Genomic DNA, 72,017 nt, shown 5'->3' with positions numbered 1-72,017 from the left:
TCCGCGCTCAAATGTATTACCGTTCAAGTATAATTATAAAATAATGAAATTTAAAAGAAACTGCTATAAACTGTGAAATAAAAACAAATTTCCGAATGTTCTTATTAAATCAAGCGTTTCATCTATTCATTGATGCGTATTTTACTACTAACTACTACTTTTAATTTTTAGCTCGACTATTCGAAGAATAGTCTAGCTATTCTACTCACCCTGGCGTCGGCGTCGGCGTCACACCTTGGTTAAGTTTTTGCATGCAAGTACATACAGCCATCAGTTAAAGGCATATAGCTTTGAAACTTATTTTTTCTATTTCTAGGTCAATTACCAACCTCTCTGGATCAAGTCCCATAACTCTGACATGTATTTTGAGCAAATTATGCCCCCTTTTGGACTTAGAAAATTTTGGTTAAAGTTTTACATGCAAGTTACTATCTCCAAAACTAATGCAGATATTGATTTGAAACTTCACATGTATCTTCGGGGTTATAAAACTAGTTGATAGCAGCAAGTCCCATAACTCTGACCTTCATTTTGGCCAAATTATGCCCCCTTTTGGACTTAGAAAATTCTGGTTAAAGTTTTGCTTGCAAGTACATACAGCTATTTCTAAAAGGCATATAGATTTGAAACTTATTTTTTCTTTTTCTAGATCAATTACCAACCTCACTGAGTCAAGTTCCATAACTCTGACATGTATTTTGAGCAAATTATGCCCCCTTTTAGACTTAGAAAATTTTGGTTAATGTTTTACATGCAAATTATTATCTCCAAAACTAATGCAGATATTGATTTGAAACTTCACATGTATCTTCGGGGTTATAAAACTAGTTGATAGCAGCAAGTCCCATAACTCTGACCTTCATTTTGGCCAAATTATGCCCCCTTTTGGACTTAGAAAATTCTGGTTAAAGTTTTGCTTGCAAGTACATACAGCTATTTCTAAAAGGCATACATATTTGAAACTTATTTTTTCTTTTTCTAGATCAATTACTAACCTCACTGGATCAAGTCCCATAACTCTTACATGTATTTTGACCAAATTATTCCTCTTTTTGGACTTAGAAAATCCTGGTTAAAGTTTTGCGTGCAAGTACATACGGCAATTACTAAAAGGCATATAGATTTGAAACTTATTTTTTTCTTTTTCTAGATCAATTACCAACCTCACTGGGTCAAGTCCCATAACTCTGGCATGTATTTTGGGCAAATTATGCCCCCTTTTGGACTTTGAAAATTCTGGTTAAAGTTTTACATGCGAGTTTCTATCTCCAAAACTAATGCAGATATTGAATTGAAACTTCACATGTGCCTTCGGGGTTATAAAACTAGTTGATAGCAGCAAGTCCCATAACTGATATGCATTTTGGTCAAATTATGCCCCCTTTTGAACTTAAAACTCATTTGATATTTAACCTTTTTGGGTAATATTTTCCTGCTTCTGGGACAATATTTCGAATAGTCGAGCTTGGCTGTCTTACAGACAGCTCTTGTTATAAATATGAATACTATGAGTCAGCGGGAAGTAAAAAAAATGTTAAGTAAAAGTAGGTAAAAGTAGGTCCACTTAAGTCACCGGAATATACCCTTCAAAACATCAAAGCAGTACAACTGAAATAAAGTGTCACTGAAGTCGCGATGTCTACATCACACATCGTTCCGGGTGTTATTACTTGTCATACATTGTGTATTTGTACAAAATAGTTTGCACTCCTGAACCTTATAAAATCGCAATAATGTCACCATCACTGATATACAAGACGGTTGTTTTTGTTGGGTTTAACGTCGCACCGACACAATTATAGGCCATATGGCGACTTTCCTGCTTTGATGGAGGAGGTGGAGGCAGACCCCAGGTGCCCCTCTCTGCATTTTTTTCAGCACGGGCGGGCACCTGGATTAGAACCACCCGCCTTCCGAAAGCCAGTTGGATGGCTTCCTAACATGAAGAATTCAACGCCACAAGAGGCTCGAACGGAAATTGTAGAGGGGTAAGTGATTTGAAGCCAGCGACTCGCTTAACCACTCGCCCACGGAGGCCCCCAAGTAGTATTAGAAATACCGCAGCGAGCTCAGTTCTGACCCCCCTGACCCCTTGACCCTATTCTATAAGTGGACTTTAATCTTACCCTAAACTTAAAATACTAACTTGCGAAGCTGGAACCTTCGGTTGCACTTGGTACCCTTGATACCCTAAAAATCTTTTAAATCTTTAGTTAAACCGAATGAAAACCTTTGGTTTAACCAAAAAAAGATTTAGTCTTTGGTCCGGACTGACCCCCCTGACCTATAACCCCTCGGTCCGAACTGACCAATGCCAGCCAATTTAAAAAATAAGAAAAAAACAGGTTTTCAGGTTGCTTTAACTTGACAAAACCTTACCAATTAACAAAAATGAGAACAAAATCTAAAATATATTAAAAATAATTAACTGTAAAATAATTAACTATAAAATGTACCTCCTGTAATATTACTTCCGAATTTCTTATTTATATACTAACTATTATACCGCAGTTAAACAGACGATTTATTGTCGCATTCCTTTTATCAGCTGTTATTTGCAATAATCAATAAAGCGGCACCGGTGCATTAAACCAATATTTGTTTAAAGTTGTTGATATTGATAAACTTGAAAATGACACCGGTGTTGATAAATAGTTTTTGTTGAAACAGTTTATTGAGAATTACGCTGTAATCCGTCTGCACTTAATGACCTTAGTATAGAACGTTTCGCAGACGACATATGTGTCAGTTTTTGTTGAAACAGTTTATTGAGAATTACGCTGTAATTCATAAAAAATTTTAAAACCATTAAACGTATAGATTATAGCTTTGTAATTTGGGGGACACAGGGGTTGTGTTTACAATCAATATTATAAGTTAAACAGATAATTTATTGCATTCCTTTTAAGATAAACATATACCGAGGGTTGTTTATACAACATATTTGATCTTATTTTCAATTAGTAAGTATTTATTTAGGGTACACATAGTAATTAAAATTTTTAAATTAAACCTTTAACCCAAAAAGGGCTGTTTCTATCATAGGATACGGGGTTCATCTGATATGTAGAATTTGATGTAACTGCCCAAAAGCATAAATTTTTAATTCTGTAAATGCTGAATCGTCATACGGGTGAATATCAACATTGTTCCTTGTTTTAGATAATTTTAATTTTTTTCTTATACATAGATATTAACTTATCAGTATCAAAGTCCTCAGCTGCCTCAGCTTTTATTTTTATATCAAATATCCCAAAAAAGTAAACATCATCCTGGCCTATTTTTTCGCCACCAAAATATAAAATGTGATATGGGCTTTGGGTGGGTTTATACGGTTTCACCCGGGGAGCTTGCACCCTTTAATAAAATCTTAATATCTATTATATAAGTTCCGGTTTTCTGACTAAAAAACACACACAAAAAAGCATATCTAGTACATCTATTTTATATTGTTGGTTTATGCTTATAAAATCTTTATAATCTAAGATAATTCCAGTCTTATTTCAAATATATTTAAATAGTTCAGATCGGCCATATTCTTATATGTTGAAGGTATCCAGGCACCACGACGGTCAAAATACTTTTTCATTTGTATGTAATCAAAGTATGATTATAATAGTATTCAAAGAGAAAACGTTTCCCATGTCTCACTTCCTCTACCCTTTTTTCTATTTTCCTGTCTTTCTTTTTAAGTTTAAGAATTATTTCAGCTAAATCATCAAGTCGTTTTGTTGTGGCAACTTCAGAAGCAGATAAATTGTCAACAGTACCCTTTTGTTCTAGCTAATTGTGTTTCTTGTTTTAAAAAACATTTTTTACTTTTGTAATTTATTCAGCATTAGTGGTAATTTCTTCGACATTAGCGGTTATTGCTTTAGTATTAGCAGAAAATTACTTGGGTATTAGCAGTGATTGATTCTCCTTGTTTAACTGATTTTTCAACTACAGAGCCAAATCATTTGTTATTTTTTAATTTTATCATTAATTTTATCATTAATTATTTTAATTGCTTCTTCTTGTTTAGCTGATATTTCAACTACAGAGTCCAAATCATTTGTTATTTTTTTAATTTGATCATTAAATTCTTTAATATCTTCTGTAATTTTTTTGTAATATTACTTAATTTTGCATATTTAAATTGTGACGGTTGTCAACAAAAACTAATCCAATTTCGAATTTGTTTTTTAAAGTCATCTATTTTAAAATTTAAATTTCTTTTTTAAGGGGTTATCTAATGCTGTATCATGATCATCACCTCTTTGTGAAGCTGCCTTTTCCAGTTCAGATTTATATTCTGCAAATTTATTTGAAAATGTGTCGAGTAAATCTGATTCCCTTTTGTCATTTCAGTATTTAGTTTATTTATTTCTGTTCTGATTTCTAACTGTTTAAAATTTTTTGTAACTTTTTCTCAGCTTCAATAATCTTGTTTTTTAGTTCTTCATGTTAATCATACTATCTTTTAATTCTTGAACTTGAGTGAATAAAATGTTTAAATTAACTCAAAATACTTCTTTTATGTTGTCATCTGTCAAATCAGATTTCTCTTCAAGTTCTTTAATAGAATCAGTCATAGCTTTCATTTCTTTTTCAATTTTACTTGTAATTGATTAATTAAAAATGATTCTTTTTAAAATCTTTTTTTAAATTTTCTTCAATATTCTTTACTTCTACTTCTAGTGTTTTTTTATACTTTGATGTCTTCAAGTTTATAGTCATCTATTACACTTTGAATTTTTTTTTAACACAACCGTCTTGGAACTGCATCGTTGGGTTATCTGGATATTCCTAGGTTGATTATTTCATTACCTCCCATATCTAATGCTCTATTCATTGTGTTTAAAAGTTCCTTATTTCTGTGAAGATACGTTTTCCGTTCCTTTTTAAGCTTTTTGAATTGCTTTTTAGTAGCATAATCACTTAAATCAATATCAAATTTAACTTTACTTATACTGTCAGGTTGATTAATTTGTTTACTCATTAAAAACTCCCATTATATAATTATTATATATTACCAGTAAAGTTTTTTCTTAAAAACTTCCTTGGTTTGTCAATATATAAGAAACCCATATTTTTGATTTTTTTGCTTTAAAGCAAAAGTATCACGATCTATATTTTGTTCATCGCAAATCCTATTATTTTCCATTTTACCTGGACTTTCAAATAAAATATAATGTGAACAGTTAATCCGAATATTTTTTGGGTGTTTTATAGTAAGACTGACCTTAAATAAATAACACAACATTTTTTGTGACGTCCTTGAATAAGTATTTTGTTATTTCATTTGAACTTTTTTATCTTCACATACAAAATCATCAAATATTACTACTTTTTGTTTTCTGATTCAAGATTCTCACAAGGTTCAATTTGGTTGGGATCAGCTGAATATTCAAGTATTCATTTGGATCTAATTTTAATCTTTTTTGCAATTTGATTTAAGTTGTTAATTAAATCTTGGTATTTAGATGTTCTAAAGTTTTTAGCAAAACAAGTATAATTTAAAAATAATTTTATAAGAGGTTTTCAGTATAATGCATTAATGTATTTGTTTTCCAGATCCTGACGATCCACATATTAACATTCTAAAACATGAATCTGGCATAAAAGGATAAAATTGTTTAAAGTTATTGGATTTATCATTTTTTGTATCATAATTTGGAATTTCCGTTTATATAATATTACTTTTATTTACATTTTTTTACAATATCTTACATTATCTTACATTATTTTACATTATTTATAAAATGCAATAAAAACTTAATGAAATGATAATAAGAAAAAAATTAGTCGGGCAAAAGATGAGAGATCTTAGAGAAGAAATAATGAAGAAAAAATAAGAAAGCTACAAATCGGGAAATGTATACTGAAATTTATAAGCCAATTACTGAAAAATAGAAAGTCAAAAAGAACAATTATCAAGTCAGTTAAAAGCATTACCTGGAATAAAACAACAATTAGCGTTACTTCCAAAAAGTTTTGTTGATAAAATACAAGAAGTAGAACAACAACAAAAATTGACAGGGATAATGGAAGAACCACCACCTCCGGAACTACAACAACCATTATTACCACTATTACCACAAAAACTAGACGAAAAAGAGGCTGATAAAATACTGGAAGATTATTATAACAGAGAAAAAAAATTCCTGAAGATCATATGGGTTTGGATGATGAAGATGATGTGTTTGAAGAATCAGAAGAATTGGGAGCAAGCCCAAAAAGAATTTACAGTTAATTTTAATAAGAATTTTGATTTAGATCTTTTAGATGAAGAACAATATTATACACCGCAAAAAGTGTTTGATTTTTTTACACTGAATCTGAAAATCCTGATGAAAAATGACTAGGAAAGAAGTAGAGGATAATATAGAACGTGTATCGGATGAAATAAAAAATTGGGAAATAAATTGGTGCAATATCCAGAATGAAAAATCCACAGATTTTGATTTAAAGCAACAAAAAGCAATTAAGCTAAGTCGGAAAATTATAACAAATATAGAGACGTACTCATTGAATTCTAAAAACGGAAAAAAGTATATGGGAAAAAATTTAAAACATCATTACCCATATAAAGTTTTACCAATGGCAATATGGTAATTTAATTATTAAATTAAATAACTTTATGGTCAAAACCAAATTAATTGCTAAGGATAGAATAACTGAAAGAAGTCATTAACACTAAAGTTGATGATGATTTAATTGATTTGATTAATAAAAGATATAACAATAAGAAAAGCATTCAAATCATTCAATAAAAATATTTAAGAATTAACAGAAAAGTCAGGATTACCTATCATAAAAGATCTATGAAATTTAAAAAAGTAATTAGGGGACAAGGTTATGACGTTTGTCCATGTAACCAAGAGAATTGGTTAATGAGTTGGAGTTAATTGTGGTTCAATTAATGCTGGAAATAATAATGAAAAACTAAAAAATGAAGGTATTAGAATAATTGATGAACTATTAAAAATGAATTCTTTTTTTACCAGAACAACATGATTGTTATATAAAAATTATTTTCTTGAATTTAGATTTTAATTAAAGTTTTTAATTATATAAATGGAACAAAAAATATATTAATTCTGAAACATTTTAAAGATAATAAAAAACTCCGAGTGATTTTACAATCAGATTTAGTCTTTCTTTAATTTTAGATAAAATAAAACTTACGTTTTTGGGTTTTGGATAGTATTAACACTATGACCTCTCTTGGCATAATATTTAGTGATAAATATGACAATAAAAGAATTCGTTATCATAATGGTAAAGAATGGAAAGATATCAATTTACAAATGGTTCTTACAGTTACACAGATATTAATAATTATATTAGGGAAACATTATAATAATGATGATTATGAATTTGATAAATCAAAATTGCTCCAATAAGTTTGGAATTGTTTTAAGTAGTTTTAAGTTTTTTGATTTCAATACAGATAATTTTAAGTTGTTTTGGGAAATATCAATTTTCAAACATTGCTTGGATTTGAGAAAAAAAATTAGACAATACTGAATGGGGAACTAAAACACCAAAAATATAACTAACTCTGTGGATAAAATTTTTACATTCATTGTGATCTTATTGATAATTCACTTGTTGATGGTAATTTCAGTGTATTATTTATGCTTTAATTTACTGCAGATTTAAAAAGAGCTTATCCATTTACAAAAGAACCACAAAGAGTTGGATATTCTGAAATTAATAAATATTATAAATTAAATTAGAATATATATTACAGATGTATTTGGTAGAATAATTAATTTTAATGGGGTTTTGAAAAAAGGGTTTTACATTAATATTAAAAGAAATTTGAAATTAAAATTTTTTAGTTTTATATAATGTACAAAAAGTTTATGACAAAAATAAAGGAATATTTATTTATGTTGATGCTCACACAGGAGAAAAAATCTTTACAGGGGCAGGAAATCTTTGCCCACTTTAACGAAATTAATTAAATCCTAAATTAGCACAGCTGGAAAAAAAGCTTTGGGAAAAACAGCAGGAAAAGCAGCACTTGAAAGTGGAAAAAAAAAGGGTTTGGGAACAGAAGTTGGAAATTGGCCCTGCAGCTAAAATTGTTAAAAAATTTTAAAAAAGAAACCTGCTCCGGCAGTTGGTAATTAATTGCTAAGGAATTACAAGAAAAGAATAATAAAAATAATAATAAAAATAATGATAATGAGGAGGATATTCATATGAGAATAAATAGAATATTGTCAGGACTGGGACTTTAGCTCGTGCTGGAACTTCAGCTCAACAAAAACGTATTAACAGATTAATTTATAAAAAATAAAACTAAAAAAAAAACTAAATAAATATAAATATACATGTTTAGAACAAAAAAATTGCAAAAGATACGAACAAACTCCTATTAAATTAGATACAGCCTTAATATCTGTCTTGGGAAATAATGTTAACAACAAAAAAACGGATATCACTTTACAATTAATGATAGAAGTTCATTTTGTTTGGGTTTTTAATGGCTTTTTTGAAGTAAGTTTTAAAGTAAAAAAGCTTGCTGATGGTAATAATTATGATGTTGGAGATCAAATTGCTTTAATTAATAATGCAGCTTCATTAATTGATCAGTTAGTGGTTAAAAAAAAGGGAAAAAAATTGTTTATGTTTGTAATAATTTATACAAAATAATAAATGTAAAAAAATTTGTTGAACTATCTGAGATTATGAAAAATCAACGGGGACAAATGAGTTTATCTATTTAGATAAAAAATGATACTGCTGAGAGCAGGAAGGATCAAGCTAAATATAATTCGGGGTTTGCATCAAGAAAAACTTTAATTGAAGGGGTGGTAATGAGGTAAATGCTAAATTTCCTTTAAATAATTTCATTTTTTCAGGGTTTAGAAACTAATATTTTACCTCCAATTTCAAATTCAAATAACACTGCAGCTGACAGATGATGATGAATTAATTTTTAGAGCTAATGCTGCTGATCCTGGTAGGTAATTGTAACAAATTAATTCTGTGGGTTCCACGTTTGATTTTTAATAAATTTTTGGGTTTGAACTAATTGCTACTGAAAGATTTAAAAAAGCAAGATGGTCATTACCTTAGGAAATGATGACGCAATCAACTGATACACGACAGACGGACATAACTTTTAGAATAACAGCTGGTATAACAAAACCACAACATGTATTTGTTTATTTACAACGCCCCTGACAAAAGTAATGCACAAAAAGAATCCACATTTATTAGATACATTAAAGTTTGATGCAGCAGTTGATAATACTTGTATTTTGAGCTCTTGTCGTCTTGAATTTTGGTAATGGTGTTTTTTTATCCAGAAACAGAATACACAAGTATATCAAGAATATATGATGATGTAATTAATTTATTATTATAAAAAAAATAACAAACACTGGAAGTCTGCTAAATAGATCAAATTTTCAAGTTTGTTTGGATTTTTTCATTTTAACTTGGAATATAAAAAGGAAGCAATAACAGAAGTCCTAAACACATTACATTAACAGCTAAATTAAATGTTGGGGCCGGCAGCACATGTCCGTGTTTATGCAATTGTTTTGTAGGAGGAAACAGTTAAAAATAAATACTATTGGAAATGAACTTGTTATTGTTTAAATTAAAATAAATTTAAATATATAATGTCATCAAATTATTGAATATAAAATTAACCTTACAGATGGAAAAAAGAAAATTTAGCCCGAGCCTACAACAACAAAATTCCACATACTTTTGATTAAAAACATGAACAATTACGTGGAAAATTTCCCCTTTACTATTAACAAAAACACAAAATTAATCAAATTAAAAAGCTCTTGCAAATAAGAAGGGATTAGAAATTACAATTTAAAAAAAAAAACAGATGTCCAGTCAAGGTCAAAATGGTGGATTTTTAGGAGCTTTAGCTGGTTTGTTAGGAAAAACAATTCTTCCAATGGCAGCAAAATAGCTCCCAAAAATATTAGCCCCTTTAGGCATTGGTGCTTTGTCGGGGTTTAGCCTTTTACTGGTGTTAGTAAAATACTTGGAAAGGGTATTATTTCGTACTTGATAAGAGAAATATGATATCACCATATTTTACACCTAATCAAAGAAAGCAACTAGTAGGATCGGGAGTGATTAAATTAACACAAAAACAAAAACAAGACGGTGGTTTTTTTAGGTATGTTGGTGCTAGTCTAGGAATACCTTTGATTACATCTTTGTTAAGTGGAAAGGATTACAGATTGTTTTCACAACGGAGACCTTACAGACGAATTCCTATAGTAAAAAAAAAAAAAAATTTTATAAACAAACCTATTTCTAACTTTGAATTGAAAAATGGGTTAAAACAATTAAAAATTAAAAACTTAGGGGTGTTTAGTAGAAATAATTTACTAAAAAAAAAAAATAAATGATAAAGTGTGGAATAATCAATTTAGATGACTTGTTGGACCTGGAACACATTGGGTTTGTATATTGGTAAAATATACTTTGACCCATTCGGACTTCCTCCACCAAAAGAAGTAATTCAGTATATACCAAATGAAAAAATACAACAATGTTAAATATCAAGCCCAAAACAAGTACACTCTGCGGATATTATTGTTTATTTTTCATTAAAATTTTTACAAGAAAAAAGTACCGTTGTATGATTTATTGTATAAAATACTAAAAATTCATAATCAAAAGTAAATGAACAAAACTATTATAAATTATTTTAATAAAAAAGGACATTTATTTAACTGGAAAATTAAATAATGGGAATATTCAATAATATAAATGGGAAAAAATAAATTTAAAAAGAAAGACAATTAATAAGAAAACCTCCATTGTTTTAACATGTTATACTCAAGATACTGATGGTGGATTATTTCAATGGAAACTGTAAATGCTAGTCCTGGTTTTGTTCAAAATGGTAATAATGTAAGAATTAATTTTAATTGCATCTTAATTATTCTTGTTGATTCAATAAATTAGATAAAGGAGAAGCTAAATTACAATTTAAAAAATAAAGAAAATGTAATTCTTCAAAGTTTTCGATGTAAAAAATAACAGAAAAAATGAATCTATTTCTATTTAATTATGCAAAAGAATTTAAGTAAATGATGTTATTTATATTAATTCTTTAAACGTTAAAAAAATTCAGTTTAAAAATTTATGGTTCTATAATTTAATAAAAACTTTAATAAAAACTTTAATTAAATTTTAAAAATAAGCTAATGTATCAAACCATTATCGAGAATATATCTTTTATCGTCATAACATGATAAAAATGTTTTATATAACATAACTGGAAAGATTGTGTTTATTAGAACGGAATAACTTTAAAGGTGTATTACTTTTGGGTTGAATTAAACAAAGTATCTTGTAATTTTTATGAAAATATTGTTTCTTAAAACAAGTTTTTTTAATTCCTTTACATTTTTAACATTAACTTCGTTTTCTAATAAATATGAATCCCTTTTACTTCTTTAATCCCACAAATTCAACAATTACTACACCGGCAGCTCATCTTTAAATTTTCCAATTACTTTTTTATATTTTTCAAATAAAATTTTGAATTTCTATCGTAATCACTATTATCAAATAAATCTTTGTCCTTATAAAAGTCTTTATATGCATCTTGGGTTTTTTTTTCATAACATAATGAAACAGTGTCAGTAAACATAATTTACAATTACCCTCGTACTTTCCTTAAAATAAAAATAATGAAAAAACATAAAATTAAATATTTTGATAAATCTAGAATGCACATTCCAACATAACAAGGTCTGTTTAATAACAAACTTCTTTATTCTATGAATACCAAAAGGTTAGAGTTTAAACATCGTTGAACTAACAAATGAAGGTTTGGCTATGTATTTTAATAAAATATTTTCATCTGAGTTAATTAATATTAACCCTCTTGCGTAAATTCTCCATCGTTTACCGAAACAAATTGTTCATTAACTTAAAAAGTCCTTTCAATGAATTTTTGCTTTAGATCTTTTTTGAGTTATTAAAATCAATATACTTTTTTTACCAAGACTTTCGTCAAAGTTAAATTTTATGTATTTTTGGTTACTTTTAACCCTAATTGTGTATTATAGTTCAAGATTTTTATAAGAAATACATAATTTTTGTTTTTTCATTAAAGTTTGGAACCAACTTCTTTACATTACTTTTTCCTATTCAATTCTGTTTTAATATTTTTACTATAATCAAAAGCCTTGATCTGGTATTTTAATTTTTTCGGCCTTAAAGGATTAAACTTGTGGTTTTAGTAATTCTTTTTAATTCAGATCACATTCAAATTAAAGTTATTTTTTTACCTTTTTCAATTAATTTCTTAAATTGTTTTTCGGATATAATTTAAAGTTTTCCCGAGGGCAAAAGTTGACACATAGCCCCAACTGTTAAAGTTATTGGCGTCAAGGTACATATGTATTTGCTTTCTTCTTTTAATTATAATCTTTTCTATATTTATTGTTTGCTTTACTGTATCTGTTTGAATATAACTTATTCCCCCTCTCCATCCCTTTCAATAAAAGATACATATCAATATCAGTTTTATTAAATCTAACTTAATTCAATTCATTTTTAACATTGCATCCCCACTAAACCAGGACTACAAAATAATGACAGATCTAATTTTTTTATACTCTAAACATAGTTTTCTAAATTTTCGAATACATCAGCTAAAATTTAATACGTCATTTTAATATAGATCATATATTCTCCATTTTTTTAAATTTTAAATTTTTTCCCAAACTTTTTGCATGTTGTATTTTTTATCAGAATATTGTTTCATTTAAATTGAATAAACTCCTCTTTTGAAGGTATTTTGTTCTTTAATTTTTTTAAATGAATCCATGTAATCCATGAATAAACACCTTTTGTCTTAATTTCTATATTTTTATCAATTCTTGAGTAAATATTTAATTCTGGAATTTTTTTTACTAAGTTATCCATGATTTTAGACATTTAAATTGGAAATGAATCAATAAAGACCCAGTCAGAATCATAAATGCCATATATCTTTCCCTATTGTTGGGAATAACAATTAATTTCTTTTTTAAATTTTCCTATTTGTTGCATATAAATGACCGCTAACTCATTAAATTATGAAAAATAACAGGAATTTTATGTTTAGTTTAAAACTAATATTTCATTCTGAGTGAGCCTTCTCCGAATTTTCCTGTTATATTTACAGTGATTCACTTTGATTGAATCTTCTATATATTCTTTTTCACAGATATGACAAAACTTTTGTTTTTTTTAAACGGTTGAATCATTTTTAGACATTCTTAGTTCTTTGTTAAAATGTTCTTTAATATTTCTTTACAAATTTCCTCTTTTCCCCAAGCATTTTTCAATAAACTATTTAAAATGCATTAGGCCTCTATAAATCTGGGTTGGTTTAGTATAACTGTTATCATACAACAAACCACTTTATAAACCCTACCACAATCTATATGATTTGATATGGTTCAGTAATGAAGATTCAGTTGAGGTAAAGCAGTTAAAACTTTTTAGTTATTGATTCAAAATCAGCCTAAATTACAAAAGGTACTGCAAACCTTATGATAATTTTAAATTGTCTTACTTCCCTCTTTTGGCATTTTTACACCTTGGATACCTTAATAGCTAAACAATTGGTATGTGGTTCATTAAAATTCTTTCTTGAGTAAAATTCTGTAAACCTTTTAAAAAAAAATGTTTTTTATGTTGATCTTTGGTTTATTAAACATTATCTATTAAAGTCTTTTATTCCAAACATAAGTTGGGACTACAGTTCTTGAGGGGTTACAGTCATATCAGTTTTATCATTTATTTTATCATTATAATTTGCAACCTGTCACGTGTTCTTCGTATGAATTTTTTATATGTACAATGGAATAAATACTATTTTCTCATAACCCAAATATATTAAATGATATTTCTTTAAAAACTTCTATTTTAGGTATTGATTTAAGTAACAGGAATTTTAAACCCGTATAATCAAGATCGTTTATATGTTTTTTTAAAAATTTGAAACCCCTTTCAGAATTTTTTGTTACAGGAATTTATAAGCTAAATGACACCATCTAAAACATTCATTATCATCGTTCTTTATATTTATTAATCCTTTCATTGAATTTTGTAATGGTTTTGGTAACTCTAAATAACTTGAAGCAGCCAATGGACTATACTAAGATAAAGATAAGATAAGATAATCTTTTATTATAGTGACATGTGTATAGTATTGATATATACATATAAAGCAATATAAATTGTAAACACCCGGCCCAACGGGCCTATATGTCACCTATAAGAACTATTTAACAATATTTCCACGGATGCACACACAAAAAGTATAAATAATGAACATGGATATTTCAAAGTTAAAGTGAAACAAGTAATTGTTAGTGAGCTATTGTACGTCATTTATATATATTTGATATAATAATGTAGAGATGTCAGTCAAAGAAAGCATAGTATAAATGTTATTGTCTGTATGTCTTACAAGTCAGATCATTTACACAAAAATTTATAAGTATTTAGATCTAGTAACATGATATCATGCTATTTCATCTTCTTAATATATGAAATAATAAACATGGGAACATAACAAGAATATGTAAATGCATTTCATAATTTTTTTTTCCGAAGTGTTTAAAACAGGTTCTTTCTACAATATTACAGAATAAATCTTTTGTATAAATCATGCTACTTATATAGCACGCTTTTCTTATCATGAAGCTTTAACCCAAAAAATTTTGCGCTTTTCCTTGGGTAGTTGTTTATCAAATATTTGAACTTATCATCATGGTTAATATATTCTACACTTGTTATAATGTCTTTTAACAAAACGCTTCGGTAGCATCATATAACGGACTACTAGAAAGAAGGTCTCTCACTTCGATTTCACCACTATTACATATAACACAAAAGTCTTTCATTTGGGGTTCTCCAACATATCGGCCAGTCTCTACTCTTAGTGGAAGAATTCCACACCTGAAATTTGGGGAAACATGGATCTCTCATGTCTTTTTAAGTCTAATGACAGATAAATTTTTACATCTAAATTCAGTTTTAAATGTTTATATGTTCTTAATTTCGGACACGTTTTTTACCCAAACTTGTGCCCAAATGGAGGAAAAATACTCGTTCATTTATCACGGCGCTATATTCATATTTACCGCTGTCTGATTATTAATGAGACATTAAATTGACATTGGATAATATCGTTTTTTTTTCCGAACACCAGGTATTTTTATTGACTGATCTATAAACCGCCAGAATACACGCTTGGTTAGCCGTGAATTGTCAAGTTTAACTAACGATTCCAGTACCGTATCATTATTAACCACCGTCTGTACCTGCTTGGTAGCCACCCAGTCTCACCAATAAGTGCTAAAGTTGGTGTAAATCTGTGAACACCAGAAAATACCGCATTGACGATTATGAAAAGTGTCGGCTGATTTGGGATTGTTTAAATCCCCAAATTGAAGCACAGTAGTTCTGAAACTGATGTTACACAATGAGAAGTAGAGTTTCTGATAAGTATTAAAACCACACTGTTTCAGATTATGGATTTTGGATATCATGCCCCCAAGAGCTCGACCTGCACTTTTTTACAGCAGCTCACAGTTATATCTAAAATCTTGCTTTTCGTGCCATCAGTACACCTAAGTATTTATATCGTCGACTATTTCTAAGGGGTTAATTCCTAAAGTAAATTCGAAATCACATCTAGCGGAGCGGGCCTTTTCTGAAAAGTACAACTTTTGATTTTCAGTGTTCACTAGGACACGCCATCTTTTGCACCAAGAATGCATTTTAGTTTAACTCCGTTGTAGATCTTTTTCTGATTTGCAATAAAAACGATATCGTCTGCATATAGAAGCATGGATACCGATGGTATTACCGACATTGATCCTAGGTCAAGGTCACTTATTTCTTTCACAAGGTCATTCACGAAAATTGAAAATATGTCGGGGACAAGTTATCTCCCTGTTTTACGCCCGTTTTACACTGGAACCACTCAGTAAAATTTCCATTTATTCTTATACAAGATATAGATTTGCTGTAGATGTTTTTAATAGACTGGTATACTTTTCCCCTCAATTCCATTTAGGAGGAGTTTGTAGAGCATCATATCTCTGTCGATGAAATCGAAACATTTACGTAGATCAATGAGGCTGTAATACAGAGTTATTGTTCCTGATTATACTGTCAAGCGTGAAACATGGTCCTCACAGGGTCTGTCTGACCGAAGCCATTTTGTTCATCAGCTAAAAGCTCATTGTCGTTCAAATACTTTGTAATTCTTTTTTTAAGAAATGAACTATACAGTTGCTAAGCACGATAATAAAATTATTCCCCTGTAATTTAGGGTAATCTGGAGTCACTGTTAGGGTCTTTCAAAATGGGGCAAATGACTGATTTTCTCCACACGAAGGGATAATTCCAGTATCGAAAATTAACTGAAATAACTGTTGAAGGACACTTATAACTATTGGGAATTTCAGAACAGCATAAGGTATCGCATCTATTCGCAGGCAGATTTTGATTTGCACTCAAAAATAGTTGATATCTCACTGAGCGTAATATTCTGGTTTTAACTGAGCATTCGCTGTATACAAAGGGTTTTTAACATGTTTAGTTCCAGTAACTGTTTATGTGTTTTGCTTCTATCCCAAAAATTCCTCATCGAAGTTACTGTTTTCCTCGTGATTATACAACTTTTCAAAGTCATTTTTCCACCGCTCAAAAACCCAAAGCTTCGTCTGATACAGTATGTCCGTGTTCATTTACGATTTGTATAGGTATTGATTTATTTTGCCGTGGGCCCGCCATCCGTATCTTGTCCCAGAAGTCTCGCGGGTAGTTTGAAGAAATATCCTCAATGGGCCATTGCCACTGGTTCTGTACTGGCGTTCCGTCGTGGTAATGTTTTTATCAAAACAGTTTCTAGCGGCAATATATTGCTACGCAATGTAGTTTTTATGTGTCTATTGCCTTTGCACCGTAAAAATGAATTCTCTTATATCTATTTATATAATGAGCATCAACTGACTCTATTCTCCAGCCACTTCCTTCAGAAATCCAATTACCAATTTCTATTTATTTTTCATCAAAAGCTTGATGTAAAGTTTTTTTTATTTCATTTGTGTTAATAATTTTCTAAAGCCTTTTTATTGAAAATAAGCTGATTTTATATTGTATCAGTTTTATCCATTTTTGCAAAGTTATTTTTAAAACAACATTTATTTTTTAACCTTTTAAAGTTTTAAGTTCAGAATTTAAGTATTTCATAAGAGTCGTTTATTTGTTAAATAATTGATTTTTTGGATCTTGTCTATATGTAAACTTAATTTCAAATTTCTTATAATATTTTTGTAGATCTCTCGATTTCCATCTATATATTTTATTTAGAAAAAAAAAAACACTAAGGAAAAAAGGATTAAAAAAATAATTTAAAAAAAAAATTAAAAAATAATAAAAAAAATAAAGTTTAAATTATCTTTAAGATGAATTAAAATATTTAAATTTATTATCTTTTTTCCGCTGGTTTTTGATATTCCACTTTTACTTGGTTTTTTTCCTTTGCAGCACATTGTTATTAACCCTGAATTAATATTAAGGTCTTTGGGGTTTCTGCAAAAGTGCTTTTTTATGTTTTTTCTTCATTAGTGTCACAATCGGTTGCAATAACTTTTTTAGGATTGTTTCGAATATTATTTGGTCTGGGACAATCACATAAACTTTCGCATTTTCTTCTTTCAGTTAATAGACAACCGCAGTTCCATTCAAATAAATTATTTTTTAAAAGATAAGGATCTATAACATTTTGTAATTTATCCAAAGACATGATTTTTATATTCATCGCTAACTTTTTTGATTAAGTTTTGATTTAAAAACATTTCTTCTTTAAGAACTTTCTTATATGAATTTTCATCTGGATTCATTATTTTTTCCTAAAGTGCTAGATATTTTGGTATAATCATTCTATCTACCTTTTTATTAACCATCTATATATAATATACTTATAAAAAAAATCTTTAAAAACACAGTAAAATTTAATTTGAGCTCTTTCTTCTTTTTTACTTTATATCCATTAAGTTTTAAATTCCTTCATAGCAATTTAAGAGGTGTTGAAAAATGTTTTCTTTCGCATTTTTAATAGTATTGTAAAAATATCCCGAATAACTTTATTTGGATCTTCTTTATTTACTTTTCCAATCCGTGCTTTTGTTATAATTGTTTTATTTTGTGGTGATGTATTTTAAAAAAATTTCTTGTCGTCAAGTTTTAGTCTGTTAGTAAATATGGGAATTTCTGATGGAACAGCGCCGCAACTGCTACAAATATAGGAATAGCTGGAACAAGTACTAATGCCGCTGAGCAACCAAAAATACCTGCTGTAATATAATCCAGTATTTACTCTCCCACAAAATTTATAACTTTTTCTGTAAGCAGCAGCTAGTTTAGTTAAGTGAATAATTAATTGATCTATTGTTTTATTCCATTTATTTGAAATTAGATTTTTATTGCTCATTTATATAATTAAACTTTTTATTTCTAAATTAAATTTGTTCAAGATCGCTAAACGGAACCCAACTATTAAATTTTTCATTGTAACCTTTCCATTTTACTAAAGCTTGTTTTTTCTTATAGTCTCGTCTAATAACTTTTTCTATTCTAAAAACTTCTTGCGTAGTAGGTAAAAGTTCTTGTTCATAAAATGAACCTTGAATTATTTCATCATTTAAATCTTTAATAGTGTATGTTCTGGGATTTGTATTATTAATTTTATAAATTATAAATATTTCCTCTGTCCAATTTGGTGTATATCCTTTTTCAAAATGTCTTTTAAGTTTGCTTAAGCGAACTCGATCACCAATTTTAAATTTTGCTTTGCTCTTTGGTATCTTTAAATCACCATATAAATTAAAGTAAACAGTACCTTCATTTAAGTTTTTACTAGCTTCGGTTGGTCTCATTTTTATACTAGAATGTTTTGTTTTGTTATATTTATCAACCATATCCTGCAAATTATTTAAATAAGTATAAGTATTATTTGCTGTAAAATATTTCCACATTATTCTTTTTAAACTTCTATTAAATCTTTCTATTACTACAGCCTTTCCTTCATTAAATGTATGATACATATTAATCTTATTTTTATTCAAAAATGATTCAAACTTTTTATTATAAAATTCTTTTCCTTCATCTACCCATAAATTTACTGGTAATCGTCCTTTTAAAATTATTTTTTCAAATGCTTCAGTAACAGATTCTCCAGTTTTATTCTTTAACGGAATAACCCAAGCATATTTACTAAATATATCAATAACGGTTAACAAGTATTTTACTCCTTTATTATATTTTGAAAAAGCTTGCATGTCGACTAAATCAGCTGACCAAGTATCATCAATATCATTAACTATCACTCTTCGTTTCCTAAATTTTCTTTTAATTGGTTTGTGTAATTCTTCTGCTAATTCATCGCTCCAGCGGTAGCTTGGTGCAGTGATTCCGGGGGTATACTCTACCCCCTTTTCCCGTTTTTTGACTTTTGTTTTTGTCCAAGACCAAGTGTGTATTTTGTTTTAATTATAGGTTTTACAACTAAATGTTTTGCAATCTTTTCTCCAAATGTTTTTGATTTAGTTTTATTTAAATTGGAAAGCATTTGTTTATCACATGTACCCTTTTTTACATCACTGTCATAGCAAAAATCATGGTCCATACATACTGCATCCAGTTCATTGACAGGGGGTCCATTATCTAGGGGATTTCCTGGCCCACAATAATTATATCCTGGAAGTGTTAAACCTTTCTTAGGTAACAAAGGTAACATTGCTTTATGGATATCTAATTTACCTCCAGTTTTGTTTTTAACGAATTTTGATTTCGTTTTTCCGCAAGATTTACATTTTGCTTTTATCATTAGCCTCCCGTTTTTTGCTGTAACAAAGTGGGGATTTACATTATCAGTAAATCTTCTTTCTTTCAAACAATATATTTTATTTTGTAAACTCATCTATATCATATGTATTTAAATTTAACTTTAAAACTTTTTAGTTGGTTTTTAATTGGGTTTGAAACCTGTGGATTTTAAATTGTCCGGCATTGGATTTTTTAGAATAGGGTCAAGGGGTCAGGGGGGTCAGAATTGAGCTCGCTGCGGTATTTCTAATACTACTCCCCCAGTGAGAAAGAAGTACATGTATGTTGATAGATGTTGATTATTTGGCAGCTTACTTTTGGCCAGAATCACATATTGCCTAACATTAGGTAATATATATGTGTGTAAAACGATATAACGCTATAATTCCAACAACATGTACACAGATGGTGTTCAGTAAATAATCAAGAGCACCGCCTGCGGGATCCATCGCTTGTCTGCAAGTGCTGGGCAATATGTAAGAAAAGAGTTAAAGTTATTGACCTTCTTACTCAAAAGCTATATAGTAAGTATGCACGAAAAGGGAACTGAAACAAACACTGATTTTCTAAGTACAAAAAGGGTCATAATTCTGACAAAATGCAGGTAAGAGTTATGATTCTTGGACTACTGACTCATCTAATGATGGTAAACGAGTGTGTAAAGTTTCAAAGCTGTAGCTCTTATAGTTTTTGGACCAAGAAAATCAAATTTTCTAAGTACAAAACGGGTCATAATTCTGGCAAAATGTATATCAGAGTTATGGTTATTGGCCTACGTAGTCGCCTAATGATGATAAACAAGTGTGCAAAGTTTCGAGCCTGTAGCTATAACTTATAGTTTTTGAGGAAAGGTGGACCTTAATAACATTTTTAACTAACGCCGATGCAGACAAGTGTCGTCAATACCTCGTAGATTTTTTTTTTAAATCAGACGAGCTAAAAGGTAGTATCAAAGTTCCTTCGCCCAAAACAAACATTTTTTATTTCACGCATTTAAATGTTGCTTTAGTAATAAAATCTATTCTCGAGTAATTTTGAACAACCAACGCTAGAGAACCCGAAATGTATGTCCATGCGACGTAGCTCATGGAACAGAAATGGATTGTCGACATCAGTGTATCAAAATCAAAAAGGGACAAAAACGAAGGCAGTACAATTTTATGTTAAGTAATTCTAGGTACAAAATTCAGATTATTTATAATACATGTTATTCTACGTCCAAGTGTAGTTCCTTACCAGTGGAATTATGAAACCGTAACATTATCAACGAGATATCCCACCGTTTTTTGATTTATTTTTTTTAGTTTTATAAATAAATAACATTTGCAAAATCACGTGCAAGTAGGAAAATGATTTTACACGTTATATTGTAAATGTTTTATCATGCATAATACCTAGAAAATACACAAATTAATCCTGATAATAGGAAGCCTCTATGATTGAGTGCTTAAGGTCGCTGACTTTGAATCACTTGCACCTCACCGCTGTGGGTCTGAAACATCGGTTAGGGTGAAGATTTCTTTCATGTGAGCAAGCCATCCAGTTGGCTTACAAGAGATAGGTAGTTCTACATGGGTGTCCTCCCGTGCATGACTATAGATAATGCTCGGAAGGGCGCATGTGGTCTTCCTCCTGGAAAGTCGCCATGTTACCTGGAAGTGTGTCTATGTGACGTAAAACCCATAAAAAAAACCCATAGAAGCACTTACTATATACGATTTGAACATCAATGTTTAAATTGGCTGCTCTAAAATTTTGAAAACATGTTTCCAAATGTTAAGACCTTATGGTCATTCTTTAGGAAATGATCTAACCCAGAAACTGAATGCTAACACGGATATATTTTATCCAGAAAGTATGAAATTATCGCCATTCTCCCTCACTTTTTTTGCTGTTTGTTCCATAAAAAATGTAAGATTTCCCGGAAGCACAGCAACAAATCGTGACGTTAAATTTTGTGGTGACCGTTGTCGCAGTGAAACAACTTCCAATGCAGTTCCAACAGAAATGGTGGTTTTATCAGTTGTTTATATATGTGTGTCAGTGGCATCAGGCGTGGAATACTAGTATACCGAAGTATAAACTCGGGATGTCTCGAAACAAATGAAGCAGCATGAAATAAAAATAGAGATATATATATATCTTGAACGTTCATAATATATCAAGTGTGTCAAATGTTCATGAGTGCATGTTTTACTACTACTATTGTTGTGTTGATGAAAATATTATGATTCAACGGAAAATAAAAAAGGAAAGGTTAGTAAAAGTAGGTCCACTTTTAAATCATTAGTCACCGGATTATACTCCTCAAAACATCAAACGTGACACGACAGAGAGACGAGTTTCGCCTAAGTAACGATAGCCACAACAAACAACGTTTCTGGTGCAAGAATAAGACAACAGTAATTAAATTTGTCATATATTTGACAGGATTTTCCCTTGGTTTTGCCAATGTTTGAAAAACACGTCTTACACGCTGGAGTGTAAGATGACGCACATGTTGAAATTTATGAATGAATGCGTAATTTCATATGCTACTATAATAAAATATTGCTTAAAAGAAAACCATTTGTTTGATTTTATTTCCTCTGTTAATTGAATAATACGATATGCAGGAAAAATAATCTATCACTTGTTGAAGGTGCGGTTGGAAATATCTGGCTCTTGGGTAACTGTTTCACGGAAACTCGACAGAGCCTCGTTACCACCCTAACAGTTACTCTCAATCCATATATCTCTATCCGCACCTTCAACCAGTGAAAGATACTTAAGAGTACAAATAGATTCTGAACGCAGGGTTTCAGTTGCATTTCCTTCTCAAAAGTGTATTTTGAAACGCTGGTAGCATAAAATCGCAGTAATATCACTGAACATTGCTGTGTGTAAAGGAAGCGAATGTTGATAAACTTGAAAGCTAGGAGGAAAGACCGTGTGATGAATAAAAATGGCAACGTATAAGGTGATATATGAGAAAGAGTTACTGCCTCACTAAATCTCTAAATTTGTACCAAGCTGTAAGATTGTTAATCCAAACAAAAACAATTTTTGGTATTCAGTTAATGATACACAGTACGAAAAAGTCCAAGGTATTCAGTTATTATGCAACGTAGATTTATAGTTTAGAAGACTTTGTCGTAAAAAGCAGCTTGCTCTTCTTTCACTAAAATCTTGTATATAAATCTATTTTAGAAAGTCCTCTTCAAATACATTTACATGTTTACTAGACCAAACATGTAACGCATATATTGCGTATGGAATGCTGCATCTAGTTATAACATCTACCACTAACCATATTTGGAGAACAGGTTTGTACTGGTACAGAATCCAGGAACACTGGTTAGGTTAACTGCCCGCCGTTACATGACTGAAATACTGTTGAAAACGGCGTTAAACCCAAAACAAACAAAACTAACCATATTTGAAAAGAATTTTCAGTTTTTAAGCCATACTGCGTTGACATACACGATAGTTACTGTTTATATTGACCAATATATGTTTCCATAGATACGGTATTGTAAAGTTCTAATATTGAAATATTCTATATTTTAAGCAGGAAGCAGGAAATATACATTTTAAAGCAAAGTTTAATTTTGATTGACAACGGGGTAAAACACGCAAAAAGATTCAGTTTTGCTTATGATGTTCCAAAACCACAGTCTTTCCAAAACAAAGCCCTATATACACCTTGTAGCATTAGTCTGTATTCGGAAATTGTTTAAACCAAAAGCCTAAAGCAGGGTATGCATCGGTCTGTAAATGATGACATTCATACAAAATACGTAGACAAGGTTAAACCAATGAACAAGAGCAATGTTGCACCACCTTGGAACGATCTGTGGCAAAAGCACCACGGTTGAATGGAATGACTGAACCGGTTAATTGTACATGAGCACTGCCATACTCATAAGTTTCATGACGATGTTAAAGGTTATCCCCACCAGGTAAATCTCCGATTCTCAAAGTGGTTAACACAAGACACGATATACTAACCACAGAAATGCACATGAAATAGATATTTATATATAAAAATTCTCACGAACCGTATTTGTATGTACACGATGACTTTGATGGAAAAGACCATTTAGCACACAGAAGCCAGAAGCGAAACAGGACAGAAGACTTAAATCGAAACATTTAAAAAAAAGAGCCGTTTGAGTCTGTACCACTTGTCCCGTTCAGCATAATCCAAGCGGAAAATGAGTAGCTGACAATAGAGACAAGCTAAGACAAGTTGAAAGGAACTGTCAAAAAAAGAAACGTCATAAGATCAATAAAAGAAAAATCTTCAAAATGAAAAAAAGAAACATTTAAGTTTTCATTAAAACACCAACCGACAATTAAAGTTACCGAACACGTAACCGTACCAAAAACTGGCGTTTCTCTTGCTTTAAACAGCATCCATGGGTACACTATTTAGACCCATTTACAGCACATAAAAGCCAGTATTAATATTAACAATTGTTATATGGATTGCTGGTTCAGATATTTTCTTTAAAAAGTATTGTTTTAAAATATTGTTGGGCGCGACATCTCTAATGGGATTTGAAAATCCAATTGACAATATTCCATACTTATTTTCAATCACCGTTAAGTTACAATGGCACCTCGACCACATTCAACGTTCTTATCGGGTGCTTGGCGTCAAGATGCGTTTGCAATAAAAAGTTTGCATCGTGAAAAGACGCACTCGTTCTTTCGTGGAATAACTTATAATTGTGTGGATGTTTTGGAGGAGAAAGAAAACAATAGAAAGAAAATCCCATCGGTGCGATATCTCCAATTTGATGTAAAAGTCAAATAGGAGGCCTTATATGCAGTAGGATAAAAAATCTCAAAGGACGTCATATATGTTAAATGGCCGGACACAAATCTTCTCAAATATTTTCATATTTATTTCTATAGTTTAAAGGTTATGAATTAAATGCAAATCAACACGCTCGTTCACAAATTTAAGTATGATACTAATGAACAAATGATAATATCTGGGAGTTTTCTTTCTAACTGGCGAATTGTTCTGTGCTTCTTGTAGAGTCTTCTACTTCACTAGTAAACACATAAACTAGAATTCTACAACCGGGCCAACGCTGTTAAATAACAAACAAACACTTTCGAAGGAATTAAACATATTATAGTTTTGTTCTTTTTGCCCCAAACCGGCTCAGCTTAAACGTTCTGATAGACCACTTTGTTACCTTCCATATACTCTTAACAGTTTTCTGGAAAACGTATTGTAGTTTACAAGCTACTTAATTCTTCACATATGCGAGCAAATAATTTGGTTCACCTCATTTTATAGGGACATAATTTAACTGATTCAACAGTCCGCGAATATCAAGTATTCGAAACACAGGTACCAATAATAAGCAGTCTCAAAATCAAAAACTTTTTTCAAACATTTGATATGAATAACAAGAAATGATGAAAAGTAAAGATTCCGAAAGCATTTCGAACGCACTCTCTGACCGAAGTAAATAAAGTGATGACGTAAAGGAAGTCTCCGCATTTCAATATGCACAGCACCATAGAGACAGGGCTCGGTTTGTTTTGGCATCTTTTAATAAGTATGTAATTTTACGTGTAATTCTAATAATTCGATAATTATTGGGATCGGAGGAAAGAAAAGAAAGTAAATAGTTTAAGCGAAGACATATTTTGTTAATAAATTAATTATGTTTGGGAAGGACAAATGATACCAAGGTAAGACAAAAACACCAGCGTGTCTCGAGTATTTGCATTTCGTAAACAATTTATTAGCGGCGTTCGTCCGTTGGGATGGTTGAAACTTAGTATTTCTCGATTGATTGGAACATGTTTTATTTCCCATCAAATTACTGGGATAATGTAATGTCATTCCGTCCGTTACTTATTCATGTAACAGTTACGTTTTTGCTTCCCTTCGTCTTAGATTCTTATCTTCTATAATATTTTTTTGTTGAGCGATTTTGATAAAACTTATATTCAAGAAAAGAAAATGTTGCAATTATTGATCTTTACTAGCATTGAATAAAATGCTATTTACCGAACTCGCCATTCTACAAATACAGTGTTTCTTTAAGAAAGGTTCGCAAAGGGCATGATTTGTTTCACATCGAGTGCACCTTTTAATTAAACATTCAAGCAAAATTCGCGTAAATTATTATTTCAAATTTTATCTCGGCCGTTTGCACTTTAGTTATTATACCTTGGCATAATGAAAAGCGTTTTCCCCAGAATAATTATATCTGGGTTTTCATGTGCTCATAACCTCAATTCGTAAAATGGTGTTGTTTTAAATTTCTATATACAATGTATCTTCTTTCACATATAGATAAAATACAATGAACTGAATACCTTTCATTATTGAGAACTTCCTGGCAAAGTTTCCGTAACAAGAATATCTAATTTCATAACAGAGTTTACTTTAAAGGTTTGTTGCCCTTGTAATTTATGATAGTTTCGGTGCATTTATAATATCGTAAATAAGACGAAATTCGTTTTACGAGTAAACTAATGCCAAAGAATAATACTGGGTGGATATGCAATTACTCTAATGTCTTTTTTTTCAGTGGGCAAGATAAGGATGCTGAAGAAATTAAATTCCACATAAAAAGCAGCGTGGTATTTGCATTGAAGATGCGCATTATTTCGATTAATTGATTGCAAATGAATGATTACTAGAACACGCGCTTATGAAGTAAAGGAAATCCTTCACAAATAATGCGCAAAAGGATGTATTCCTGCGCAGTTTCTTTTGCCTAAAACTATCAATGAAATGTTCAATCGAGAAAACAGCAAACAAAGTTGTAAATTTTTATTTGTTGATTATAACACCACGTTTGCACTGAACTCGTTTTCGAACAAACCGCTCCAGAAAACCGCTTGTTTTTGGTGCTTCTTTTATAAATTCGGCAATTAGTTTATTCATCCTTAATTAATCCTTTGTCGCCTCTGAATCATTGTCATATAGCGTGCACGAGTTTTCTCTTTATAGATAGTGATCAAATAAAAAGGTAGTGTCGTACACTTTACCGGAAGTACTTAAAAATGATCACGTGACGAAAATACATGGTTCCCAGTTAAGTGATAGGTTAATAGTAGTGAAAGGCTTAGCTTACGGAACTACAAATCGAACGTATAAAACAGATGTCGGCAGCAAATTCAACGGTAATAAAACTAAAAGCCTGAAATAAGTTCCAGCGGGGTTAACACGATAAAATCAGCTGGTACTTGTATACATAACAAAAACATCATGGATATTTGGAAGCTACTGGTTATTTGTATTTTGAAGGTAAGAAAGTTTCGTCTTTCCAAATTCTCAAACCTTTTCGAAAATCTTTCAAAATAAATTTTATAACATTATAACTAGCTTTTTGATCGGCCGAAAATGCTTTTTTGATAATTATTAAATTTTGCTATTACAATTATTCCGTCAGTCTTGAATAAAAAAAAGATGTGATGTTTACGGATATTCAGACATAAAATATATACAAAATACTTACGCAATAAGAACTGATCTCAGCTGTATAGAGCTGACGGGAATCGCTGCAGATCATTACGCTGCTGGACTAATTGTATTAAAGACCATTCAAAAGCTTGAGCACGAGACCTCCAGGGACCCTGGATTCAGGGTTTATCAAATGCTATGCACACATGTACTGTTCTGCAAAACGTTTTATTTGACGAAAATTCATGTTTATTTATAAATATATACATGATAGGAAATAAAAATTAGCCATTTATTTTGACATTTCAAGTGGGCACTGTTTAATGGCATTGTGATATAATTAAAGTGCCTATAATTTGGCGCCACTTCTGTCTGAAAAATACTAGTTTTTAACAGAAAAAAGGATCGTTTAATGATGAAACAATACATGCACAATTCATGCTTACTAAATGTACAGAAATAATGAAATTAATTTTGAATAAAATTTCAATAGTTTTAAATATGTAACAGCAAACAAACTTACTCCGTCCTTGAATTATATTGTTTACTGCTTCTTCAAAAAATAAAACTTTATTTTCCTGTGCATTGTGTCTATAATACGGCATTATTCAAGCATCAATACATAATAATAAAAAAAATGAAGTGTTAATTAAAGCGAAGAGGTTTCTACGAAGTAGCCGGGAGTGAATTATTCCGGGCGACGTAAAGCCAATTCGAAGTGTTTTAAGATTGTATATTTTATAAAATCCTTATACGTGTTTTATATAAAAATGGTTGAAATAGAGAAGCACTATTATTAGCGCATGTATGGTATTAAATGATAGGTGGACATGACATCAGCGTGTCAGTGTTTTAATATTTTAATAAAATTTTAACACAGGAAGTTTATACGTCTCATGGTATAATGTAGTCGTGCGTAGACGTCTGGTGAACTGTTCTGCGTCAATGTCTTTTACATAAAATAGTATACATCAATAGTACATCAAATATTGAATATCTCTTTCTCGGCGCATATACGGCGTCAATAAATTTGTCGACGGGACGTCGATATTGCCGTGTGTTAAAAAATAGAATAAATATGCCTGTTCATATAAGAATATACACTGAAAAGATTTAAATGCGTCAACAAAATCTGTTTTGATTGGACAATCTAATTTGAAGTTCAGCTGTTTTTAACAAATTTTTTTTTCAAATCGCAATTTTGACTTTATACATAAATGGATTTTTTTTTTAAGTTTTAGAATATCGTTGTTAGCAAGAACAATTAGTTCTACCAGTTTTTGAATGGGTCAGAAGTTCCTATGGAAGTCATAAAATTGAAATTATCAAAGAATTCTCAAATTCAAAAAGTTTCTACTACCACATTTAGAGACATTTTGACTGATTTAAAATTTGTATTTGGTTCTTGAAAAATAAAAATATTTCAATAAAACGGTAGAAATAGTGAATATGACATAGTGACTATTTCAGTTTTTTCAGTAAAACTGCTACAATATTTCTTACTAATCACTTCATGGCGGATTTTTCTAAGTACTGGATGTGAGTTGTATATCATCTGTAAGTTCAAGTGGTCGGATATTGTCTAGGATGATACATTAAGGAGTTATTGAGATATTGTTATTTGATAACAATTTTGTTGTTGTTATTGTTTTTGATTGTAACAGTGAGCTTGTATGATTTTATTTGATGGCAAGAGTTGTTACGGATCTCCGGTACAAAGCATTTAACGGCAACATTTATGACGTATATTTTTGACAGAGTGTCCATTGGAATTAAATAAGCGACATCTTATTGAACCGTCAAGATCATAACCATTTGTCATGGTCCGACAGCGAAATGAATACAACCACGCATTAAAAGATTCTTAATTCGATTTTTTCGAAAAAAAGAAAGGCTTAATTTATATTTACTAGATGTGTTTAACAGATGGAGACAAACTTAAATTCATACATTTGAAAAGTTCTCCGGCCTGAAACGAAACATTTTTTCTAATCTCGGCTCATAACTGTTTTGTACACATTTGCACTCAATGTTTTCCTTCGACCCGTAACATCTTTGTTATCTTAGCTTTGTTTATCCAGAAATTGTTTCTGGAATAACCAGGCGTATTAATTTCTGTGCAGCGCTCAGGAATGATTCAACTGGGTTATTAGGTTTCAAAAAATTAGGCTGCACAACGATATACGATTAATTTGTTAAGCTATTAGCATCCTTTCACCATCATTTGATGACTGGCATAATATCAAGATAGTAACAGACGTAACATAAAATACGTACATCGTTTCCAAAACAAAGAATCAAATACAGTAATACATACTTATTTCAAAAAGTTGATTTATTTTTGAAAACAAGGTTTTTATCTTTTTGTTTCTGTGACTACCTTGATAAAAGGGAAGCAGATGATACAGTATAACATACGATAGATAAAAAATTAGAGCAATAGAATGAATTGAAAAGAAACTATTCTTACGGAAATGCTTTGTTTAAACCATTGGCTAAGTAGTTTTCTTTCAAATAAAAGTAAAAACAGAAGAGACAGAAGAGAGTTCAAACGTTCATTTTATTGAGCTAGTACATCTTGCATTAGGAGTAATACAGAACAGTCCCATGTTGTTTTATTTCTGTGGACAGCCAATGCATTGATTTTATAATTTTAAATGATTTTCATGAGATGACTCAAACTTTTCTAGTCGCAATTTTCAGTCTCCAAACCTCACCAGGTTATTGTCACCTCAGTAGAATTCAGAAAATTAAAAATTTTCAAACATTAAATACGTATTTTCCTTGTATGCATTTGCATTCTGTATTTCAGTCAACCCGTGTCGTCTTTGTTACCTTAGCTGTTATTATTTATTCTCAGATTATGTCTCAGGAGTTACTAGGCGTTTTAATTCAGTACAGTATATTTGAATGATTCAACTGGGTTTTTAGGTTGAAGATATTTAGTCTGCATAAAGATTAACGGATTATTCTATTAAGCTTTTTTCCCTGTTTTGCGACTGGCACAATTTCAAGTGACGTTAGCCAAAAGAATAGCAGACTTTGCGTAAGCAATAACTTAGAAAATAAATATATCGTTCCCGAAATACAGAATTAGGTAAAATGTATTAATTGACATTTCAAAATTTAACATATTGAAAAAGAGCTGTTTGACAATTTTGTTAAAAAAGAAGCAGGGATAATGTAGGGCATTCATGATCTAAGGTCAATGTCACACCAGTAGGCCCCATTGCTCCATGCCCCTTAGGTCAATTTCCTATCAGGAGGTTCCATCTTTCCTTGCTCCGATGTCAATATCATACCAAAAATCTTCATTGTTCCTTGCTCTAAGGTCAGTGTCACAACAGAACGTTTAAACGCAATATCCACAAGACTGTTTATTTCTCAGCATCGGGACATCTTCATAATAAACGACAAATTACTAGGTACCAGAATGACATGGGCTCAAAATTGTACAGAGCATGTAATCAATAAACAATTGATCAAGTATACTTTGCTTACATGGCGCTAATATTAGGAATGATTTAAAACATGTTTATAGATTTCCAAATCCAAACCTGATTATCTACGCACATTCTAATACAATAGTTTGATGTTTCAAGGCTGTTAAAGTACTGAACAAATCTCGGCGCGTGGGAAATTTTTCACAGTTCATTAGTGACGTAATCGCATTACAACAGTCTGGAGAAATAATTCCTGGCTGTATGCTTTGTTCTGTTGCCACCTGGAACATTTACTGTTCGGTTAACCGCAAGATAATATACTGCTATTGGCTTAGAATTGGAAATACCTGCAGTGTAGGTTTTTTGTCTCGGTTGTTCCGACAAAGTGTGTGCATTTATTTTATTTAGTAAACCTTGGCCTAGTGACAGTACTCATGAAAAGACAATGAAAAAGGCAGCGAAAAATGTCTATCGAACAGCAAATTAAACAAACAGTCTCTGTCCTTAAATAATTGGTTTATTTCTTTTGTTGTTTGCGGTAGAAATACGATCCAACTTCCAATACAAACTAAGAATCGAAGGTTGATAGCGAAGAGGTTCTTAGTGCGTCTTAATTAAAATGCACTTCAATTTTAATCTTTTATCGCACCATATAGCACCGTGACAGTTGATGACGACATACATAGTGATTTTTAGCATCTGCTTTTTTAAACTTCATTCGATGATATGCCCTTTTAAAACATTCAGGGCACCTATATTAGTATCAAGTTTATTGACACAGGGCTTTTCCTATAAAAATACGTTATTTGCCGTACAATTTAAATCGTTTGATAACATATTCTACTAAAACTTGTAAGGACCTTTTGAATGATTACAAATCTGCATTTAGCCTTTTTTTTTTTTTTAAAAAAAAAAATTCCGTTACAAAAATGTTGAACCAAACAGAGTTGATATATATTTTCTGTTTTCCTGCAACAACATTTTTACCACTTGCATTATCGTGGCGGACATTTCCGAATGCTAGATATCATATAAGTGGCATACGTATGTCTTTAATTGTTTTAGTATTGTTCGGAAGTGATCATTGGTCACTTTAAGAGGTCGGATATTGCCTAGCTAGGATGATACATCAGAAAGTAGGTACTATCAGGGCATATCAATCGTGTCAAACTGTTGATTGTTAATTCGTACTTTCACTTTGTTGATAGTGGTTTAGTTGTCATTCGGGACTTGTTTTCATCTGTGATTACCAGATAAGATAGTAAGTGTGGATCTCCGGTTCAGCGGCTAAAGCTTTATGGCGTGTATTCATTAAGGAAACGGGGCCTCCGTGGCCGAGTGGTTAGAGTCGTTGACTTCAAACCATTTGCCCCTCATCGATGTGGGTTCGAAACCTCATTTGGGGCGTAGAATTCTTCACGTGAGGAAGCCATCCAGCTGGCTTACGGAAGGTCAGTGGTTCTACCCAGGTGCCCGCTCGTGATGAAATATGCACGGAGGGGCACCTGGGGTCTTCCTCCACCATTAAAGCTGGAAAGTCGCCATATGACCTAAAATTGTGTCGGTGCGACAATAAACCCAACAAAATAAATAAAATAAATCATTAAGGAAACAATTTCATTGGAATTCATATATTATTTATCATCATCTCATCGCTTTGTATTATGGTATGACAATTTCTCCAAAACTTAGCGCTGCATCCCCTATATAGACAACGTTAAAGTGAATAACCATATTCAGGTCGAAGTGACTAAGCAAAAAAAATCATGTACATATGTAATATGTTTACGCGATGCATGCACTTTTGGTGTTCTAGTAGATAGTGTAAATCTGTGTTTCTCCAGTAACACGGAATAGAACAGGTTTTGTTTTATTGTAGTGATGAGACGATGCGTTAATGTTTTATCTAGCCTGCATATGAAGTCAATTACTAGTGTCCAGATTAAGTCCATTTCCTTAAAACCTAATGCAGAATTCAGACACAGCCGCTGGCGAGTTTTCTGAAAATGGTTCCAATATGAAAAAAAATCTCACCATATTTTTTTTTTTTTGTTCTCTGTGGTAAAATGTATTTGCACTTTATCTCCTCTGTACTTATTGCAATGCTGCGGCCAGGAATGATTCAACTGGGTTATAAGATCATTGTAAATATTTAGGCTGCATTGACATTATCGGATTTTATTAGGTTTTTAACATCCTCCCGGCCTATTTTATGTAAATGATGTAAGCTCGAAGAAAACAGACATTGCGTAAGCAAAAGCGTATGTACGTCTCAAGTAATAACTATTTATTACAATGTTCCGTTAGGACCATCACTGCATATGGTGAATTCGGAACAACGAAAAGACGATACTACCCTGTTGAACCGTAAAACCATAACTAATTTATAGACATTTCAAGTAAGTTTGTTTTGCGAATATTGTGTTAAAAAGTTAAAACCATGTTAGATCAAAGGTAGGTTCAAATTATACCCTTGCACGAGTTAAAAATTGTAAGATTTTAGAGCAATATATTGAAAAACAAAGAAACTATGATTTTTCTCCGTCACGGAAAAATATTTTGTTAATATCGTTGGGTAATTAGTTGCCTAACAAGTTCAAGGTCAAAACAGAAAATATAAGGACTAAGTTAAGATGCAGTAAGGATATTCAGATGACAAACTGCTGTATTCAAAACCGATTCACTTTTCTGTAATCAAACTAAGGCGTTAGGGGCCTACAAGATATCAATCGATGTTTAGCTCATTTTGCTCATACGGCCCATTTCTGTGACCAGTTTAATTCAGTAAAAGGATACAACATTCACAGGTTATATCAAATCTCACCAAATCATACACAGGTTAGCTTACAAATACTTAAATACGCATGAGCCAAAATTACGGGGTGTTATTGTACTACTTATTCACTATTCTGTGAAATCGTAAATCCTTAATTCATTTTATGATATCATTAAGTTATTTTATCATATCATAAAATATAGTGTATATAATGATATCACTGATTACAATTTAAGATATCATTAAATATTTTTTGTAAAATCATAAAATGATTTAAAGACATCAATAAAAGGACTTGAGGATTATTGAATATCTCTAAATAAGAATATTTTTCATATCCTCAGTTCCATTTAAAGATTTCAATGAATCATTAAAGAATATCTCAAAATATTTTGATTTTATGATGTCCTAAATCGATTTTTGAATATCAGTAATTCAAACACGATATTATTGTACGATTTAAACTTATTTGTATTATTATAATGATTTCATAAAGTTTGTTTTAAGATATCCAAAAATAGTCTTTATTTTTTGGACATTAATAATTCTATAATGATAGCCTTAGATCGAATTAAGGATATCTTTCATTAATTAATGTAATTCTCAAATCAATTTATAGAAATCGCAAAACTGATTTATTTTATGATATCTTTTATTCTATTTCATAACATTCTAAGATTCTAAGGTAATATCCAAAGACCATAAGATCGAGTTATAGATGTCATTAAATTGAACTAGTTATACCATAAAACACCGATTTTTAGATATCCAATGATCAAATTATAGATATCCATAAATCATTTTATGATATCTATATTATTACGCATTTAATGATACCCAAACATCATTAATGATATCATAAAATGAATATGTGATATCCTTTAATGAATTAATGATATATTGTGATTAGATATGTCTTTAAATGACTTTGTGGTATCCATAAGTCATTCTTTTGAAGTTATATTGACACGAATGTTTGATTCTAGAATGATAAAATCTTGACATTAGCTTTATGTTTCAATGCTCTAAGAGTACAAAGCAGATCCCAGCTCGTGGGAAATTTATTCACAGTTTATTAGTGACGTAATCACGTTACAGCAGTCTGTTGAAATGATTCCTTTTTTCAGTCTTTGCTCTATTGCCACCTGGAATATTTACAAATAATATTGGTTAACAGCATGATAATATACTATTACTGGTATTTGCAGCGAACCTTAGGTTGCAAAACCTGCATTGTACGCATTTTGCAGTTGTTCAAATTTATCATATTTTAACCGTTATAAGGGACATAAAAATCTGACATGTTTACTTACGAGACAATTCCTACTGAAGAAGTCACAATATATTTTTTAAAAAGAATTAAATCACCATACCTTTGTGTTTGAATTTTGCGTATTGTATAGTATGTACGTAACCCTCGAACCGTGGGTATCTGGCCTTGTCGCTGGTATATATTATTTGAAATGGACCTGGTTTGCACTACATAATTTACAGTTTGGCCAAGTACTTTACATTTAATGACTCTGAGATGAGCCTAGAGAGAAAATGGTTTTCTGAGAAAATATCAGTGTCAGTATGAAGAAAGAATAAACTTTATTACAGATTACTTGATCTCAACAGACTTTGTAAGTCTAAGATTATGCATATATAATTATTTCAGACTGAGTATTAAATACAGTTTGTATTTCTTTGTTTTACAGATAATAGTATCACTGCGCTTGTCTGCAGCACAGGTGCTAATGGAAGAACTCAAGGCATATAAAATAGATGCATTAACTTTAAATGGGACAGAACCATATACAGAACTCACAATAGACCAGATTATAATGAGGGCAAGTGGAGGAGAAGGAAGTAAGTATACGATGTAAAGAAAAATACCAGATTATAATTGGGGCAAGAGGTCGAGAAGGAAGTAAGAACATGATGTAAAGCAGAAGACCAAGTTATAATTGGGGCAAGCGGTCGAGAAGGAAGTAAGTACACGTTGTAAAGCACAAGACCAGAATATAATTGGGACAATCGTTCGAAAAGGAAGTAAGTACATGATGTAAAGCACAAGACCATGTTATGATGGGGGCAAGCTACGTAAAAGATGTAAAGCAAAAGACCAGATTATGATGGGGGCAAGCGGTCGAGAAGGAAGTATGTACGTTAATTGCAATAGACTTAATTTTGATGAGAGCAAGCGGAGTAGAAAAGGGTAAGTACATGCAATAGACCAGATTATTAGGAGAGCAAGTAGAGGAGAAGAGGTAAATACATGCATCACAATAGACCAGATTATAATGAGGGCAAGCGGGAAAAGGAAGTAAGTACATGAAGTAGAGCAAAAGACCAGATTATAATGGGGACAAGAGGTCGAGACGAACGTAAGTACATGATGTAAAACAAAAGGCCAGATTACAAAGGGGACAAGAGGTCGAGACGGACGTAAGTACATGATGTAAAGCAAAAGACCAGATTATAATGGGGACAAGAGATCGAGACGGACGTAAGTACAGTGATGTAAAGCAAAAGACCAGATTATAATTGGGACAAGAGGTCGAGAAGAACGTTAGGACATGATGTAAAGCAAAAGACCAGATTTTAATGGGGTCTAGAAGGACTAAGTACATGATGTAAAGCAAAAGACCAGATATAATGGGATCAAGAGGTCGAGAAGAACGTTAGTACATGATGTAAAGCAAAAGACCAGATTTTAATGGGATCAAGAGGTCTAGAAGGACGTAAGTACATGATGTAAAGCAAAAGACCAGATTATAATGGGGACAAGAGGTGGACGCAAGTACATGTGTCGCAATAGACCAAATTATACTGAGAGCAAATGTGGGTTCAGGAAGTAAGTATAAGATTGCAGTAGCTCATACTATAATGAAAACAATGCAACAAAGGATGTTGTTATGACAGCACAGATGGGTACGTATGTGTTTAGAATTATCAATATAAAACATCGAGTTTAGCTTGACAGATTCTGAAATGTGTAGACACGGTTTCCAGCTATCAAGTCACCAACTGGTGATTGTGTCAGCTTAAAGTAGAATAATTTGTTCTATTTCAGTGGCCCAAAATCTAATGCTTGGGGACGATGGTACGGTGCTTGCAGAGCTGGATATGAGACTTACTCAGAATCAGTTCTTTACATTATATGAACAACCTTCAAATTTAGCGTATGTACCAGAATGTTTATTTTTTATACACACATTGAAGGCGTAAGTTTGTATACACTGTATAAACCATCTCCAGTATGAAGCCGAATATTTTAATCTTTAATCTTTATATGATTCAAAGGTCGGTATCGCATTTATTCGGACTCTGTATGTGAATTCTTTTGCAAGTCAGTTGTAGAGGGTGAACAATATCTGTATTTATACTGCAGTAGATAGAACATAGAGTCTATACTTGGCTCATTATTACATTGTATCAATCTAACAGCCTCTACTTAACCTGTAATGTTTTTTTTTATATTATTTACGTATGTCAAGCACTTATTTTTTCGTTTGATTCCTTGCTTTTTCCTGCAAGAAGCAGCATGTAAAAACACAAAATAAAAATAGGTGTATTATGCGGAAAAAATGTAGTAGAAGTAATATTGCAAACATAGGGCTCTATTCGTCTTTATAGTTTTATTCAAAATATGTTTACTGTTCAAAATTATTTCTTTCATCTTGAATACTATGCTATCAGTTATTGTAGGTCTGGATATTTCAAATCAAAGAATTTGTTTAAGGATAATAGACCCGCAATGAAAATCGGCAATCTCTGTGCGATTAAAATTGAGCCGCACCATGAGAAAACCAAAATAGTGCATTAGCGACCAGCATGGATCCAGACCAGCCTGAGTCTGGTCAGGACCAATGCTGTTCGCTTTCAAAGCCTATTGTAATTATAGAAACCGTAAGCAAACAGCATGGATCCTGACCAGACTGCGCGGATGCGCAGACTGGTCTGGATACATGCCGGTCGCAAACGCACTTTGTTGGTTTTCTCATGGTGCGACTCAAATATTCTCGTATGGTATTTCAGCATCGTTCGTCTATAACAGAAAATTGCTTTCTCATTACAACCGGAGAATGCCGGAATCGCTTACGGAGAATAAAATATCGAGCGCAAAAAGCCAACAGTCATTACGGGTCCACTACCTTAATCAGCATTATAATAATTTTCCGTAAACGAAAGGTAAGAATGCTGCTGTACAGAGTAAAATGAAGTATCATTAGATGTATTTCATTCTTACCTCATTTTATAACGTTGCATAAGGTCTCCTTCGATATAATGTGATTTGTTTTAACTCATAGATGGTTTTCGTGTGTGATAAGTTTATTTTCTGATGTTACTAACTTCTCAGTATTTAAACACTGCAGTCAAGCACAGGCTCCGCCCAGGGGAAAACGCCGAGCTTTCAGGAAACTGGTCAAAGAGGCTCGAAAAAAATCGAAGAGAACCAAAAGAAAAGCCATTCGAGATACCGTACTCAGATGGACTGATGGCGTCATACCATACAGATTTGTGTCCGGACATTTCCGTAAGTTTTTATAAGATCCGTGTTGTGCACCTGTCTTATCTCATATTTTTTATTATTTTATGCGCTTAGAAAGAAGCGACTATTCCTGTCGCAATGAAACATTCATAATGTTTCGGAAAGCCACACCACATTGGATCTATGCTTAGTCTCGTCCAAAAAGCAACATTTCCTAAAATGTTAAACAACGCCAGTGACAAAGTTCAAACAAAATCGAGCACATTATCTATGGGAGAACACCTGTTATCAAAGAAATTGTAGTTGGAAAACACACACACTTGTGCCTATATATAAATGACACTGTAAATCTAAAGCATACCCTAGTAGCTAAATGCCTGTCCTTTTGGATTCCGTGTTTATCTAAAATACTTGATAAACTTTTGGTGAAACATTTAAACAAATACTTGCAAACCCGGTTAGTCAAATTTGCATCCACACAACAACGTTTCCAGGAGAATTTAAGTTGCATTACCTACAAGAGCCTATCTATGATAACCTTGAGTTCAATAGCAATGCTTATATCGCTCATGGCCTTCAGGAACCCTCCCTGTAAAACAGAGGCTTACATCAGGGAGAGGTGAAGTCTAGTTGTTCATAAATGACCTCCTGGATGAGCTGTCCTCCTCATTTTTAGATGCAGTTGTGGGTAATATATCATGCAGCAGTCACACATTAGCTGATTATATCACACATGTCGCAACTTCACCAAATAATTAACAAATGATGTCCATCTTGGTCACAACTATATTTAAAACAAATTTCGAGAGATCTTGCACACTTTTTTACAAACATCATACGAACACGCTAATCTAACACAAATACCTAAAGCGACTCACCTCGGGATCATTCCCAACTCTAATATGAAATCTGAGTTTTCTATTCTAGAGCGTTGTTAGAAATTTATATGCCATGATCATGATGATAGGATATGGAGTTTACTCTGTTGACATTTGGAAGCAGTCTTTCCCGGCATACTGTACGGCACCGAGCTGTGGAATATCCTCACAATGAAAGATGTTCACTTCATTAATCGAACACAACATTACATTGCAAATTGTGTTAAAGTCTTTCTAATATTAACTCGGCCAGATATCTATGAATCTAAGACAGGCTCTAAAGTTGAAAACCGAGAACTTATATTCCTTCATTTATGGAAAAGAAACTTTAATACATTAATCCCTGAAGATGAGTTCTAATTATGGTTGGAGATACTTGTTAATATCTAATGATAACAACAGTCGTAATCACGTGAGGTATGCACTAAGATCAATGTTGTTGCACTTTTTTTCAGAGGATAAAGAGAGATACATGATTCGTAGCGCAATGACTGAATGGGAAAAGTATACATGTCTAAAATTCCGAGAAAGTCGAAGCTCCGATAGAAACGTCGTTCGATTTCAAAATGGACTGGGGTAAGATTTTCTCTTAAATAGAAACATGTTTTGTTTTTCAGTGTTTGTTCGCAAACTTGTTTTAGTGAAAGTATATGCATAAGCGTTACCTTTTTATAAGCATGAAATAACAATACCTGTCGGCAGACAAAGAACCTCGTCGCAAAATATGAAAAGTTTTACAAAGAGTATATTCTGAAAGGCGGCTTTTTGATTATGTTGAGTGTGGGATGTTTGGTTGGTAAGGGATGGATGAGTAAAACACAATATTGAGAAACATAAAAAATGGAAATATAAGATATTAGTAATAAAAGGGACATATTGGTGGGGGAAGAGATACGGGGGTACTAAGCAATAATATCAAGAAATACTAGAAACTGATTTTTGACGGGGTTAGGGGGTTAGTAGGGGTAAAGTGGATGTTGGGTGATGGGATACTAAGAGACAATATGAAGATACACAAGAAACTATAGTAAATAAAACAATGATAGGTGGGTAATGAGGGTCGGTAGATACATATAAGGTTTGTGGAGTTGGGGGGGGGGGGGGGGAAGGCGATGAATAAGTACTAACAGACAGTGTCAAAAAACAAAAAATGTTGAGTGGGGGTTGATGGATGAGGTATGGTGCATAATGCGGGGTTTGAGGCAGGGAATAAGATGAAACAAGATCATGAAACACAAAGAACTAAAAGTAAGTAATTAAGTTTATGTTTTGCGAGCGGAAAGAGGTTGGGGTTGGGTGAACGGATGCATTATGTGGACAGGGGGAAGTTGATAGGATATTAAGAAACAATATCAAGAATCATAAGAAAATAAATGTAAAAATGTGTTGGGATATATGGGGGTTTGATGGAGTAGTGCAGACAGATGGACGGACACACACACACATATATTGGTTTCCCTTCTAAACAAAAGAACAGATAATAACAAAAGATAATCAAAAGAAACAGAAAAGGGCTTTATTTCATCACAGTGATAACTGTAGAACCTACGTTTTTCGATTGGAATTAGCATGGCAAACACGTGTTCGAAGTTTCATCCAGTTTTGATCTGTTATTACAGAGATACACACAGGCTGACAATGGCAAACACAACGTTGTTAGAAAAAGGGAAAAATGGCAGTGAAGTTTGTGAAGTTTAGTGCAGTTGTCATGTATAGTTAGAGAGATACTAACTCGCGGACAAAATATTGTTTTGTACAAAAAAGAGCATAATTTCATCAAAACGAAAGCAAGAGTTATGGGACCTATGTCATTTAGTTGGTATAACAATAGCGAAGAAGTGTTTGAAGTTTGTTTTAGTTGTGATGTGCAAACTTGCTGAAAATTGCGAACATATGTTTACTGAAAAAAAATGGCCAAGTAAAAAAGGGCATAATTTCATCAGAATAAAAGCAAGAGCTATGGATTCAATGCCATTCTGTTGGTATTATCATGGGGAAGGCATTTATAAAGTTTCATTCAGTTATGACGACTTCCTAAATGCCTTCCCAATGAAAATATTACTGAACAGAATGACATATGAGCCGCGCCATGAGAAAACCAACATAGTGGGTGTGCGACCAGCATGGATCCAGACCAGCCTGCGCATCCGCGCAGTCTGGTCAGGCTCCATGCTGTTCGCTTTTAAAGCCTATTGGAATTGGAGAAACTGTTAGCGAACAGCATGGAGCCTGACCAGACTGCGCGGATGCGCAGGCTGGTCTGGATCCATGCTGGTCGCAAAGCCACTATGTTGGTTTTCTCATGGCACGGCTCATATGTTCCATTAGTCCCAATTCGTGACTGTAGTTCCATAACCCTTGCTAATGAGATTTAAGCTTACTGAGAACCGTGAACAAGGTATGTCTACACACGACGCCGACGCCGTGGGTATCGCATAAGCACTGGTGACTTAGCCACGACGATCTAAAAAGTACTGACAATAACACATTTTTACGTTAAAAACATGAATATTTGTATCATTTTTTCTTATTTTACCAACATTTTTCACAATTTTTATTCAATAGCTTTCGGACATAGTTGACAAATAAGTTTTAGAAGTTTCAGAAGAATTAACCCACAAAGAGCAGGATATTTAAACACAATGATACCTTTACCATTACACTAGCGACTTAAATAAATTAAGTGCAATAACACCTGAAATACAACCAGTGTAGCTGATACTCCTTATTTGAAACTTTATATTTTTGTAAATTTACCCATCTTAGGGCGAGTCCCTTTTAAAAATAAATTGAACTAAAACAAATCTATGGGCGTTTTATAGATGTTTACATTTATTTTAGATGTAACTCACAACTGGGTATGGTAGGCGGAGAACAACCTCTAAATTTGGACAGAAATGGATGCAGATTTGTAAGATATTTCTTCGAGCAAAATATTGTGTTACCTCGACTTTAACTTGGTTATTGACAGATTATGTCGATGATAACACGTACACCGTACATTACTATAGCAACGATTCAGATGCTCTGAAAAGTCAGAATTTTTTAATAAAAAGTGATCTTTAAAGATCAAACTAATTTGTTCAGTACATTTGCTTTTATCTTAAGTTATTCAGTAGTTAACAAAAGTCCAGATATGTTCTTATATGTAATAAAGAAGAAAGTAATTTAACCCTATCTTAAATTTGAATACTGATAGTCCATTAACGTTAGTCGATATCGTACAACCAATTGCGAATCATTAATTGTCGGATGTTTTCTTTATTTAGTCTACAGAAAATACAGTGCAATGTGTATGTATCTTTTAAACACAAATTCGCGGCGGGTGACAAGTGTGCGGGTTGTTTTAAATATTAATATTTTAATATTTAAATATCGTGGTCAAAATATAATATTTTATTCCAAAGAGGTAAATATCTCGCCGCCACAAGATATCTGGTTTCTAAAAGTTTTCTCCTCGGAACTTCCGTAGTTTTAAATAATATAAAAAAAAAACATTTCTTGTGCGCGCCATACCAAATAATAATGCGTCGAAATGCACTGGATATTTACTAAAAAATAATACATGTTCTAGCTGTCACACTATAAAGTCAACTAAAACAGAAGTCGGATATATTTTATATACTGTACATACTGGCAATTTGAATGTTTTGTCCCAGATGAAGCGCTAATTTCAGACTTTTTTCTTGCAGAAAGGCCTGTATTTACACGAAATAGGTCATGCTATCGGTCTTGTGCACGAGCATCAACTTCCAGACCGAGATAACTATATAGAGATCTTAGACTACAATGTACAGCCGAATATGCGAATCTGGTTCAACAAGTACTCTTCACAGGAAGTTAACCAAATGCAGGTTCCATATGAATACTCTTCCGTGATGCACTATGGTATTACGGTAAGTACGGCTTTAGTTACTGTCAGCGCCAGCCAACTACTGAAAACTGTTAACACCCTGTACTAAAATCTGTCTGTTTACTCCCGCTGCTGAAAACTGTCTGACAGTACCTGCCACTGAAAACTGTCTGTGAGCTCCCGCTACTGAAAACTGTCTGTGAGTTATCGCTACTGAAAATTGTTACAAGAATTTATTGTTGTGAAAATTTGTGCTACCACTTAAACAGATTTCTTTAAACAAATGACTGTTACTACAAAACGTTTTTTTTTTGTGAATGCATCTTTATACATGTATATACAGTCAGTTTATATATTTTGCCAGGTTAAAATATTTGATAAAGAATGTCTACATTCAAAGCTGTATTTAAATGAAAAATAAACTGAAAGATGAGCATAGTTTATCTTTAAACCATTTCTCATTAAAGGCATTTTCTCATGACGGCAAAGCTCAGACAATTAGGGCTAAACAGACGGACAAGGAGAAGACTATTGGCAGAGTTTACAAGAAGGAGTTGTCCTTCACAGATGTGAAAATTGTTAATTTGATGTATAAATGTTCAGGTATATTTTCAGTTCAACGTTTGTCTCGTTCTGTAAATGTAGAGTTTATAATGACCAATACAGCTGCATGTGATGTATGTAAAGAAAATACAAATATACTTTTTCCGTTGTAGTTGTGTACTGGTTTCGAAGCAGATTCCGTCATAAAATGAAGGTTTTTAAAATGTCTTTTTTTCTTTTATGGAATGAACAATTCCAATTTTCTTGGAAAGTTTTTACCCTTTGTTGCTGAAATTTCACAGAGCTCTGGATTGCAGGGTTAGTTATGGAAACAATCTTGACTTCATTGTGAAGAACGTCACGAAACGTAAAATAACGCGTTGACGGATACTACTAGCCGACGGAAACTGCTTCGAAACTAGTAGTTGTGTCGTGGTGTTTATTTTTCATTTTAGTGTACAATATGTTTCAACAATATCATTCATAATCTCCTTAAACCAATACATGTACTACTTTCCTTGTCACATTTGTAATATTATACATTCGTTAAGTTTAAATTACATGCTTTAATTGGTTATTGGAATGGCAGAAACAACACATTGAAAATGCCTTCTTGTGTATTATCAACATATTTTGCTTTTAATGTTTTGCAGCACACTGTGATAAATCTATTATATGTAATGGTGGTGGTTACGTGGACCAAAATTGTAAATGTATATGTCCGGATGGTTCCGACTCGTGCACAAAGGATAAAACTCCCGATGATCGTAAGTACAGAGTGTGAGGCTGATATCTCAAAAGTGGACGTTTTTGAAAATCACTTGTCTCTCGCTGTTTTCTTAAATTGAGCCTTTCAATAGTCATATCCTTTTATGTGGAAAATCCATCTAGGCAGATACCAGTGGTTGATGCCAGAATGAATGTCAGATGGGTATTAGTAGGTGTAGTATGCAGCCATCAAAAACCGCGGGTGTTGTTGCTAGTATCCTACTAACAATCGAAGACCTTTTAAGTTCATATAAGGTACAATAAAACATCTATCTGTCGTGTAGCCACATTTCATAGATTGTAACCACGTATTTTGAATATTCATTTGCAGAGCTATACGTTACAACAATGATTTTGAGTTGTATTCTTTGTAACCACTATTTCAACTAATTATCTTGCAGCCTAATGTGTTGTCAGTTTTACTTGCAGTCATTTAATTTCTTTGTTTATCTTGTAGCCACGTGTTTTAACGCGCACGAGAACTGGCAGTGTAATGTATGGGCTAACCAAGGAGAATGTGATAGAAATCCGAGGTTTATGTTGGACGGATGTAAAAAAGCTTGTCACTTGTGTGGTAACGATGACGCAGGCGATGGTAAGTGATGAAAGTTTTGTATGACAGGACAATATCATCATTCATTTCTTTTGAATTTATTAAACGAGTTGAATAGAATAATAAAATGCAAGGCATTGCCGAGCATTTTATCAATTTCATTCAACGAGTTAAATAGCGTATTCAGCCTTCCATAAATCGAACCACATTTTTTTTCAAGAACTATCTTAGTTCCACCAAAATATCGGAAGAAAAACATGAATAGTAATACTTTATGTAAGTAATTTTCGTGTGAATGAGAAGACCCACTGTTTATATCGTTGGCATGGCGGGAGAAATTCGTTTGATAAAACTTTTTTCAATACACTTAAAATATAGCAAATTTTGACAAAATGTATAATAAAATACTGTAAATACAGTACTACAAATTTCAATTTTGAAAAAGAAATCACTTCTTTGGTTTTGGTTTGTTTACATGACTGACCATAGGAACGGACAAACATTACCAGGTTTACGATTACTTTATTCCCTGTACCTTTTTAAGTGATGGTCTCTGGCATATAGATGAATGTTTTCATATTTTCCCATTTTACAGTGTTATTGTCAAACATAATCCAATAACAGTTGTTTTACAAAGTTTGATCAAGAAATATTCAGTTTTGTGAAAGCTATGGGCAGTTTACTAAGGTCACCCCTGTCGATTTACATGCCCAGATTCAGACCGTGTCATCATTTTATTGCCATTTTTTGTGAAAGTTTAAGTTATCTGCATTGGATTTTGCTTGGAAGCTAAAATATGATACTTACGTAAGAAAACAAAATAAAGTCTATTAAATTTTATCATTTTCTAACATTGCAGATATAAAAATGAACCTTTTTGGTTTAAAACCTCAGATAAAAATAGACACCTGTCAAAAAAAAGAGCCATAAATTAAAAAAAAAATATTCAAATTTCACGCTTATTTTTGCATGTACATTTTTGAATTGATGGTCTCTGACCTAATGCCAAATTGATAAAATGGCCTTATAGCACTCACACGACGTCAAACGTGATAAATGTGCATATTTTTTTTATTTACATGTCTGCCTTGTCATTTCAATAAAAGCGGTAAGGTAAATTAAAGTTGATATTCACTCAAACCTGTTCATATTCTTGTGAAATTCATAACGCCTGAAGACTTTCTAAATACATTTTTACAGGACCTCATATCACGTTGTGGACATGGCAGTGGCTGTGTAGATTTGCAAACATATGTCCGAAAGATTGGACAGTAGGTGAATAATCGAATGTGGCCATAACTAATCAATGTCAGCTATACTTTAATGTTAGTTGAAAAGCCGAACGTCCCTTAGAACTAATACGTAGCCTGCATGCACGTGTTGTAGACTTGCACGCTTGGAAAATTATATAGACATAAGAACTGATCATATCATTGTTGTGTTGTAGATAGAGGGATAGGTGTATATCTTATTAAACACGGGTTGTGGAATTCCAATTGTAATTGCTAAATCCCATTGCTAATTGCCATTTGCTGATAAGTATTCCTTACACATTTTAACATCCAAGTACATTTTTCGTGCATTTCTTTCACTATTCATTAAATTTTCTAAGTTTCTGGCGAGACAGCAAAATGGCCTGCCTTGTCCGAAAAATAGCTCTTCAGTATTATAATCAGACATGTTTTGCTGTAGGTATACCTAAAGGTATCCTAATTGGTACTTTTTGTAATTTGCTAATACTAATTTGTTGATTTATTGCTTGCTTCCTTGTTGTTTAACTGCCATTTCTGAGAACCTTTGTAACCTTATTTAAACCGTTAAACTGTTTTGTGTAACACAGTTTAACGGAACGTAAACGAATTTGGTAGATGGCAATTAGCAATTGGGGAGGAGCAGTTTGCAATAACTTTAAATTTTAGTAATTGATATACCCCTACCCGCATTCCATAATGCCTGCATATTTTTTAGGACTGGGCATGAAGATAACGGCTCTGCCAATAGATCAGATTTGTAATTTATGCTTCCTCGTCAGATGTTTCCAATTCTAAATCAGGGTTACACCGATACTGATTCATTTTTAAGGAAGGAAATTTCCCAAATAGTATAGATACAAATTCACAGCTCAAACTCTCGTCATATTGTTAGACAAATTCATAGTTGTAGTTAAAATATATCAGTCTCTTGAGGTGGTTTGAAGTAGATTATACGTTAGTCCTAAGCTGCAAATCAAGACCCTTGAAACTGCGCGATACAAGTTATACCTTGCTTAAAACTAACCCCGTGTCGTAGATAATGCTTGATGAAAATTTGGCCATGCCCCGTGTGCATGAATTAGAAGTTATGTTCAGAACTGAATAAGCATTCAAACTGATAAAAATCTTTTTAAAATATGAAGCATGTAAAATGAAGGCAATAAGAAACCCAAAAAACCTAAAACTTTACATGTAAAACATATGAGCCGTGCCATGGGAAAACCAACATAGTGGCTTTGCGACCAGCATGGATCCAGATCAGCCTGCGCATCCGCTGTTCGCTTTCAAAGTCTGTTGCAATTAGAGAAACCGTTAGCGAACAGCATGGATCCTGACCAGACTGCGCTGATGCGCAGGCTGGTCTTGATCCATGCTGGTCGCAAAGCCACTATATTGGTTTTCTCATGGCACGGCTCATATTGTACTCAACTGTATTAATTAGTTAAGGGGGTATGTTGTGATATTTTCCGTAGTGCAGCAGTAGAAATCGCATAGATATTATTTTTGCATGGAAGAAAGCAGAAAAATAAGAACTAGTAATAATTCAAGAGAAATTTAAATGACTGATTCATGTAATAATAATTTGTTAGTTTGAAACTAGCATGTCGTTGGGCAAATATATACAAATATACACCGCACCAATTAACAAGGTAAACCTAGGCTGGGCATCAGTCGTTAGAGTCCTTCAAAACAAATACCGCTACCATAAAATCCTCTTTAATAGCACTTTCTTGAAAATTTTACAGTATCTTTTATCTCTGACTCTGTTGAGATGTGCATAGAGAGAAAAAGGTTTTCTGAGAAAATACCAGTGTCAGTATGAAGAAAGAAATTAACATTATTACAGATTATTTGATCTCAACAGACTTTGTAAGTCTACATAAAACCATAACTATTGTGGTGATTAACAGTGATCATGCGTTTTAATAAATCTTTAATTTCGTATTGGCAAATAAAAACTACATTAAATACTACATATTTAAGGGTATGTACTTACATTGAATGTATGATTTTATCACTTTTTATTTTTAATTTATAAACTTTTGTTGGCGAATATGAAGTAAAGTCTTCAATATTTTCAAGATGGGGTAACTATAAAGTGTCCCATTCAATATAACCTACAATCCGCATTTTCTGCGTGTCAATGGGGACATTCATCACTGTAGGACAAACAAGATATAATCGAGATGAAGATTAAATACTTATAACATTGAAACAATATTTTTCAGATACATGTAAGGACCAATACGAGCAATCTAAATGTCAGACTTGGAAGTTTAATGGTGAATGTATAGTCAATAAGAAGTGGATGCAGAAATATTGCAAGGCCACTTGCAAAGCCTGTAAAGAGTCTGGACCCGATCCTGACGGTAAGTTTCACTTGCATGTGTGTATCTAAGCGTTTTTATAGTCGCCAACGGTATCCCAAGTAGGATTGATACGCGAGAAGAATGCTAGTTTTTTTTTGTTGTTGGAGGATAACGCAAGATACAGAATACGTCCACAGTCCAGAAGCTTCCCTGGTTTTTAAGCGTACAATCAACCATTTGGTTTGACTATATAGCTATCAGTTTACCATGTACTCCAATGTGATATAGCTATTACCTAGCCGTATAATGACCGTGTATTGCAATATGATACCGTATAATGACCGTGTATTGCAATATGATACCGTATAATGACCGTGTATTGCAATATGATATATATAGCTATTACCTGGCCGTATAATGACCGTGTATTGCAATGTGATATAGCTATAACCTGGCCGTATAATGACTGTGGATTGCAATGTGACATAGCTATTACCTAGCCGTATAATGACCGTGGATGACAATGTGACATAGCTATAACCTGGCCGTATAATGACCGTGGATTGCAATGTGACATAGCTATTACCTGGCCGTATAATGGCCGTGCATTGTAATATGATATAGCTATTACCTAGCCGTATAATGACCGTGGATGACAATGTGACATAGCTATTACCTGGCCGTATAATGACCGTGCTTTGTCATATGGGAAAATTAGACCCATCGATTTTTCACACGGGAGAAAATATTTTATATAGCGCAAAGAAGGAGCCCTTAACTTTATTTAAATTCATGGAAAATTTATTATAGGTATTTTAGCTTTGCAAACGATGTGATAATATTCAATGCATTGTCTTTCTTATGAATATTTTATTTTTAAAATGAATTTAAAAGAAAATGGTCTTTTTTGCGTATACTTTATGTCTGTCTATCTACAATTAGAAATATAGTAAAATATGGATAATTTGCTGAAATTTCTTCTGTTTAACAAAGAGTAAATAGATTCTTATATGTGCTTAAAGACCTTTGCAAACGAATTAGTAATCTATATTCATTTAGCTATTGTTTCATACTAATTTCAGTTTTCTAGGTGTAGAAGAAAATGGTCTTTTTTAAGCATTTTGCAGATGAGTATAGGTTTTTTTCCTTATCGGAAAGACTTGAACATTTTCGTATGTTTCCGTCAATTCTTACGGAATTTAAGCTCCTTAACGGTAAAGACTGATATCTTCTCACCCGCTAAACAGCACACATGTACGGATTTATAAATTAGTGGACGCTCCATAATATGATTTGTTTACAGCCAATAGTCAATTTTAAACAGCTTGAGGATCGAAGTTCAAAATTTAAAAAAGAAACGTTGACATTTTAGGCGGCATATTTTGGGCAAGTTAGAAGTAGAAAATCAAAGTTCAAATTTTGAAAGGATGATGATGAATTTCGCTTACATTGAATTTCGCACAGACTCGGAAATCGAAATTAAAAAAAAAAAAATTCGTCGAATTTCGAGGCAGAGTTGAAATTAGATCCAGCAGGATGACCGAAATTCAAATATTTTGAGGGGAGCGGTCGTCCAGTGAATAATGTGTCGGCCGCTCAACCCAGGGGTCATGGGTTCGAGCATCCGTGAAGGGGGTCACAACCATGACTTCTCATATGACACCAGTACTGGGTTTTCCCGGAAGCTGGCTGTTTAAAAGATAGTTTCACATTCAATACCAGTTTTAAATTCGATTGCTTTGAAAGTTCGAGCATGCTTGAAATATAATACCGAGAATAATCTATTTAGATTTTTAACAAGGAGCTGTGTTCAATAAACGCTTGATGCCCCCGATGGCATCCTTATCGATACAAAGCAACCTAAGTCCAAAACGAGGTCAAGTTCAAGGTCAAGGTAAAACTGAGGTCAGGTGATGTCTGAAGATGAGGAATGGTAACAGGTAACATCTGCATTGGTATCAAGTCATTCTAGTAAGGGGTATTGATGCTAGACGAAACGGTCCCATTTGGTAAACCTCGTACGGACGGACGGACGAACGAACAGACGGACGAACGAACGAACGAACGAACGAACGAACGAACGGACGGACGGACGGACGGACGGACGGACAGGACAATCACTATATGCCTCCCGCATCAGTAGATGCCGGGGGCATAAAAACTTGAATTTCGATATATCCGATCTTGCACGATTTTTAATCTTTGAATCTTGAGCAGATCGCAGTTTCAGTATTATACTGAAATTCAGCTTTTCAAAATTTGAAGTACGATTTTCGAAATGGCTCGACACTAATTGCTTGCTCGATATTTGACTTTTTCATTTCAATATCAATCTTGGAACAGGCTGTTCATTCAATACGAGATCGAAATTTGGCTTTTGGAATGATTATAAATTTCGATCATTGAGCTGGCCCGAAATTAAAAGCTATTTTGCTATTTGACGTTTTTCGATCTTCAGGTGTAGCTTAGGATCAAAATTCGATAAGTTATATGAAGTTGAATTTCGATCTTCGAGCTGGCATAAAATTCTAAGCTAGTTGGACACCGCTCAAGACATAATAATAAATGTGCAGTTATTTGATGACATAAAAAACTACTTAAAGTCCTTATTTCATAATCATGAACATCAAAGAAAGTATTTATAAAAGCGAGCTTCCATCTGATTGTAAGAAAGTAGAAATTACTTTTGGAAAGTCATTGTTTGGTTTTATAATAATGTGTTTGTTGAGAATACCGTTATAAATGGTATTCTGATTAAACCACCAACAGCCATTTAGGTTTCTATTTTCTAATCTATCTTTGCAATCACTGTAAATTAGACTTAACAATATCCCTAAATCCATATGATTAAAAGTATTAATGTAACGGTACATTGGCGAAGAAGGGTTAGACATCGGCCTGAAATACGGAGTAGGCCGAAAACTAGCGATCAGTCTCGACAGTCAATTTACCTGGCCAAACGTATGATCGGCTTTTGTGGTGATTTTCACCATGGGTCTAATTTTTCCATATGAATATGATATAGCTATTACCTAGCCGTATAATGACCGTGGATGACAATGTGACATAGCTATTACCTGGCCGTATAATGACCGTGTATTGCAATATGAGATAGCTATAACCTGGCCGTATAATGACCGTGGATTGCAATGTGACATAGCTATTACCTAGCCGTATAATGACCGTGGATGACAATGTGAAATAGCTATTACCTGGCCGTATAATGACCGTGGATGACAATGTGAAATAGCTATTACCTGGCCGTATAATGACCGTGGATGACAATGTGACATAGCTATTACCTGGCCGTATAATGACCGTGGATGACAATGTGAAATAGCTATAACATGGCCGTATAATGACCGTGCATTGTAATATGATATAGCTATTACCTGGCCGTATAATGACCGTGGATGACAATGTGACTTAGCTATTACCTGGCCGTATAATGACCGTGGATGACAATGTGACATAGCTATTACCTGGCCGTATAATGACCGTGGATGACAATGTGACATAGCTATTACCTGGCCGTATAATGACCGTGGATGACAATGTGACATAGCTATTACCTGGCCGTATAATGACCGTGGATTGCAATGTGACTTAGCTATTACCTGGCCGTATAATGACCGTGGATGACAATGTGACTTAGCTATTACCTGGCCGTATAATGACCGTGGACGACAAGGTGACATAGCTATTACCTGGCCGTATAATGACCGTGGACGACAAGGTGACATAGCTATTACCTGGCCGTATAATGACCGTGGACGACAAGGTGACATAGCTATTACCTGGCCGTATAATGACCGTGGATTGCAATGTGACATAGCTATTACCTGGCCGTATAATGACCGTGGATTGCAATGTGACATAGCTATTACCTGGCCGTATAATGACCGTGGATTGCAATGTGACATAGCTATAACCTGGCCGTATAATGACCGTGGATTGCAATGTGACATAGCTATTACCTGGCCGTATAATGACCGTGGATGACAATGTGACATAGCTATTACCTGGCCGTATAATGACCGTGTATTGCAATGTGACATAGATATAACCTAGCCGTATAATGACCATGTATTGCATTGTGATCTCCAAAGGTAATGGTAAGCTATTTTTAACTTTGCATATGATCAACAGACACTATGAGCTACAAAGCTGTCGTGCGATCAACAAGGTATAAACTCTTACCATTGAACTGTTGAGGTGGGTGAACTATTTATAATTGTCTTCAGTACGTCTTGGAGAGAAAGATATAACTGTACTTTTGGCCTGAATCAAAATAAAGATTTGAACTTTCATTTAATACAACGGCACATGCCTTTCTTTCACTGAATGCAATGACTTATAAGTACCTTTCTTTCGCAGTCGATTGTTCCAATGCTCATACAGACGACAGCGAGTGTGATAAATGGGCAACAGAGGGAGAATGCCAGATAAACCCCATATGGATGCCTGAAAACTGCCGGAAGTCCTGTCATATGTGTGGGGATGCAGGGAAAAGAACAACAACTACACCGGAACCAACACCTGAACCAGGTCAGTCAATAGATAATCGCATTGGTTGTTACTGTAACTGTTGTAAATGTTGGTAGTTCTTCTTGTGTCTTCAGTGTAGATACCTGTTGTAATCCACGGTGTTCGTCTAAATTGTATGACAGAAAATTCTCAACCATCTTTCTTTTGTTTTCAGGGAAATGTGAAGACATCCACAATTCCGTGGAATGTAAAGGCTGGGCGGATACCGGAGAATGTGACCTCAATCCTGATTGGATGATTCCAAATTGTCGTAGATCATGTAAGAAGTGCGGTGACGGCGGACAAGGTTTGTTATCTAAATCTCTCTTTTAGCGGAGGATACATGTCAAAACTTGAAATATGAAATGAATGTTGTTTTTACCAAACCCGAGACAGAAGTAGCGAATGGATCCTGACAAAATAAACGTTTCATGTAAACAGCCACGTAAAACAGGCGGATGGAAAGATGTTCAGAGTGTTGTATCGAGTAACTCAAACTTGTCTGGTGCAAACATAATGAGACAACAACTGACAAGGCTTTAATTGTACGCAGCCTTTTTAAATACATTCAGCCCAGTCACTGTATGTGTTGTAATTTCAATATGCTGAACGTATTTTATGCCGGTCAATTGCTATACATAACTAACATTGATTGTATATATATAACACCCTCTTTTTATAAATTTTTTATTTGTAAAAATAGTTAAAACACACATTGATTTGTATTCAGTCAGCAAGCAAATACTTTACATAGTTACCAGCATATAGCTACATAGTTATCAGTATATGCTTACATAGTTACCAAATATGTTTACCTGGTTAACAGAATATGTAACATAGTTACCATATGCTTACATAATTACAAGCATATGTTTACATAGTTACCAGCCTATATCTACATAGTTACCATCATTTGATAAAACAGTTACCAGCTTATGTTTACAATTTCCAGCATATGTTCTCACCAGTTACCTACATATGCTTACATATTCACTAACGTATGTTCAAACAGTTACCAATATATATTTACATAGTTACCAATATATATTTACATAGTAACCAGCATATATTCACATAATTACCAGCATATTTTTACATATGTACCAGCATATATTCATAGTTGTCAGCAAATATTTACATAGTTACCAGTAAATGTAATGTACATAACTTAAGGCGTTATCTAAAAATCGTTGAATAGTAAATTTTGATTGTAAATATTTGACCATTATTTCAGTTGAATGTAAAAACACATGGAATGACAGACAGTGCGAAGGTTGGGCACGCGATGCGGAATGTATGAAGAACAGTAACTGGATGCACAAGAATTGTTACAAATCGTGCTCCAAATGTTCACCAGACGACAGCAGCACTAAGGGCAAGACAGAAATGACAACAAGGGCAACTACTGCCAGGAAAGATTCAGGTGGGTTGTAGGAATGACGTCAGTCAGTAATAGAATCACTCTACCTCAGTTAGAATTTAAAATAAATCAGTATAAACAATACATCAAGTAGCTCTAGTTTATATGACATTATTATACACATTTCAGGGAACAGTCATATTTTCAAGTTTATTTTTCTGAGTATAAAGCATTTTAATATATTTTGCTAAGCTATATAATCTATTACGCTGAAGTAAAAGAATTAAATAGGGAACATAACAATCATGTTTATTTCTAAGACTTCTATGTTTCGTACAACACAGCATAAGATTAAGTTCAGTTTCAGCTTTTTTTTGGGATGGCACAATTAAACTATGATATAAAATAAAGTTACAATGGATTGACTGATATCATCTTGAAGTTTTTTTTTAAGTTATGTTCTAATATGGTGCAAATAAATTTTGCCTTCGTGAACTTCACCTGTGACAACGAGCACGATCTAGAGAGTTTACGCCGTTGTGACCGGCTTTTTGCATTAACGGTCCGATTTAAGATTTGTTTTAAGGTTAACTTGACCTTGAAAAAGTGCTTTTATTTAGGGTTATTGTACTTGTACTCGGACTAATTGTTATCTGGGATTACTTGCATTTTATTAACAAAAAATATTTGCTAATTTCAAGCCATTTGGATTGTTTCACGCGGCAACACTTTTGTTTTCGAAAGTTAAAAATGTTGTTGGCAGTGTCATATAACATGCGGACTGCCATTTATTCCTTCCATGATCCAGATTTTATTCTATGGTATCAGTACTGGATATCATGACTTCTGGTTCTTCAAACGTGCAGAACAATTAAAATTAACTAAAGCCGACATTGTCCAGTTAACTGAACATATTGTGTACTTGTCGGCAACTGATATATTTGATTGGTATGCAGGATCCTGTACGAATAACCATAGAAGTGACAAAGAATGCGAAACGTGGGCAAAATATGGTCATTGTAAAATTAACCAGTGGATGACGATTCATTGTGCAAAATCTTGTGGAGAATGCACAGCTGAGGAAGCCACGACGTCACCGCCAGACACGAAAGACAAGAAAGGTAGGCTGCATTCCTTTACTATATCAGAAAAGAATCCAAACTTCCAGAATGCTGTTCTAATTTACGTTTCATTTAAGAAAGAGAACACAGTTCTAATTTGAATTTCGAGCCTATAGTGAGCACCTGTTTAAGACAGAACCACGACGTGACTCTCTGTAGCCGGAATGACTTGTGATTGTTCCTTCCGCACCATTTTGTAATTATAACAGTCTGCACAGGTTCCAAGTATTACAGAGTACATTGTTCTACATTATTCCTTTGTATACAACTTGTTCAGGGTAAAATGAATCGGCAGTGGAATACAGTTATAGTTATGGTGGTATTATGAACGCACACTGTTCATTTTGGAAAGGAAGCTATTATTTATAGTATGTTCCAAGGTATTATGTACTGTGTGCTTGTAAGTGTACTGTCAGGACTATCAGTGACCCTAGGTGTTCCTCCGGATATTAATTCAGGAAAATACTTTCATCTTTCTGTAGAACCATTGACCTTTCGTACACCAGCTGGATGACTGAGTCACTTGAAAGAATTTTTGCCCAAATAGAGGTTTCGAACCCGTATCGGTGAGAGGCAGGTGATTCGATTTCAGCGACCGTAACCACTAGGTCAGGGAGGCCGCTTTACATGCTAGAAGGGAAAGAAATAACTACACTACCCGCTTACAATAACATTGTTTAATATTAATGAAAGACAGAGTGTTGCATGTATTTTGTAAAATTCAGAGGCTGTGTGTAATATACGTAGCTGGATTCAACAAGAGTTTTATAAATAATATTCTCTCTTTTAGAACCAACTGTTTGTAAAGATGATAAACTACATTGTCCCGCATGGGCACAGAACGGGTTTTGCGAGGATAATCCTGCAACAGCTCTTAGAATATGTAAAAAGTCGTGCAATTCATGTAATAGTAGCAGCAATGGTCAGTATAAGTCTCCTTTGTTTATTTCAAGACACTGATAGATAATTATATTACATGTTTACCTTTTAGAAGTTGATGCCTCCCAAGTATTTTGACAAGCATATTTAGGAAGTGTTCTCGTTCCGAGACTAAACGCAATGATGTCATCACTTTTGAGATATAACTGTACTGTATTAAAATAATGTGTTCAAGGCTGCATTAACTTATAGCCCCATCTTATAAAACGCCTTTTAAAATGCCGATAAAACAGTGTAAATAAAACTTTTAAATACATCAGTAAAAGTTTTCTAAGTGCTTTTTAAACATTCTATATTTACATTAAATATGCATGCACAGTATCTTCCAACTGAGAAATTGCTGAAACTATTTTCTGTGTACTTTTAGCAAGCTCCTGGTATATTTTCATTGGTTAGAATACAACAGGATATGAATTCTCTAATGCATTGTAACTTAAATTTGATTAAATTTTCATGCGTTTTAATTACGATGCTAGGGCAATAGTGTTGTGATATATTGCAAAAGCAAGCAGGCATTCGAATGTAAAATGAGCACGTCATAGTGTTTTGTGGTTTTTGCATATTGTAAATTAACGCGCTTCATTGCATCATTTAGAGCTTATCCAAAATATAAAAACTGACATAAACACTGAGAAAAGTGCATTTGCACCATTACGCAAAATAGTTTTTTTATCGTAGCTTACTTTTTTTAACCAAAGGGACTTTACTCTGACAGTATTATCTATCAAGTTCGATAGAGTTCCGGCGCTTACATCTCCAGTCCTTTCCCAGACTGTAAAGGTTGCATTCTAAAACGTATATAACGACTGAACAAGAGATTTTTAAAAGAAAAACTACTAGGATTTTTTAAGGATGTTTTCTGGTATCTATAAGATTAAAATTTATTTCAGAATGTTTTGATAAACACCAGTTATGTCCTGTGTGGGCCAGAGGAAATCAGTGTCAACGTAATGGAGGATACATGTTGAGGAACTGTCGAAGATCTTGCGAGGTCTGTTGATAGTTATATCCATTAGACATGGAAATCTGCCTACGGGTGAAGTTAAAAGTGACTCTATGCACGTGATTTGGTGGCTTAAACCACGTGATCTGGTTTGAGCATCACTATGTATATACTTGTCACTTTTCTTGTTAATAAAAAATAAAACGTTGATATTTTGTGATAAAACTTAAAATGTCAGTTCTTTTACTGACTTAAACCATGTGATTTTTAGCTCACCTGAACAATGCATGCTCAGGTGAGTTTTTTTGATCGCTCTATGTCCGGCGTCTGTCTGTCGTCTGGCGTTTGTTTGTCTGTCAACATTTAGCTTGTGTATGCGATAGAGTCTGTATTTTTCAACTGATCTTCATAAAATTTTGTCAGAATGATTATCTTGATGAAATCTAGTCCAAGTTTGAAAATGATTTACCTGGGGTCAAAAACTAGGTCACTAGGTCAAATCAAAGAAAAACCTTGTGTATACGATAGAGGCTGTATTTTTCAATTGATCTTCATGAATTTAAGTCAGAATGATTATCTTGATAAAATCTAGGCCAAATTTGAAAATGGATTATTTGGTGTCAAAAACTAGGTCACTAGGTCAGATCAAAGAAAAATCTTGTGTATGCTATAGAGGCTGTATTTTCAACTGAACTTCATGAAATTTTGTCAGAATGATTGCCTTGATAAAATCTAGGCCAAGTTTGAAAATTGGTTATCTAGTGTCAAAAAGTAGGTCAAATCAAAGAAAAACCTTGTGTATGCGATAGAAGCTGTATTTTTCAATTGATCTTCATGATTTTTGGTCAGAATGATTGCCTTGATGAAATCTAGCTGAAGGTTGAATACGGTCATCTGGGGTCAAAAACTAGGTCACTAGTTCAAATCAAAATAAAATCTTGTGTATGCGATAGAGGCTGTATTTTTCAACTGATCTTCATGAAACTTTGTCAGAATGATAGCCTTGATAAAATCTAGGAAAATTTCGAAAATGGGTAATCCGCGGTCAAAAACTAGGTAACTAGGTCAAAGCAAGGAAAAACCTTGTGTATGCAATAGGGGCTGATTTTACACTGGATTTTCATGAAGTTTAGTCAGAATGGTTGCCTTGATGAAATCTAGGTCAAGATCGAATATGGGTAATCTGTGGTCAAAAACTAGGTCACTAGGTCAAATCAAAGAAAAACCTTGTGTATGCAGTAGAGGCTGTGTTTTTCAATTGATCTTCATGAAATGTGGTCAGAATGATAGCCTTGATTAAATCTAGGTCAAGTTCGAATATGGGTCATCTGGGGTCAAAAACTAGATCACTAGGTCAAATCAAAGAAAATACTTGTTTACACTCAAGATTTTTGCTTTAATTTTAATAAAACTTGGTCAGAATATTTGTTTCCATAAAATCACTAGGTCAAACATGTTTACACTATTATGGTGTGTTCCTCAGGTGAGCGACATAGGGCCATCTTGCTCTCTTGTTTTACTTAAACCACGTAACTTTGATCTTATTCACATGATCTGGTGACTTGAACCACGTGATCTGGTTTGAATATCATTAAAACTATATATGAACCGCACCATGAGAAAACCAACATTGTGCGTTTGCGACCAGCATGGATATAGACCAGCTTGCGCATCTGTGCAGTCTGGTCAGGACCCATGCTGTTCGCTTTCAAAGCCTATTGCAATTAGGGAAACTGTTAGCGTACAGCATGAATCCTGACCAGACTGCGCGGATGCGTAGGCTGGTCTGGATCCATGCTGGTCGCAAACGCACTATGTTGGTTTTCTCATGGCGCGGCTCATATATTATTTATATATATATATCGTACAGAACAATTAGTTTCATTTCTAATCAATTAAAAATGTAATGGTAATTGGTGATAAGACTTAAAATGCTAGTTCTTAAACAAAAATGTTTCTTTATTCTTTTGTTAAATCTTTGCTGGAATTATTAAATATATAAGGTGTTTGTTGACGATATGTATATGTTACTGAGAGAGAGTTTTGCGCAGACTTTGCATAATAATGTTGTTGTTTGTTTAAGTGACTGTTGTTACTGAAATGTGTGTAAGCATCTTAAAAATAATTTGGCAGATTAATGTTAAATTTAAAAAAAGGACGTTTATTTTTGATGAACGTTCTTCGGTGATATTCTTTATATTCCACTTGAATGAAATAAACAAATATTCTTTTTTTGCAAACGTTCACTACTAGTATCATGCGATTTTGTATACCTATAATTTTATAAAATTGAGTTCGGACACGAGTTCCAAATCTCTGACATCTGACTGGCTGTTTCTAGGGCTCACCCTTAAAATTGACCAATGGCATGGTTGCATTCATCAGCAGGTCTCCAACTGTTGTCTAAGACCTATTACTTCAAGTAAGTGTTTATGCAAAATCCAATTACAACTTTAATTTTTTTTCTGGTGCATATAGTGGAAGAATTGCATAGTGAGACAAACCATTAGTTTGTCCATTTTCTCATTTTTGTAAGTATTTGTAAGAAAATTGCAAAGTCATTGTGTAAATTAAGGACGAGGCTGCTGTGCGGCCGAAATTTCATCATTCAGTATTATTATGTATTTTTTCAACTATAAATCTTCGAAAAAACCTGCCCTGACTTTCAAAACTGGATTTTTTTATGATTTCAGCAACATTAAATTCACGATTTGAAAAGAAATGTTTGTCTTACTGGCTCATTTTGTTTAACATATTCTCGCATACCAGAGGTTACATGATTTCTTAGATGAACGTTCTCTCCGGAGTTTGGTGAACCTCTGATGGATAGGAATAGTTTTTACAGAAGGAACTATTTGAAAAAAATACTTGGTTAAAAGATTAATCTCTATAAGCTGTTATAAATCAAGATCGTTGTTTTCTTTTTTAAAATATTTTCAGTGAATTAATGAAATATGTCTGATAATTCCACAGTGAAAAATATAAAATATAGAATATTGATACTACAAAAATGGATGCAATTTGGTTAAAATGATTGAAAACAAATGACATTAAAGAAAATTTGTTTGATAATTTGTAAGATAAAATATCTTTCTATCGTGACCACCATATATTACAGTTTCACTCGTGGCCACAGCATTCGTGAAAATACACCATCTGTTGTTCACTCACAAACACATATCCTTGAAATAGTGAGAGTAGATTATGGTCATTGCAAAAATAACAGTTTGAAAAGTCGGTCTGAAATATGTTTTATTTTCTACACTGACCAAACAAATATTTTGTATATTATACAAATGAGAAATGAATAAATATAACTCTATCCTATGTTTAAATGCGTTTGTTGTTTTTATATATCAACTTAAAGGTACATTAGATCCAAATTTCGTATTTAAAAACATGAAAAATGACGTAAACATAGAATTAACAAGTTAATGTGTAAATAGTACATACTGTATACATGTATAGATAAACGGAGTATAAATATGCACTACCACTAAAAATTTGGCTGGTTTAGTAGAACACTGGAGGGTACTATAGGAATGCCCTCCCTCTGTCCGTCTGTCCGTGCTTACATTTGCATACTTCGGTGGCTATAGGAACAATAGGTAACTGCACTTTTTCTTTGATGTCATTCATTCCGTAAATTTTTCTTTTACGCGGCTAAAAGAACAATAGAGAGAACTAAAAAGTGGCCACATAAATACCCATATGTAGGAACGTCCGTCTGTCCGTCCGCAAATCTGGATCTTGCAATTACTCGAAAAATATTCAAGGTAATTTCATAAAACTTGGTATGTGAATATAGAGCAATGTACAGATAATGCACGTTTATGACTTATGCCTGCAGGTCAAAGGTCAAGGTCAAATAAAAATTGTTTCTGCTCCATAACTTTTACACATGGATGAATTATCTTAGTCTATACACAAACGTTCCACATGATGAGACAATGTGTCAACACATGAACTATGCTTGTCGGTTAAAGGTCAAGGTCACTGTTTAAGGTCAAATGAAAATTTATTTCTGCCCCATAACTTTTAATTGCATAAAGGTATTTTTTATTACTACACAGAAATGTTTCCCATGATTAGACATTTGTGCGCACATGATCCATGGTTGTCAGTCAAAGATCAATGTCACTATTGAAGTAAAAAGTAAAAACTTGTTTCCGCTCCATACCTTTTATTGTTCCATCTCTCGAGATGGAATATTTTAATTCGGTAAGTCACACTTGACTGAGCTACTGATATCGAAAGCTGTTGTAATTACAAGCTGGCCAATTAAACTCCGTGACCTTAGAAATAACCTCTGACGTTAAACTATTCTTTCCTAATTGAGGCGACTCTCTGAACGCGTTCCATGGATTACATATTACTAAACCCGAGGATGATTGATTGCATGATTCTTTTCTTTCCTCCATTCTTGAAGAACGTAACATAAGTACATTCAGTCGACCAGATAGACATATATCAGAAAATTTAAATGTAAACAACTAAATATTATCGTTACCTTCAAATGCATGGTTAATATATAGTGAAAACAAACCCCATTGCGACCGTCTAACTATGCGCAACAAATTCACGCATCGAATCGTAATGGAATGACCGGGTCAATGTCTATTGCCGTATTTACTCTACTGAAAGTGGTAACAGATTTAATTTGTTGTTGGATTTAACAATTTATGTTAAATAACTAGCGTAAATACTTACCTGACATTTTTTGACAGTATAAAACAGACATTGCAACCAAAATTTTACAAGATGATCATTTTATATTTATATAGATGTGCCCTAGAAGGAACTTTTGCTATGCTTTAACTTGTATGCATTAATGGATTATCTTTATATTGCACACAAATGTTCCCAATGATGAGACAATGTGTCATGTACATGATCTATGCTTGTAGATAAAGGTCACTATTGAAATTTATGTAAAACAAGTTTTTGTTTCCTAGCTACTAAATGCCTTGAAGCATTTCTAGTCTTAACAATGTTGCCAACAACCACGAGGGACGACCACTAACAAAGATTTATACCGGTAGGGGACTTCTGTATTGGCACTGCAATATTTCGTCACTTGTTAACAATCAACTGTTACTGCATGCTATTTGATTATGAATGTAGCTCTATATGCAAACATAATTTATTTATTTAGTAAAGCTAAACAAAATTCATGAAGATTTTATGCATTTGAAGTAAATATCTAAAGATAAAATATTTGAGCCGTGCCATGAGAAAACCAACATAGTGGGTTTGCGACCAGCATGGGTCCAGACACGTCTGGTCAGGATCCATGCTGTTCGCCTTTAAAGCCTACTGCAATTAGAGAAACCGTTAGCGAACAGCATGAATCCTGACCAGACTGCGTGGATGCGCAGACTGGTCTGGATCCATGCTGGTCGCAAAGCCACTATGTTGGTTTTCCCATGGCATGGCTCATTTCTAAATTAGTGAAAGATGCCCATTGCATATCTTAACTTTTGAGGAGCCGTAAATCACAATTTTCTCGAAATGATGCAGCTTTAAATTATAACTGTTTAAGATGCTGAAGTTGCAACTTTTTGGCAGGTTCGCGTTTTCATATTTTTTTTTCAACCAATCATGGTTCGACATTTTTTTCGCATGATCGAATTAAGCTTTTCTGACTGGACGAGCCCAAGATATGCCCAAGTGATCATTTCAAGCTTAGTTGTGCATATCTTGAGCAGTGTTCACACTACTAGTCATATACCATTAGACTGAATTTCACCAAACTTCACCAGTAATCAGTGTGAAGCGTGATTTTGCAAATCAACGGCATGTTCTGGTTAAAGATTTTACCCTAGATTTGTCAAATTTCATGATACCAGTGCTACTTCTCCTATACCACTGGTTTGAATTCCACCAAACTTCGCAGGAGTAAACATTGCAAAGCCTAGTTGTATTTATCATTGGAATGTTGTGGTTCAGTGATTTTCACTGGAGTTATGGCCCTACATTTGCGTGCCCTCTGGGTCTTATATCGTGGGAGACAGCTCTTGTTCTTTGTCAAATTTAAGAATTAAGAACACAATTTGTGTTGTGACATATACTCTGTTCCTTCATAATTATAAAAAAAGTGTGTACCTTCTGAGCTAAATTGCGTCATCATTTTATAAAATTGTTAATTTTTCTTATATACGGGAATAGTTGACCCAATTTAGTTTCATTTTAAACATGTGGGGACATACATCTCGTGGTTCAATAAAAGAATAAACCATATGGTGTACAAGCATTGGTTATCCAACAGAAAGCCATGTGATATGCGTTGACATTTCAAATTCAATGCATCCAACAGATACATCTCTTCGAAACGATTGCAAGGGTATCAAATTTTCTTATCAAAATGTTAAATAACAAGCAAGGATTTTGTCTTAACGAAGCAATCAGACTCCTTCGTGTCCAACAATTTAGTCAGCTAGATTGTGTTAAAATAAATAAATAAATAAATAATAAAAAAATACTGAATAGATACATACGTCTTTGAAAGTTTCTTAACAAACATTACGGATGACGCTTAACAACCAATTGGCCAATATGTATTCAAATAAGAAAATTGTCCATTTACGTGAAATCTCTTCCTTGAAAATTGCTATAAAAATTGTTCCATAGTTGAACTTGAGACATGATAAATGTTAACCCGACGAATCGATAACAAATTGAATATTTGATGTCTTTAATTTCCCATATCAGACTAGGGGATAATTTCTTATGAGATTCAGCTAGACCGCATGACTGTTTTACTCCAGAAATGATAATTACTGTTATATAAATGACTTGCAATATTCCCACGAAATGCTTCAAAAATGACAGCAATAAAAAGCGTTCCTCGTGGAGTTCTCTTCCTTGCCATAAAGTGTTCATTATGTCGCAAAAGAACCACGTGATTATCGTAAATCGGTTCGATGTCGTGACCCTCCTGATGCAGGTTTATTGTTCGGCATTGTTAAAAACTTTTGAAGACGTTAATTTTGTGTTATCCTATCCAAATAAAATGCAGTTCATGTTACGCTAATAAAATTCTAAAAGAGTCTGTATTAAAATTTAATTGCTATCTGTCCGACTATGGGGGAACTCGTGTTTATTCTTGTTAAAACGCTGAAAGAATTTAGCATTGGCAAACGCATTATTAATACAGAGCGATTGTAATTATTCTGTACTCATGTCATATTTTATGTTCCCCCGAAGACGACATTTATGCATAGTGTCACGTGATGACAAGTTACAATTAAAATACATGAATAATAATATTGTCCAACAATGATGTGTATTAGCCGTACCTACGTTTTAGTAAATCTCTCTCAGGTTTATTGAGCAAGTTATTTCATATACATGTATTAGTAATTGTGAAAGAGGTGAAAGTATGTGATTAGGCGGATTTTAAACAATTTACTCATTAAAAGTTGTACACAGTCTTGTAAAATGTGTAGTAAACATCTTTACCATATAGTAACCGAGATGTGGAGAAGTGATATTTTGGTTTCATTTTCCAGGCTTTTACCAAAATATCAACACAAATAATATTCGTTTATGACGACACGTTCCTAAAAGGTACATTTCGTGGCATACTTTGTATCGTCAAAATTATTCATACTGTGACTACAAATAATATAACATATCAACAACAACTTTATTCTACCACTGATTTTAGGTTTACACACAAGTAACCCAATTACATTAGAGACAAACAATATGAATGATCAAATTTCGGCAGTTTATGTTGAAAAAAAGAGAAGAGAATAACATTGTTTCCCAAAAAGCCTGCATATGAAATTTCATTTAGAATGCTTAATGAATAAATGATAGACTTTTACAAGTCGGCAAGTGTAACCGCGTGCTCTAATTTCACCAAACTAAAACGTTAATTGTTGACGAAACAAGGAATACATTAATCATGTATCAACTAGTATACTTAAATATCAACAAATCACCCTCTCGTTAAAGAGCTATTAACAATACTACGATTGAGCATTCTATAAGGTTTATACAACGGGTTAATAAATTATTCACAAATGAAGCTGCTTATATTATCAAATCATGAGAAGATTAATTGATTAAAATTGTTGTTCACATGTCTAAATGTTTCTTAGCAGGATCGAATGAACATGTCGAGTTTCACCCCAAAAACAAAGGATGCTGGTGTTTTTGGGCCACCCTGTAGCCGAGGCAGCTAGTCGTGAACATGCTTCTTTACGCTTGCTTAGGCCAACGTGTAATTTAACACACCTGCTGGTCTCCTATCATACAATCAAACATTTTTAAAAATGTAAAAATTAATTCTCAAAGATTTTAGTGACTGTTTATTTATTAAAAGGGAAACAGTTTTAACATAAATTGTACCCATCAATAAAATAGAAGTATAAAAGTTATATCATAAATTGTGGGTTAGCTTGATTTTGTACATTATTAGCGTTTATAAATTTGAACACATCTTCCAAACTTATGGTACCGTCAGCGGCTGGTATAATCGTATTGTGTTGCAGGTCCTGGACCGTAACTGGGCCTGCCGCATCAAGCTGCGATGCCGCACCCGATTGATATTGGTTAACATCATTTTGTATGTTCCCAACCGATGCAGGAACTATCGGTGTTTCATGCGATCCACTTACTGTGGAAATAGCACCAGTGTTCGGGGTTAAACCAGTTGCTGCAGAACTCACTCCAGTACTTACTGTGGCATTAGAACCACTAGCTGTAGAAACTGCGCCAATGCCTGTGGCAGATTTAGCAGCCGCAGCCTCTTCTTTTTGTTTCTGCACATACTGCATTGCTCGCATTGTTATACGAGCGTCCAGGCCTGATTCATCCAAGGTCTCTGATTTAATACCACCCGGAAGTGTCGTGGTAGTCGTAAATTGCTTAACTAGTTCCGGTATGCCACGTGCAATCTTCTTCATCAACCCGAGATACGCCATTCTCTCAGCCTGGTTTTTTGGCTGACCGCCGGCAACTAAAGCATAGTTAATGAGATCCATTGAAGGTTCTGCCGACGGATGTACGACGTATTGGACAAGTTTGGTCAGGTTTGCCCTCAATGCCCTCTCTGTTGGCGTTATGAATTCCTGACCTTGAACTAGATAAAAAGACATAGGCTACTCTTAGCATTTTTATTTGTAACATTTCCTTATATTGTAGAAATTTTTAAAAATGCTTGAAGTTTATTTTTCAGAACGTAAACAAATACCGATATAATGATAGCAGTGATAAATTGCTTCCAACATCTCATAAGCGACGACTACAATCAAAGTTAAAATTTGTGAAATAGGACTACAAGGAAATAAAATTATTAATCTACTGTATATTGAAATTCTTTGGAAGCAAAGAACACAACCGGAATATTTTCAAAATAAATAAATAAATAAATAAATATAATAAAAAAGACTCAGTTCGATTCTGTCTGGTCATGACAGCTAATGTAAATTTGCAACATCCCTCACGCCCTCCCTGACACCAGCTAAGGCGGAACTCTATTACAGAGACGATTTAAAATATACCCGGATCAGAAAATACAGCAACACTGAGTCCAAATACGGAGATATTTTAAATCATTCGGTGGTCCATTTACAGGGCCCTGATTCATCCACGTTCCGGTTACAAAATGTTGACTTAAGATTTTTAAATGCTTGCAAGATACCTTTAAGTTTGCTTTAATTAATAAAGCACATGTTTTAATAAACATGTTATTATCTGAATTTCTTCTTTTACATTATTGCTCGTGCTACATTTTTTATCAGAAGGAACCTGCGTCAACAGCGAACCTCGCATTGCATATAAGCTAATTATTACTAATTATTACATAATGGAAGAATATATCATTTAAGTTGCATCTTTAGTTACACATGCGTATATGAAACAGAAAAATAAAATAAATTACCAGATGAAAATGCCACAATGGTAACCAGAATGGCTAACATTATTCCTTGATACACAGCCATATTTCTTGACCACTGTCCGAGCGTTTATGTTAACATGAAAGACTGGATATAACTGTAGTTATGACATTTTACGTTGTCCAGACGCGAGATTGTCATGCACGTAATTAAACGATTGACGTAAACAATTAAACCATCATGCTTAAGTATGTATTGCATAGGTCATTTATTATGACATTACAAACATGTACATGTTCATTTCAATTTTCACTGATATTTTATTACGTGTACGCGTACTAATACATTTAATAAGGCTTATATAATAGTCTGACGTAAATTTACATGGTTCAGAACTCCAGAAATGCATTTCAAATTGCATATATATTTTGTTATGATTTTTAAGCCTTAGTCACATTTTTGGAGTGAAACTGCGTAACAAACAAAATGGTTATTTAAACTTAGTTATAGTGTGTTATTTATCAATTTTATAGTAAGGTTTGCGGTAATTCACTTCTTTATTTTGCAAGATTCAGATATAATTCATACATAATTCTAAAGGTCTTTATGGGTTTAATAAGATTTTGGAATTTTGAATTTTGAGACATTTTACATAATTTTTCTTTGATAAGAAAATCGAAATTTCCATGAGAAGATCCCTGTGTCAACAGCCTGAATGAAAATTCCAAAATTACGGTTTAAAAAAACAGTTTAGAAGATGTTTGTGTATGTGCTAATTTCATGATATCTAAAATATTCTGAAAAGTTTACCTTGGTCCAGTATCTGTAATATATGATATAAAATACCTTATCAAAAGTGTCCTTTTAATATATATGTAAATTCAAATTAATAGATGTTAAGGTATGTTCCTGTAGTCAAAACCAGAATGGAATAAAACTGTTAATAGTGCAATTATGTAGCAGATACGTGTACACAGGAAAAAAAATTTTTTCGTATGTTGAAAAAAAAGCTATGTAAAAAATGTTATAATACTACATTTACAAGTCGCAGTTTAAAGAAAATTGTGTACAATGTCTTAACCTTTATCATGCTGGACACGACTGATTCTGCCTTTGCGACCAGTGTAGATCATGATCAGCCTGCACATCGGAGCAGTCTGATTAAATCAAGATCTGCACTGTTCGCAATTCGTCAATATCGTTTTGGTAAGGACCCCTTTAACAGTTAATGGTGTTGTTCAAATTGAAGATGGACAAGTTCATTATAGAAGTTTAGCAGGGTAAGGCTTATTTTCCAACCGTTACTCTCCAGGTTCAAACCTGTTGATAATGATGGCACCCCTAGGAAAGATCAAATGTGATCTTTATTGACAGAAGGTCTTAATTTACAGGTTAAAATACACTGCGAATGTTGAGATAGGACACAAAACCAGCGTTCTTCAGACCAAGGAGGTTTCTGTTCAGAGATGGTCTTCGGCACAAGTTTCACTGTATCTAAACACTGAAATGTATTATAAGATAAACGATTATCGTCCTAAGTTTGATAAAAACTGGGCAAATCTAGTATTAAAAAACTCTAAATATATCACAAGAAATCAAAGCCTAAAGAAAAAAAGAAAACAAAATCGATTACCACTGAAAAAAGAAAGAAAGAACAAGATCAAAACATCTCAAAATATCCTCATCTAATAAAGAATCAAACGTTTATGTTGGCGATAGTAGAAGAATGTTATCTTTTTCTCCTCTTTTTGTGGTAGGTAGCTTCGTACTGTTGCTTTTACATTTTCAGTGAGATCAATTTCCAAGAGAAATAAAAAAAAGTTTTCATCAGGGAAATTCCCCCACTAGCCTTTAATATGTGCATTTTTGTGTATGAACATGTATTTGCATGTGTATATATTCAGCAAAATCATATTGAAAATTAAAAGGTGGATGGCTCTCTGGCACCTATTATACCATTTACGGAGATCGTAAACAAACGGTTTACCTCCAGGGCCTCAAACATAAAAAAGTTCTGTTACCAAAGTCTGGTATCTTTCAAATGATGTATAATAGAAATGGTGTTATAGAATATTTCAAAATAAAAGAGAGATCAGTGAAAACATTGTTAAGGACTGGGTAAATCAAGCAATATGACCATTTTGGTTGTTAAAATTGCACAAAGTTCTTAATATTGAGATCATGGGTGCTCATTGATAAAAAAGGGAATTATCCCGCATGTATACGCATGAATCATGTAGGCCTTAAAAGGAATAAAACTAATAAGAGATATAACTAATAAATGTTTCAGATCAGGTATTATTCAAAAGAGTGAAACTGACCTCAATAACTAGAATCTAATACATCTACATATAATCAAAAATGAAAAGTTTCCCGCAATTGCAGGCATGGGTTACACTATTTAGAATCAATCAGGTGTCATTTAGACGCACGCAAAATGATACCAATATTCCCTCACGGACGATGGCGTTTGTTTGAATTTCACAAATATCTGGAGATATTAGCACTTACAAAATTCCACGGATTTCTCACGAACTACTTTCACAGCTCGTTCGGAGGATGTGATGTATTTAATGTGACAAAGGCACACTTTGCACCATCGAATGTTTTTGTTCTTTATTATAAGGGGCAGCTTGTAACACTTACATGGAATTGATTTGGCAGACGTGTAATTTCTGTATCGTCGGCTAACAAAATCGTATTCTTTATCACAGTATTCAGTTCATAATTAATCTATTTTCAGACTGCCTGCAGCCGTAGTTGAAACTGCAGCGGCACAGTCTATTTGAATACTATTATGAAATAAATCGATGTAATTTGACAGTAATAACTTTGTTAATGGGAAAAATTCTGCATAATCACTCGATCGACTTCTTGTCAGCCATTACTTGCTCACGTGCTTTACCGGAAGCCGCTAACAGAGACGACAATCAAACCGAGGCTATCACCGCGTGCAAAACCGGAAGTGTAGGGTTGAGAAAATGATTTATGTGGTTTATGTTACAGATTTCGTTCAAACAGAGCAACTCAAGGCAAATGCGCTTTTATATGATAATATCTTAACAACCTCGTGCCGATTGTTTAAAGTCCTTTCAAGAGAACCGATAACTAGTTAATTTAGAAATAATTACTTTAAATGTTCGGGTAATAGCGTATAATATCCCGTTTCAGATAATACGTTTGATTGATCGCAGTGTATTTTTTCCATTGCGCAACATGTTTTGCATTTTAAATCATGCCATAAAACAGGTAGATTGCAAATAATTCTAACAGGCATGGAAATACGCTGAAAATATGTTTCTTTCATCGAAAAAATAAATTATGGTAAAGAGTATGTCTCATGACAACGGCGTTTCTATCTTGTCCGTTTATACAAACAATACATAATGTATATTTTCTCTTTTCTCTTTTCCTTTCTCCCCCTTTTTTTCTCTTTCATATTTAGGGAACAAGGGTGAAATGCGAGGGGTTGGTATTGGGGTTGGGGTTGTAAATGGGACGAAAACGTAAAATGAATCACATGGTTTGATTTTATCTCGACGTGTCACTAACAATCATATTATGAGTATGACCAAGTTTTCAAGTTATACTGTATATAAAAGATGTCTGAAAACATATCATTTTTGACCGGCTATATATAAATCTATCGAATTACTGAATATTCAAAATAGTACTGTCTTGCTAACTTATGTATATGTAATTAAAAAAAAAACCCCGCCATGTTGAATTCCCAATAGGGAACAATAATGTAACAAACAGTCCATATTTGTAAATATAAAAGTAAATAAACACGGTTTTAACGACAGACATTACAACATTTTTAAAGCATAATCATTTTTTTTCTGTTTATCATTTCACACGAATGCACACATGAAATCTTAAAAATACTTTTTATGAGATCAAAAATGACTAATTGTGTAGAGAGAAACCTCAAATACAGTAACACCTATACCTAATATCGTTTTCCTACATTTTGGGTCATAAATGGACATAAAGTGTAGACGTAAAACTGTCATTGTAAGATGAAGCAGTTAGATAGAGCCAATCTGACAGATTCTGTCATTTTAATGGCTGTGTACTTTAATCATACCTAACTTATTTGTTTGTCTGTTGTTGGTTGTTTCAAGGCAAATTAGAAAGTCGTTTATTTTCAGTCCTCAGAGCAACCATATCGCTGAGACTGGATAAAAGTCAGAGAAAAATCCAAAAAAAATCGGCATGTTGTATTTGAAAAAGTACCGTGATAGAAGACATCTAACATTTTTGTTCCTATGAATGTTTTTTTTTTTCATATGAACAGGAAAATCCAATTAGTAATTAAATAATGCGGTTCATAACTAAACTACTTTCTTGTTTTTAATGATGATATTCAACTATTAATATCAATTTTCGGATGTACTTCCATTTGTAAGTAATTGTAGATAAAAAAAGTATAATGATGTAGTGACAGAGTGTGTTTCTGGTATTACTAGTATTTATTTATATTAAGGTAGTGGAGCCGTTATGACACTCGGGACTTCCCGTGTGATTACGTATTCCCGCCAGACATATCGGCATTCTTCGAACGTGCACCTGGCTTTCCGTAGAAACCAGAGAATGCGGAGAAAATGTAATTTGCCAATTGTCGTAACGGATCAACTACCTTAAAATCCACTGACTGTAGTCTGTTAAAACATTCTGCATTTGTCACACGGTGAAATTAAATGTAATTGCATATAACGAAAGAAATAATCATTCTTGTAAAATCTCAATGAAACTTAAATCTTTTCTAATGCTTTACATGGTAATGTTATTTGTAGGCATTTAGAAGACATGCGGTATAAAAAATTATGAGGAAATAAAAGAACTGAATGTGCCTATTTTGGGTTCTTCAATATGCAATTAATTTGGATTGATTTTAGCGGTGGACACTGATACCTTTAGAAGGTATTTATTAAAACACATAATCGGCCAGCTATTTCATTGATACGTCAATCACCAACACCTCATGCCGAGCGTCCTTTATCTTGATAAATTGCATTTTTATTGCAACACAACGATAAAGACGGGTCAATGTTGTTTGTTTGGGCGGTCAGTATATAGAAAGCAAGTCCGGGGACTGACTTTTTTGGTCCTTTGA

General features: G+C 33.1%; 2 protein-coding genes across 3 annotated transcripts; one reads left to right on the top strand and one right to left on the bottom strand.

The window, feature by feature from the left end:
* The first annotated feature begins 26,945 nt into the window (after window positions 1–26,945).
* On the top strand, window positions 26,946–60,379 carry LOC123554005 (balbiani ring protein 3-like). 2 transcript variants are annotated; one of them, XM_045343817.2, is made up of 18 exons: window positions 26,946–27,151; window positions 35,227–35,377; window positions 36,585–36,693; window positions 37,888–38,048; window positions 39,337–39,457; window positions 41,723–41,792; window positions 42,574–42,777; window positions 43,202–43,337; window positions 43,931–44,044; window positions 44,503–44,640; window positions 45,799–45,873; window positions 48,080–48,220; window positions 52,538–52,708; window positions 52,863–52,994; window positions 53,922–54,110; window positions 55,004–55,168; window positions 55,959–56,090; window positions 56,998–60,379. In XM_045343817.2, the coding sequence occupies exons 1-18, from the start codon at window positions 27,113–27,115 to the stop codon at window positions 57,105–57,107; spliced, it is 2,358 nt and encodes a 785-aa protein (XP_045199752.2). In that variant the 5' UTR covers window positions 26,946–27,112; the 3' UTR covers window positions 57,108–60,379. The 2 variants fall into 2 exon arrangements, with proteins under 2 accessions (XP_045199752.2, XP_045199753.2); XM_045343818.2 differs by lacking the exon at window positions 45,799–45,873 and having other exon boundaries at window positions 26,947–27,151.
* Window positions 60,380–64,722: 4,343 nt separating this feature from the next.
* LOC123555335 (uncharacterized) lies at window positions 64,723–67,144 on the bottom strand. The gene is made up of 2 exons (XM_045345988.2): window positions 66,943–67,144; window positions 64,723–66,141 (listed from the first exon to the last, which is right to left on the bottom strand). Exons 1-2 carry the CDS (start codon window positions 67,001–67,003, stop codon window positions 65,435–65,437), a joined length of 768 nt encoding a protein of 255 aa, XP_045201923.2. The 5' UTR covers window positions 67,004–67,144; the 3' UTR covers window positions 64,723–65,434.
* Window positions 67,145–72,017: the final 4,873 nt, after the last annotated feature.

Source organism: Mercenaria mercenaria, chromosome 7 (assembly GCF_021730395.1).
Source record: "Mercenaria mercenaria strain notata chromosome 7, MADL_Memer_1, whole genome shotgun sequence".
In the NCBI taxonomy this organism is placed as follows: domain Eukaryota; kingdom Metazoa; phylum Mollusca; class Bivalvia; order Venerida; family Veneridae; genus Mercenaria; species Mercenaria mercenaria.
This window is presented reverse-complemented; position numbering and strand designations above follow the sequence as displayed.

Excerpts from the sequence above, each read along its gene's own strand:
- LOC123554005 (XM_045343817.2), top strand. The coding sequence starts at position 27,113 with ATGGATATTTGGAAGCTACTGGTTATTTGTATTTTGAAG. Across the intron at positions 39,458-41,722 it reads CGATTTCAAAATGGACTGGG|ATGTAACTCACAACTGGGTA; the intron begins GTAAGATTTTCT and ends CATTTATTTTAG. Across the intron at positions 54,111-55,003 it reads TACTGCCAGGAAAGATTCAG|GATCCTGTACGAATAACCAT; the intron begins GTGGGTTGTAGG and ends ATTGGTATGCAG.
- LOC123555335 (XM_045345988.2), bottom strand. The coding sequence starts at position 67,003 with ATGGCTGTGTATCAAGGAATAATGTTAGCCATTCTGGTTACCATTGTG. Across the intron at positions 66,142-66,942 it reads CATTGTGGCATTTTCATCTG|TTCAAGGTCAGGAATTCATA; the intron begins GTAATTTATTTT and ends CTTTTTATCTAG.